The sequence below is a fragment of the Pinus tabuliformis genome, chromosome 5_1 (genome assembly GCF_031772625.1).
Source record: "Pinus tabuliformis cultivar Carrire ecotype Pingquan chromosome 5_1, CPIR1, whole genome shotgun sequence".
Classification (NCBI taxonomy): domain Eukaryota; kingdom Viridiplantae; phylum Streptophyta; class Pinopsida; order Pinales; family Pinaceae; genus Pinus; species Pinus tabuliformis.
In genome coordinates, this window is record NC_142305.1 from 40,854,413 (window position 1) to 40,926,501 (window position 72,089).

Consider the following 72,089-nt stretch of genomic DNA (forward strand, 5'->3'; position numbering starts at 1 on the left):
AAAGAAAACCATTATTACAAGCATAGAATTAGAGAAGCCCTTGAAATAATTAAACACCCTAACAACATTAACATATACAATGGCCTTAATATTAAGAGTAATCAGTTCTCTTTTCTCACCATTAACTCTAAAGGATTCCTAACCATTTGTCCCCCTTGTTCGCTTATTAGCCTCTTACTTTTCCTCTCATTCCTTCACTTTCCCTACCCTTCTCTGGTTTCCCCCTTTCTTCTCTCTCTTTCTATTTTCTCCTTTCCTTTCCCTTGTGTGATTCCCTCTCCCACCTCTCCCCATCCTTTTTCCATTAATATATTTTCATAGATTCTTTTTGTACTTAAGTTATCAATAACTCTCTCTCTCTCTCTCTCTCTCTCTCTCTCTCTCTCTCTATATATATATATATAACATATTAACACATCTCTCTCTCTCTCTCGATATATATATATATATATATATATATATATATATATATATATATATATATATATATATATGTATGCATGTATGTATGTATGTATGTATGTGTGTGTGTGTGTGATTAATATTATACATATATTATAAGAAATCATAATTTTTTTATTCAACATGACCTAGGTTTCATATTTATTCATTCATTAATTCCGTTAATTTTTATTATATATCTATTAGGTTTAATAACTACTATATAACCTTAGTCTATATATATGACCTTAATCAGCCCTAAGGTTTCCTAACCATAAGTATAAACTATATATTTCTCCTCTACTCTCCACATTTTTTCCATATCTTGATAATGAACTTGAATAGTAGCTTTGAAATGTCGATATCTCATATTTTTGAATCTTCCTACATATATTAACAACTCCAATCACAGAAAATTGAACACTAGAATTTCCTCACACTTATCTACATATGATATATTTTCATGATTTTGCACAATGAAAATGGTGTTCAATCATTAGTTCATTTTTTTTTGCATTAATATAATATTAAATAAAGTCAAAATATTAATTGACATCATATGCACTTGATTCCATTTAATGATCACTAATGAGGTCGATACATCTACTTTTCTTGGAAAACAGAATGAAACAACAAAAATATCCTTTATTTTCATTCTTTTTCCAACAAAAGGCAGGACAGGTTGATTCATTTTTCCATTTTTCCAAAATACTTGTGGATTTTGGCTAGAAAAGGAGAGGGGCACCATTTGAAATACTGAGAGGGGGGTGAATTAGTATATCTAAATAATTGTTATATTATGCTAGTTAATATCTCTTAGTTAAACACAAGAAGTAAAATAAGAAAATAATTTTATTAATAAAAATGAATAGGAATCCAATCCTTTTACAAACAATTAAGCTCCGACATATACGATAAAATTCTAACTCCTTCAAGGATCCAACCCTAAATGAGGACTCCAATCCTCAAATATCAAACCAGGCTCCAACCTAGTATCAACATGACTCCAACCTCTTATGAGGACTCTAATCCTCAAAAATCAATCCAGGATACAACCTTGTTTCCTACAAGGCTCCAACTTTGTATGAGGACTCCAATCCTCTAGGGCTCCAATCCTCTCTACTTTCTTCAATCATTTAAGGTGGATTAAATACTACTTTAAGTCTTCTAAAAGATTATTCAACAAGACTTGAAATATCTCTTCAAAAATACTTCAACACTGCTTCAAAGGATGTGTCCAATACTGCTCCAAACAATGCTTCACATATTACTCCAAGGTATACTTCAGCAAGTTCTTCTATAGTTGTTACAAATGACCTCCAATATACTTCAAGTTTGGTTCAATTCAAGATAAACTCTAGAAAGGCTTCAAGATTCATTGAAAGTGTCTTCAAGGGTCCTCATATTTTAATGGGTCCCAACAATATGCCAACAAGGTCTTCAACAACGCTTTCCCATGGTAATCTTTAACAATGTTCAATGCTCCAAAAATATCTTCAATAATGATTCAATAATGTTGTAAAGAGGCTTCAATAATGCTTCATAAGGGCTGCTCCAAATATGTCTTCAATAAGCTTCAACAATGCTTCAATAAGGTTGCCAAGAATAGCCCCAACAATGCTCCAACTTAGCTTCAAAGGATCAACTTCAAGAACCAATTCCAATATCTAAAAGATGCAAAAGTACTTCCCTCAAAAGTATGCTCCAAAAGTATGTTGGGTTTGCTCCACAAGTGGTTGATTAAGTTTTCTCCAAGAAAGAAAGTCACCTTTCTGCGAGCTACATAAATTCACCTTTTTCTGGGGTTTGTGAGCTATAGAAAGTCGTGTTTCTCTAAGGTTTGTGGGCTACAAAAATTCACCTTTCTTTGATCTGCAAGCCACAAAAATTCACTTTTCTATGAGGTCTACAAGCCACAAAAATTCCCTCTCTGAAGTCTACAGGCTATAGAAAGCCACCTTTGTACGGTTTGCCAGCTATAGAAAGGTATTATTCTAAGGCATGCAAGCTAAAGAAAGTACCCTTTCTCTGAATCCTACGAGCTACATAAAGTCACTTTTCTATGAGGTCAAAAATTCCTTCAATGGAGGGAAATAAATCCAACATAAGATGATCTTAGGCAAACAACGATTCACCAAAAACCAAAATATTAAAAACAAGATCCAAATCAGATTCTTTCTTCCTTGTTTGCTGCCACGTTCATGAGCTATGAACTTCACCATATATTGAACTCCTTGTCTTCTTGTCTTGGCTGAGTTTGATGGATGAAATGGAAGAGAATAGCTTCTATTTATACTTGTTTGACTCTATTTATTTTTATAGTAGTGACCCAGTGACTAAGAAAGCTCCCATACGTCCTATATTGACCACAGATGGAGTGAAAACTCCCTGGGATAGCCTACTCCTTGAGCCTAATCAATACATGCTAAAGCATACCTCCGGAGACTTGAAGGTGGGCGAGGTGGCAAGCCACAATGCCAACCACCCAAGCTAAGAACCATTGGATGCTTGAATCTATTTTGAATAGACATGTCTCTTGGAAATGGGATCAACTTGTATTTATATAGGCTCATGTAGGTCGACATGAAGACTATGGGTTCCCAAATTAAAAATTCAACATCTCACCAATGAGGAAGAGTTAGAAGGTGAGTAAATACTTGTTAGAAAGGAATTGAAGAACCCTACAAGCCTATGAAATTTACATCTTGATATTGTGTCTCCTTTGACATCAATACCAAGAGTTCTTCCATGTATATATTTGTTTTCACTATTTATAATATTCACATGTATTTGTGATGAACTCCTTCATTGCACTCAATGATGCATTTGTGATGAAACACTTCATTGCACTTGATTTTTTTTTTCAATCTTCAATCATCATATACTTTGAACTCTTCATCATAACCAAGTAGAAAATACCAATTTTGTTTCTATTCTGTGAAAACATGAACATTAGTTGTTCTTTCAAACATTCACATGATTCATTGTGACCTTAAAACATTAAAAATATTTTTTGTATTCCAAATAACATCAAAGGAGACTAAAGATGATATAATTCAAGTTATGCATCTTTAGGATTTCCTCATATTTATCAATGGCCCATTCACCCTTTGACATTAATGACAATCCTTCCAACAATCTCCCCCTTCATCATTGATGTCAATATCTCTATGATAAGTCACCCTATATTCGTGCTTCTTCTCTTTCTCTCCCCTTTGACATCAATGGAAAATGGGATACTCCAACACTATCCTTTCCATTGAATACATATTTAAAAGTTCCCCCACTCCCCCCTCATAATTTTTTGCCACAAGACTACTCTCCCTGAGACGTTTCACTAATTTACGAAAAAGTCATGTTCTTTTTTTGGATTATATTCTTTCCTTCTCCAAATTTTATTGGAATTTTGTTTATGCTTAGTAGGTAAATTTTATTCCTTGAATTTTTTGAAAGCTAATCTCAATTTTCTTCTACAATCTCATGCTATACGTCCAAAGTTATTACATTGATAGCATTCTAAATTGAACCTAAATGTTGGAGGAGCTAAATCATAATAGCCATTAGGGATTATGTGTTGTCTACTTATAATCTTCATTATAGGGTTTAAATGATAAAATATCTACTCATCCTTGCAATATTCTTTACAATCATTGGCTTTATGACTGAAATTGGTGCAAGAATAAAAATAACCAAAAAATATTCTTATGTACTTGGAGGAATAATATTCTCTTGACAATATTTTGAAATTGTTATACCTTTGAGGAGCCTCAAAATTTTGTTGATCCTTACTGTTGCTTGCATTGTGTATGAATCCTTTGAAATTATCTTCATAACTTCTTGGTGAAGTTGTTCTTCCAAATTCATTTTGATTTCCTTTTTTTCTCTCATTGGGAATACATATCCAAAGGATATGAATCTCGACTCTTTTGGGGCTTTCATCATATTTGCATGAGGTCTCACCATTATAGCCAAGGCCTAATTTGTGAAATGATGACATTTGGAAAATGAGGATGTTATATAATACTCGAGAACTTTTCAAGTTCTTATTGAGCTTGTCAACCTCATTTCTTAAGGAAACAATCTCTTCTTCAAACCTCTCACAATCTTCTTTCTTTGTTAGATGGACCTTCATTACCTCTTCTACTCTCTTTGGTTCTTCTAGCTGATGTTTTAGGGAGTTGTATTCTTCCTTTGTATGGTCAAGGTGTTGATTCTCCTATTCAAGCTCTTTATTTTATTTTTTTATCTATTTGTTTCTTCTAGAGTAGCCATTAAATCTTCTTCAAGGTTAACTTCAACCTTTTATTCAATGTATTTCATATTTTTTATTCCTTCATCTACTTTGTTGATCTGAAAGTGGAAATTTTGATCATCCTCTAACACTTTGCAAGTCTGATAAACTTGAGTCTTTAAATGTGAAATTAGTTTTGCAACCTCTTCAAAGATGAGTGGTGAAGTTTTCACATGAATTCAAAAGTGAAACAAATTCATATGCAACTCAAGATGATAAACATGCAATGAAGAAACAAGAAAGAGATAACGGAGTTCACCCCTCCTAGGCTATGTCTTTGGGCCTTGCTCCAATGCTAGTTCACTTTATTGATCTTAGTAGCAAAAGAATACAATACACATCTTTAACTCTAGAGTGGCACTATTTCTCCTACAAAGAACTCTCACTCAAAAAGATTACTCCCTACAATAAGTGATGATCATGTCAAAGAAAACAACTCTCTCACAATAGGTCCTTGTACTCATCTAATATCAAAAAGCATATCAATAAAAATACTTCACACTAAAGTGTTTAAAAAGGTATTTTCCCATAATCACTTTGAGAGAAGACTAAAAATAGCTGCTATATTGAACTAACAACTACTGTAGATGCATCTGGAAAGTTTCAAAACCCTTCTCTAGGCTCTTTCCATGCTCAACAAAGTCTCCATATGGACTCAAAACAAGCTATGTCTATAGCACTACAAGAATTGAATATGCAAAAACTCCATCATACAGTGCTTAAATATGGAATATGATGGTTCCATTGAGTTCAAGACACTAAAAAGGCCCTATCTAGGCTCTTCTAGAGCTCAAAAAGGTTAAAAATTGAGAAATATATGATTCTTGGAATCAAGCTATGCTATCTGTCTTGAAAAATGGAAAAACTGGTTAATTGTGCAATGAATTTTCCCTTTTGACAAACCGCAAGGCGAAAATTTTTCATGGGACACACATTTATTCTGCTACAAATGGTGCAATTTGTATCCTCATTAAATCAACCAATAACCTTAGCGTCGAGTCAGGGTCACATAGCACGTCATATGACCAAGGGTCAGGGATAACCACTTGTCCCTGCCGACTTAGCTCCTGCTTCGGTAGTGTTATAGACATTTTTTGGCACTACAACCCCAATCATGAAATTTCCATAAACCAAGGGCTCCTAAGTCCCTAAAAGTGTTGTTCTAACCCCTAAAGGAACAAGGTCAACAGATTACAGCTTCTCCCAGAAGTTCTCCATGAAAAACTGCTCAGAATTGGTCAAAACAGGATCATTTCAGCTGCTCCACTGGCTAAGTGCATTGCATCTCACCTAAATACACTGTGAGGGAGCGTTGCATTTCAAAAATCCCTTCTATGGGGTGTGATGGGCGAGAAATGACAAATGGCAGTGTCATTCCGCGAGGTGGAGAGGCAATGGAAGCTTCCAGAAAATTCTCCTGTGATGCTTGCTTCACTGAATTCGACCAAGGATGAGTAAGAGATCATCAATCTCCAAGTGGAAGCAAGAACTATCAGAGGGAAGACACTAATCAAATCATAAGCTGACTCATCTCCATTACAGATATCTATATATGGATCCCTCATCCCAGAGATCCAGAGGCTGGAATTTTGCATATTGTAAGGAATTGTTGTTGGTTTCTTGAGACAAACATCAGATTGTTGGGTGATCTAAGCTTTGTTTGAGGTGAAGAGGGGCTTCTTTTTTGGGAGGTTGATGCTGGGTCAGAATAACTGGTTGTAACTCCTCTTGGCTCTTTCTTGTTTATCAATAAAAGCTATTCAAGTTTTCCTCCATGCTCTTGTGTCATTGATGCTTGCTACATTTGTATGGGCAATTTACATCTGATCCTAGATTGTTTATGATTATAGATCCATGTATTTGTATAGTGCTATGCTACTGTGATCTTACAGGTACTTTGTGAAGCTGGGCGTGCAAGGGAGCAGGTAGCTAAAGACTATCAAAGAAGAGAGGAATCAAATCAGGAGATTAGCGCAAGACAGAGGTTGGTCTTTCTGTTCCTCTCTATCTATAACTCATAAAGGAAAAACAAAAGTATCTTTTCTCTGTTTGTTTCTAAGGCAGCTGTCACACCTTAGTGGGATAAAGCAGTTCTATATAGACACTTTTCCCTGTAACAGGTAGGTTCTAGTATCATGGGGAAATATGGCTAGGGGTTGGGGCTAATCGCCCACCCCCGCTGGCTTAACCCTTTCCTGTGGTCACAATTGTCACCGAGAACTAGGGGTTAGGGCCTATCCGCTCACCCCCTCTATTGGCTCCTTCATGTGGTCACATTGGATACAATGAATTCAATATGGGGCCAAGTGCTCCAGCCCCTTCTCCCAACATGCCAATCATGTTGATTTAAATATAATCAAGGCTCCATATTTAATAACAACCTATAGTGTGGCTTGGTAGTAAGACGTGGAGTTGTGTTGTAGGAGGTCTAGGGGTCAAACCTCGATAAGGCCCTTCGACCCTTTAATAAAGTTTTGACCAATCAACGAGGGCCACATGGAACCCTCTCATTGGAACATGTGGCACCTCATCATTGGTCCACTGCGAAACCCTTTAGCTAATAAAAATACTCCATCTAGCCTCATACGAACCTGCCACTAGTTGAGCCTGCATTGGTCCACCATAATCCATACGACCAGTTAGCATGCTGATTTCAACACGATGTTAGCTATACGCTTTGCCTAGTCAACATCCTAGTTAACCCTGTTATTTAACTTGTTAATTGTTGGGACAAAACTTCAGAACGTCATAACTCTCTCATAGGACGTCAAATTGAGGTGATTCAAGCAATATTGGAATCAGGATGATGAACACTATGATATTGCACCAATTTTGGGGGATTCCAAGAACTTTAATTTTTTAGCCTATTTTCTTTTATCTCCAGATCATTCCTTGATTCATGATCATCCTTGTGCTCTTGTTTTACATTCTATAGTTCTAGTTTAATAGGCATAAAACCTGATTATTCATGAACTTTTTATATCTCTTCCCAAGGTCCTGTAGATGAAAAACATTGACCCACCTTTCCTTTTACAGAATCTCATAGACAACTCAAGATTGCTTCCATTGCTTTTGTATTTTGTCCTTTTGACTCATCTGTAGTTTGGTTTCCAATAAAAACTGATTCCCACACTTCACAACCAAGAGCCATAAAAAATAACTCCATTTTGTTGCCCCATGACACATAGTTTCTTCCATAAAATGAGGGATATTCGCCAACCTGATTTACTTATGATTTCATGACTGGGAATGAGATATATTTAAAAGGTTTAGGGCCTTTCTTTCATGACTTTTCTATTTGTGCTCATAGGATCTACCTTCCATCTATTAGGCTATGCTTGAAGGTAATAGCTATGATACCAATTGTTGGAATCATAGACAATTGTTATATTATTCCAATTAATATCACTTGGTTAAACATAAGATGTGGAATAGGAAAATAAATTTATTAATAAAAATTAAGAGAACTCTAATCCATTTACAAACAATCAAGATCCAACCTGTACAATAAAATTCTAACTCCTTTAAGGCTCCAACTCTAAATGAGGAATCCAATCCTTAAATATCAAACTAGACTCCAACCTAGTCTCAACGATTCCAATCCTTAAAATTCAATCCAAGCTCCAACCTTGTATGAGGACTCCAATCCTCTAGGGCAGCATCCCTCTCTACTTGCTTTAATCCTTTAAGGTGGCTTCAATACTTCTTCAAGTCTTCCAAAAGCTTCTTCAACAAGACTTGAAATATCTCTAAAATAATACTTCAACAATCTTTTAAAGTATGTCTCCAATACTACTCGAAACAATGCTTCATACACTACTCCAAGATGTACTTCAATAAGTGCTTCTAGGCTACTACAAATGACCTCAAATATACTTCAAAGTTTGGTTCAATTCAAGGTCAACTACGGCATGGCTTTAAGTTCCATTGAAAGTGTATCCAAGATTCTTCATGTTTAAATGGGTCCCAACAATACTCCAACAAGGTCTTCAACAATGTTTTACCAAGGTGTTCTTCAAAAATGTTCAATTCTCCAAGAATATCTTCAATAATGTTTCAAGAATGTCTTGAAGAGGCTTCAACAATGCTTCAACAAGAATAATCCAAAGATGTCTTCAATAAGCTTCAATAATGCTTCAACAAGGCTTCCAAGAACAACTCCAACAATTCTCCAACTTAGCTCCAAAGGATCAACTTCTAGAACCAATTCCAATCTCTAAAAGATGCAAAGGTATTTCCCTCAAAAGTATGCTCTAGAATTGTCTTAGATTTTCTCCACAAGTGATTGATTAAGTCTGCTCCAAGAAAGAAATTCACCTTTCCACGAGCCCCTGAAAGTCACATTTTTTTGAGGTTTGCGAATTATAGAAAGTCACCTTTCTTTGAGGTTTGTGGGCTACATAAAGTTATATTTTTAGGGTCTATGAGCTACATAAATTTTCTTTTCTCTAAGGTTTGTGAGTTAATAAAACCCCCCTTTCTCTGAATTCTACAAGCTATAAAAAGTTTCCTTTCTACAGTCTACGAGCTATAGAAAGTCGCTTTTCTAAGGTCTACAAGCTATATAAAGTCCCCTTTATTTGAAGTCTATGAGCTACCAAAAGTCGATTTTCCACGAGATCAACAATTCATTCAATGGAGGGAAATGAATCCAACATAAGATGATCTTAAGAAAATAGAGATTCATCGAAAACCAAAAGCTTAAAAGCCAGATCCAAACTGAATTATTTCTTCGTATTTGCTACCAAGTTCATGAGCTATGAACTTCACCTTAGATCAAACTCCTTGTCTTCTTATCTTGGTCAAGTTAGATGGAAAAAATGGAAGAGAATAACTTCTATTTATACTTGTTTGACTCTATTTTGAATAGACATGTTTCTTGCCAATGGGGTTGACTTGTGTTTATGTAGGCTCATGTAGGCCAACTTGAATAATATGGGTTCCCAACATGAAAATTCAATATCTCATGAACGAGGAGGATTTATGATCTATATTTATGAAGGAACAAAATGAAATACAATTTTAAATCCAAAAGCACAAAGAACAGTGAAACAAGACTTCAATAATAAATAATAATGGTTCAAAATTGTTTACATGCAAAAAAGAAAGAAACTAGCTTGGATGACATTAGCTTATATCTGAGAAGATATGTGACAACTACACGTGTTCTAAACTATGTTAAAAACAGGCTCGCAAGCCTTTTTCATCAAGAAACAATGGAAAACCCTTAAAATCCAAAAACTTAACCCTAGGAGATGAAGCGCCAAACATTTGTGGGCCCTGATGGGGTTAGATGGAACGTCAACTTCCAGGGGTCGTAACATTGGCATATGATATTTTTTTGGCACATACGATACCTCGTTAAAAATAGGTATCTAAGGAAAACAACTCTTGATTTCTCATTTTCTAAAAAAACATTATTTAGGACCTCCAAATGGCTCCAGAAGTTTAGGACCCAAAAAATGCTAAAAATAGAAAGTATGCTAGAACATGGGAAACTCAAAGGAAACATTGTTGGAGGGCTAAGTGGAATAGGTGGGTAGCCATTAGTATCCCCTTGGATTATTCTTCCCCCCATAGGAAGCAATGGTTGCCCATTGCATTGAGTGCCTCCATGAGATGGGGAAACTTTTGCTGAACTTGGACCCTGGTGAGCCACTTGCCTTGATGCAAGAGTTGGATGACTTTGACGTCCTGATATGGTTGGATCCTCTACTAGCGAGTGTTCCTAATTTGTGTTTCCATGATATGATCAGTCATGCCATGTTCAAAGAAATCTAGTTTTATCTTTTTTGGTGTACGTTGCTCAGCAATGTCTGATGTGTCTAACAATGGTGGAAAGTATGGTTGCATGTGGTCCACATTGAATATTAGGTGCAGACCAAGGAATGGGGGAATTCTTAGCTCGAAAAAATTTTCACCCACAGTCTTAGTGATGGTGTAAGTCCCATATCGGAGTGGTCGAATCTTTCAATGTACTCTAGTAATGCATTCCTTCTACAAATGCAACTAAACTTTGTCACCCACTTGAAACTTATGTGGCACCCGATGATGATCATGATGTTGTTTGTACTTGGCATTAGATTTATCCAAGATCTCATGAACCTATTGGTTTATGCGCTAAATGCATTCAATAAATCTAGTGGATTTATTAGCTTTGGATTGAACATGTGTAGATTCTGCCTATGTAGTCGCAAGAGGAATTGCAACATCAATGGGACATAATGGTTGAAATCTTAGTCCCACTTGAAAGGGGTTGTGTCCAGTCGAGCTATGAAGAGCTCTGTTATAGTTGTGTTGCACATAAGGAAGACTCTCATCCCATGTTCGTGGATGCTTGGATTTTTACATGGGTAGTATGTGCACTCTCATCCTATTGACAACCTTTTTTTGGCCACCAGTCTGAGGATGGAATGTAGTTGATTTAGTGAGCTTAGTGTCCAACAACGACCAGGTGATTGAGCTGAATGTGCTCAAGAATAGACTATCCTAATCTAATATAATGGTCTATGGAATCCCAAAATGTACCCACACTCATTCAAAGAAGAGTTTAGCAGTGTCTTTCGTTGTGATACTCTTCTTGCAAGTAGTCAATATAGCCTTCTTAGAAAATCTATCAATGACCACAAATACACAGTTTTTACCATGCTTGGTAGGAGGAGTAGGTAGAGGAGTGTACAAACCTTGCTTCTATATGGTTGGCTTGGCAATGGCACAGGAAGTGCAGGTTCTGTTATGCTTTCCAAGATCCTATTAGAGTTTTGACCAATAAAAATACTTTTGCAGTACTGCCAAGGTTTTCTCCAAACCAAAGTGTCTCATGACCTGATTGTAGTGCATCTCCTACATAAACTTGGCTTGCTCACTTAAAGGAACACAAAGGTGCCCTAGGTAGCATAATAATGTGTACTCGAGGTGGAATTTTGGTACTTTATTTCCATCCACCAACATCTGGTATACGGTGGCAAACATTAGATCATTTATGTATAACTGCTTCCATACAAAAGTATCATGTCCATAAGAGTTAAGAATAGTGGTGAGTACCAGGGACGACTAAGAAAATTTTCAACGTTAATGGTGCTTCCCTTCTTGTAATTAATTTAAAAATATAATTGTTTCATATATGTGGACCATTTATGATGGATTTTGTTCAACAACTTCCCTTGTGTTTGCATAAACTGAAGAGGTTGGTGATCTGTGTGAATGATCATCTTCTTCCCCATAATATAATGTTTCCACTACTGGTAAGCCTACATGATGGAGTGCATCTCCTTATTGTAGGTGGGGTAGTTCCAGATATTATAAGATAATGTCTCACTATGATAGGCCACTGAATGCACTTGCTAGGTGAGAACTACACCAATAGAATATGGGATACATTTGTCTCAATTTCAAAAGATTGTTACAGGTCTGGTAATGTGAGTACTAGAATAGAGAAAAGGTTATGCTTCATCTCAACAAATGCCTTTTTTGTGCCTCGGACCAAATTTTTTCTTTCTCCGATTCCCCCTTTCTTCTCTCTTTTCTATTTTCTCCTTTCCTTTCCTTGTGTAATTCCCTCTCCCACCTCTCCCCAGCCTTTTTCCCTTAATTTTTTTTCTTCGATATTTTTTGTACTTAAGTTCTCATTGATTATATATATATATATATATATATATATATATATATATATATATAGATATATATAATCCTAATTGATTAATATAATACATATATTATAAGAAATCATAACTTTTTTATTCAACCTGACCTAGGTTTCATATTTTAGTAATTCATTAATTCCATTAACTTTTATTATATATCTATTAGGTTTACTAATTACTATACAACATTAGTCTATATATATGACCTTAGTCATCCCTAAGGTTTCCTAACCATAAGTATAAACTATAAATTCCTCCTCCTCTCTCCACATTTTTCCATATCTTCATAATGGACTTGAATAGTGAATTTGAAACATCGATATATCATATTTGTGAATCTTCCTACATATATTAACAACTCCAATCACAGAAAATTGAACATTGCAATTTCTTCATACGTATCTACATATGATATATTTTCATGATTTTGCACAATGAAAATGGTGTCCAATCGTTAGTACATTTTTTTTGGCATTCATATAATAATAAATAAAGTCAACAGATTATTTGAATTCTTATGCACTTGATCCCACTTAATGATTGTTAATGAGGTGGATACACCTACTTTTCTTGGAAAACATAATGAAACAACAAAAATATCCTTTATTTTCATTCTTTTTCCAACAAAAGGAAGAATGAGTTGATTCATTTTTCCAGTTTTTTCAAAATACTTGTGGATTTTGGCTAGAAAAGGAGAGGGACATCATCACAGAAAATTTTAGGGGTTAATATTCGCACGTGGGCTAATTTTTCATGATTTTTCCAAAAAATAGATTCGCCAATTTCCATTTTTATATAAAAATGATTCGCCCAATTTTTACAATAGAAAATTGTTTTACCTCAGAAGTCGCCAACATTATATAGAGAGTATATATAAAATCAATATAAATTTGAATAATCTTACAAATACATCAACAAATATTTTATAGTATCCATATTAGGGACTAGTGAGATTCGCCAATGTTTTTAAACTTCAATATAATTTTCCGTTCTTAAAATTTTCTGTGGGTCACACCATTGGAAATAATGAGAGGTGGGGTGAATTAGTATTTCTCTACAATTTTTATATTATACCAGTTAATATCACTTAGTTAAACACAAGAAGTAAAATAAGAAATTAATTTTATTAATAAAAATGAAGAGAACTCCAATCCTTTTGTATACAATTAGGCTCCAACCTATACGATAAAATTATAACTCCTTCAAGGCTCCAACCCTAAATGAGGACTCCAATCCTCAAATATCAAACCAGGCTCCAACCTAGTCTCAGCAAGACTCCAACCTCTTATGAGGACTATAATCCACAAAAATCAATCCAAGATACAACTTTGTTTCATACAAGGCTCCAACTTTGTATGAGGGTTCCAATCCTTTAGATATTCAACCCTCTCTACTTGCTTCAATCCTTTAAGGTGGAATACATACTATTTCAATTATTCTAAAATCTTCTTCAACAAGACTTGAAATATCTCTTCAACAAGATTTGAAATATATCTTTAGCAATACTTCAACACTTCTTCCAAGGATGTCTCCAGTATTGCTCCAAACAATGCTTCACATATTGCTCCAAGATATACTTCAAAAAGTGCTTCTAGAACTGTTACAAATGGCCTCCAAGACACTTCAAAGTCTGGTTCAATTCAATATCAACTCTAAGAAGGCTTCAATATTCATTTAAAGTGTCTCCAAGGCTCTTCATATTTTAATGGGTCCCAACAAAATTCCAACAATGTCTTCAAAAATGCTTTCCCAATGTGTTCTTCAACAATGTTCAATGCTCCAAAAATATCTTCAATAATGCTTCAATAATGTTGACAAGAGGCTTCAATAATGCGTCAAAAAGGCGGCTCCAAAGATGTCTTCAATAAGCTTCAACAAGGCTGCCACGAATATCCCCAACAATGCTCTAACTTAACTTCAAAGGATCAACTTCAAGAACCAATTCTAATCTCTAAAGATGCAAAAGTATTGCCGTCAAAATTCTGCTCCAAAAGTATCTTGGGTCTGCTCCACAAGTGGTTGTGTTAGGTCCCTATAATACTAGTGTATTCCCTTATTATTATTGTCATTGTACCTCTTATTGTTTTTTTTATTCCCATGTGGTCCCCATATTGTTATTATTGTGCCCCATAGAAACCACTATTATTATTGTTGTGCCCTTACATTATTATTGTTATGTCGACTTTGATAATGTTGTGACCCTTAGACCCCTATATATATAAAGGAGGCCTTGTCATTTGTATCATATAGGAATTTTTCATTTGTGTAATGTAAAGGAGGTTTCCCTCTTGAAGAGGCTATGTTTGAAGTCGTTTATCTATCTCTTTCTTCTATTTTGTGAGCTGGTTGTATAACAATTGGTATCAAAGCTTTGGATTCTAAGGTTTCACTGCTTCAAACAAGTCATCGTGGAATTTGCGCTATAACATTTTTTCTACGAAGCTTCAGAATCTAACATTAAAACCCATTTGAGACAAAATTGTGATGCACCACATGAATTTCAGATCTTGTCTTTCTATATTGTCAGAGATATGAACTGAGAAAGTTAGGGTTTTTGCTGGCTCCCGAATTGGATATCAAACAGGTCACCTTGGGAAAATAGTCATAACATTATCTCTGAGCATATGATTCAAAATTTCATAAAAAGTGATAGAAATAAGATGGATAGTAGTTTGTTGGGTATCATTTTTAGAACCTAAAGTCAAAATAGTGACATGGGTCACATCATACAAGTTCACTCTACTAAACTAGTCTATAATTTGGCCATCATGGTATATTGGGAATAACTCTTTCTTAGGGAATAAAATTGCGATCAAACTTGCGGGGTTGGAAAGAAGACTTAGAGGGCTATCATAGGATGAAAGTTTAGGACTTGTGTTGGGTAGAAGAAGCCCCATGTAACGGTCATGGGGCACACAACCCAAAATTTTGGATAGATATAGGGTAAAGACTCTGTGGAATGCGCGGAGCACGAATTATAATAGGTCAAGTCAAATGGTTGTCCACCCAAAGATGATGTAAAGGAATGTAAGATGAGTCGGCCCGCCCATGGTCCGCAGACCATGGAAATGCATAAATAGAGAAAGGCTCTATGGTTAGGGGGAGCTAGCTTTTTGGTAAGTAATCTTGGATTTGATATGTAATGGGTTGTGAGAGATTTTTCAGCGAAAATCACATGGAGTATCATTTGTCGACGCGTTTCGAACCAACTAGTGTGGTTCACGATGAACCACAATAGTTGGTTCGAAACACATCGACAAATGATACTCCATGTGATTTTCGCTGAAAAATCTCTCACAATCTTGATATGGATCACAAAAGCCTGAACTCTATAATGTAATGGGTTGTTGAGAAGAAAAGTCTTGAAGCATCTATAAGTCCAAGTCGAGGGTATTTGGTGGTAGATAGAGGCTCTGCAGCTGTGTGTGCAGAGGCCTAGTAGAGTCTGCAGCTGTGTGCACAGACCCCTGCAGCTAAGTGCACAGGGAGGATCTGGATGTAGTGGTGATGAAATTGAATAAATATAAGTTGATTCTAAAATTATGTGTTAAATCTGAATTATTGTGGATCTGGCTAATGTATGGTTGATATAACTGTTTGATCTATGTGTGTATGCTTATGATATGAATGTATGCAAATCTATATCTATTCTAAGTGCGTGAATTGGTTAATTCTATTAAATGTTTTCTTAAAGACCATAAAAAGTAGATTGAATCTATAAACAACACATTAATAAGTATTAAGGAGTTTTTTGGATCTGGATCTGCGTGAAGCAGAGTGGCGCAAAGCCATGGAACAATGCACGAAACCTCTAGACCACATCAAGAAATCCCAAGGGTGCGGAAACCTAGTTCCAACACCGTCCCCTGCTACCTCGGGTGAGACCTCAGTCCACGCTCCGCGGGCTGTTTCTGAAAGGGCCGGTAGCTGTGGGATTTGTTGGCTTATAGGTGCACGACAAAGACAATGATGGTGAATTGGACTATATCTACCAGATTACAGTGCAAGATCAAGATAGGGTAAATCCAACAACGGATGGTAGACTCTCATGGGATCGTGATAGTTCTTGCATGTTAGACTCAGATGAAGAGATTGAACAATGGAAGAACTGACTACATGAAGTAATCACACTAAATTGTAACAGGATGGTGACAATAAGGGAAAAGGAGTAGCCATCTGATCAGTATGAATCAACGAAGGGGAGAAACAACTCGTCAGAAGTATCCGTGGAGGCACCACGCACAACCATTGCTTCAGAAAAGGGTGCAGTTTCGAAGATGCAAAGGAAATGGCGCGGATGTCGGAGGCAGGCACATACATGGATGGGAGAGTGAAATGGGGTAAGCATCCCTCACCAGCATAGGCTACAGGTGTATGATGTGCAGACACCCAACCAGCTTAGAATTAGTAGCCCAAAGCCACCACAGCAAACCGGTTCGCCAGCAGTTGGTGCCAAGGGTAGCAGGGAGCCAGGGGGAAGCACTCATAGCGATCGCCCGATTAAACAATCCAAGTGGAAGTTATGGATACCACGAGTTCGATGGGCTTGTAATAGATGACAGAAGGGAGCCCAGAAAAGATAGGGTAGCCGCAGGCCCCGCGACATCAATAAACTATGGGTATGGCCAAGGAAGAAAAGTGCATTAAGAAGGGATGGATTCAGCGGAGTAGCATGTCGTGGCACCCATGAAAACTGCGCCAGTTTGTACATAAAGAGATTAGGCTAGGTCGGGTATCCAGCAGCACGGGAATGAGCTGTGGCCCTGCTATCATGGTTGCACCTGCACTTACGAAAGAACACACCCCCCATAATGGCGCCTACCAACAGAATGGCTACCCAGATGCTCGAGAAGTGCTCGCAGCCCAGACTAGTAGGGAAGTTGAGAAACCGCACCAAGGGTGCAAACACTTGACTAGCAGTAGAAACTATAGTCTCAGGGCCCCAAGCAATTGAAAGAAGGCGTGGGACTGTAAACAAGTCTATGGGAAGATGGCATGGCAAAAATATTCTCTACCAAGTCATTCAGTCCACAAGATCGCAGCTGCGCCCGAAGGATTGCACTACCGCGGGGAAAAGTCGAAAGATGACCATTAGCAACATTATTCATGACAAGAAAGTCAGGTTACGTTAGAGAGGAGTGGGCGGCGGGACATTAAGATGAGAGTTCTGGACTAGATACACAAAGATCTATCGTCTAGACGCCACTAATAAATTGGAAAAGGAGGGAAGGGATTTTTTCAAATCTCATAATCTGTGGATAGCACTGGAATATTGGTGCTTTGAACCAACAAAGAGCAGCGAGTACTCAGCTACCAGGAACCCCATGAGTACCATGGCCAGAACCCAAGCACAGTTCGCTAAGAAACTGCAACTAAATCAAGAAGAGCCCGAGGACGTGATTCAAGTTCATGAAGTTCTAAAGTCTCCACGCACACCGTGACCCAGGAAGAACAAGCATATGGTAGGAACAGTTCCAGCCTCACCAAGATTCAACAAATGGTCGGCAGTTGACAAAGGCAAAGCAGTCACCACCGAACCCGCTAAGGATGACAACGATCTGCAAGCCCTGATTGATCAGATCGACGCACAGGTTGAGGAAGAACATGTTGCGTTCCACCTTCCATCACTACCTTCATATATTTCTCTGTGGACTAGGATGACCAAGATACTGAAGGACTTGGACGCTGTAAAGACTACGCTCCAGATCCCGCTTCTTCCAGATGAAATAAGGTTCGAAGGGTTGTCAATGGGGTGCGTTCCAAGCATCAAGTTCGAAGATTGGGACCTTGCAGACAACGACAAGTTCCCCGAATTGGCCGAAGACAAGTTATTGCCATAGAAGTGGTTACTAGGTGTGTAGAAGGCGGGATTACTGAATCTCAAGTGGATACCTCACTATCACCGCACAACCATCACCATATTTGTGATCCAACAGCTGCTCTATCTCATACATGATGGATATCTCTGGTTGGAAGAGCCGATTCCAATCACAGCCAACTTAATCCACCGAATTATGCACCTACCACTTAAAGGGAATGACCCCACAGACATAGCAGGAACAAGTAGCAAGGTAGGCCTTGCTGAAACCATGAAGGCGAAATACCAGCTGGAAAAAGGAAAGCGTGGGTATGTCATAGCAAGCATCAACGACCATGCAGTATGAGTCACCACTCAGCTACTAGCTAGTAAACTCATGAGGAAGTGTCGCACAGATGAGGTGCCAGCTCCTGTCATTGCGCTGGTGGGGCAGTACGCCGAAGGGGTTCAATTCAATTGGGCACAATTTTTGTGCGAAGAATTTCTGACCAATTGTCAAGAAGCACAGGACAAAGGTAAGACATTTCATTATGCATGGTTGCTCTTATCAATCCTTTTGGTTATAGGTGAACTGCCGCAGGAGAGCCAGTTTCCCAGCATTGAAGATAGCCTACCTGAAGCAGTGCAGTATATTTCACTCTGGGCTACAAAGGATGCAGCAAGGGTTTCTAAAATTCAGGCTTTTTGGACCTCCATGGAAGGGAATATACGGACACAGATTTCTTGAAGACCATGGATGTCTCCCACAATCTACAATAATTTCCAAAGCACAGCTGAGTTCAAAGCGGACATGCATCACTTGTATATCCGGGTGCGAAAGGATCCAAAGCGATCATGGGTCACACTTCCATTCATTGCAACAGAGGATGTCATTTACGTGGTATTAACGGCATGGCCTCTAGAATGGTGCACCCCAGACAAGGCCATTCTTGACAAGATGGCAACACAACAATAGAAGAAGGAATGCTAGCAGTGATTCACTCAATTGGCAGAAAAGATGCATCAGGAACAACAGGTCTCTTCGCAACAGGAGGCTGCCAAGAGCCTGACAACGGAAGAGAACCAGGCAGATCAGGAATGGGATTTGGAACAGGGCTCACAATAGGAAACAGAGACACAGGACCACCTCAAACCATCATGCGGTAAGGAATCACCGACCGCACAAAAAAAGTCCAAAACAACGAAGGCTATGGAAAAAGAATTCATTGACAGCAGCTAGCTAGCGAGCAATGTTCTCACTAGTGTGTTGACCGAACTAATCACTGAGCAGACAACTGTGTTGGGGGAGATCTGAGTGCAGTTACAGGCATTACAAGTGCGACCCCCGGGTAGGGTCACCCTATAGCCAGCAGAAGATACAGCTGCCACCGAGTAGATGGTACGCACGCACACACTGAACAACCTACCTTTGCAAGCAGGCATTGTCCTAGCCAAAGCCGCTGGCGAAGAACGTAGTTGGGGATTAAATCTAGCCACCCTGTCTAGGGAAATACTATACCAACTGCAAGAAGGGGTAACTAATGAGCTTCGTGCCAGGGAAGGTCGTGCCTTCCACACCTTGACAGAGCAGAAGGCAAAGTTAGAACAGGTCACTCTCCAACATGATGACTTGGCCACATGCTATCGGGAAGTAGAACAAGCTGCGATGGAGGTGTGTAGCACAATACTGGAGCTATCCTTCCCTGGAGACCTCCCAACAGCTACCAAGATTCAACACATGGTAGCCAAATTTCGTACGGCCCAAGAGGAGGCCACAAGAGCCCAGGGGGAACTAACTTTACAAATTGCAGAGCTCCACCTCAAGGCACAGCCACCCACACCTCTAGCAGAATGAGAACGACGCTGTGGAAAAATTCAAGCTGGATTGGAAACAATGAGGAGCGTTGTCCGCGAATGCTCGGGACTACTAGATCAGTCTCTCATTATGCTCACATCCCTCCAAGAGGACCCAACCATACAACAAGTGGAAACCGAGGCGCGCGAGTTACAACAGGCCTATGATACCGCTCGAGGGGCTGCATAGACGGTCACTATCACACAACGGTTGGCCAAAATGAAGGAGGCCCAGGCTCTCAAGGCCCAAGTTGATGCGGTGCGGCAACAGGAGGCAGTACTTAAAGAACGCATCCAACCCTGGCTCGATGAAGCATTTAGCGTCTCTACAACTATTGAAGGAAAGTTAGTGCATATGCAAGTAGTATGTGATACTGAGCAAGCAACTACAAGTGATAGGGATGCATCAGCAACTCACTTGGAATAGGTACAGAGGCTTGCAAGAGAATTTGTTGAAGGAACACGCAACACGCAGAAGTTGTTGACCGACCTCCACGTGAAGATTCCCGCACTAGCTGAGTGACTTGAGACGAGTCACGATGATTGTGTTGGGAGACTGTTGTGTAGCAGAAGCGCTGCGTAACGGTCATGGGGCACAAAGCCCAAAATTTTGGATAGAGATAGGGTAAAGACTCTGCATAATGTGCGGAGCGCGAATTATAATAGGTCAAGTCAAAAGGTTGTCCACCCAAATATGATGTAAAGGAATGTAAGATGATTCGGCTTGCCTATGGTCCATGGACCATGGAAATGTATAAATAGAGCAAGGCTCTATGGTTAGGGGGAGCTAGCTTTTTGGTATGTAATCTTGGATCTGATATGTAATGGGTTGTGGAGAAGAAAAGTCTTGAAGCATCTGTAAGTCCGAGTCGAGGGTATTGGGCAGTAGATAGAGGCTCTGTAGCTATGTGCGTAGAGGCCTAGTAGAGTCCGTAGCTGTGTGCGCAGACCCTTGCAGCTGAGTGCGTAGGGAGGATCTGGATGTAGTGGTGATGAAATTGAATAAAGATAAGTTGATTCTGAAATTCTGTGTTAAATTTGAATTATTACAGATCTGGCTAATGTATGGTTAATATAACTGTTTGATCTATGCGCGTATCTTATTATATGAATGCATGCGAATCTGTATCTATTCTAAGTGCGCGAACTAGTTAATTCTGTTAAATGTTTGCTTAAAGACCATAAAAGGTAGATTGAATCTATAAACAACACATTAATAAGTATTAAGGAGTGTTCTGGATCCAGATCTGCATGAAGCAGAGTGGAGAGTGGCACGAAGCCACAAAACAATGCACGAAACCTCCAGACCACATCAAGACATCCCAAGGGTGCGGAAACCTGGTTCCAACACCCTCCCCTGCTACCTCGGGTGAGACCTCAGTCCGCGCTTCGCGGGCTATTGCCGAAAGGGCTGGTAGCTGCGAGATTTGTTTGGCTAAATAACTCTTCCGAACCTGGGTCAAGCCCCTATAAGCCAACAACTTGGAGATCCAAAATTACATAATTACAATCATTTCAAGATCAAGCTCATACAAAGTGGAAAAAAAGGGTGTGTAGTTTGTTTTTAAATTCGCATAAGCCTTGTTTGAGAAAGTAGTTTGAAGTGATTCAAAACAAATTGTGAAGCATAACTATCATTCCTTGATGACTCGAAGAAAGAAAATGGAAACACCTAGTAAGAAACTTGAAATATCTACTATGACACATGAAGAAGAGGAAGAAATGCAACATGATATATCAAAATTACGAGACCAAGTGCAACAAATTTCACTCTCAAAAAAAGTAACTGAAGCTATGATGTATGATTTAAAGAATGGAAAGGAAGCTAATATGGATGGCATGGAAGCTAAGATGAATGGCATGGAAGCTAAGATGGATGGTATAGAAGAAAAAATTAAAGGCAACATGGAAGATTAGAAGATAGATTTGACAAAGTTGCTATAAGAAATGCTTACTAATGGCGAAAGGGTTATAAAGGAAAATCATGATGAGAAAAAAATAAATGTTAGTCATGATTTCATAAACTCTAATGTTGGATTGAAGACCCACCATGTTCCAAAGATCGATATGAGGAAGTTTGATGGCAAGGATCCCGTAACATGGATACTACAAATGGAGCAATATTTCAATCTCCATAATGTGCAAAGCACACAAAAGGTACGCATTGCAACTTTATATTTGGAACCCAATCAGTTTGTATGGTATCGATGGCTTTGCTCTTGTAAAAAAATTGTCACTTGGGAAATTTTTATGGAAGAAATGATAGCACATTATGAGGATACAAAAAGCAACACCTTTTTTAGCCAATTGATAAATCTCAAACAAAAGGGTTCAATGGTGGAGCACATTGAGGACTTCAAAAAATTGAATATAAGGGTAAAAGATTCCAAAGGAGCATAGGATTTATGTGTTCATAACATCCAACATGAGGTTCATCTTTGGGAACTTGATTCATTGGAGAAGGCATTCAGGTTGGAAAGAAAAATTGAAAGAAAAATTATGGAAACAAGGAAGCCTACCACTAAAAACTATAAAGATGGAAGTGTTGTTACCTCTAGCCTTCCACAACCTACAAGGTTGACACCATAGCAATTGGAAGAAAAAAGAGAAAAAGGGCTTTGTTATAGTTCTAATAGAGAATACACTAAAGGTCATTAGTGTGCTGAGAAGAAATTATTTTACATAGATTGTGAAGAGGAGGAAGAAAAGGAACAAGAAACATCAAAAGAAGAGGATACACACTAGGAACAAACATTAGAGAAAGAATAAATGAATCCAACAATATCTTGTAATGCATTGGACGAAATTACCATTCCTTAAACTATCAAGATAGAAGGACATATCAAGAAGAAAAAGGTAATAGTGTTGATTCATTCGGGTAATACCCATAATTTTATTCATTGTAAGATAGCCAAGGAATTGAATTGATTCCTATATCCAACACCAGAGTGTCAAGTGATGGTTGCAAATGGAGGAACCATAAATTTCTCTAGAAAGTGCTATAGTATCAATCTATCAATGGGACAATATGTGTTAAATAGTCTAATGATTTCCATTCCAATGGGTGTTGTTGATGTTGTACTAGGAGTCCAATGGCTACAATATTTGGGTACGATAACTTTTAATTTTCAAGAACTTTTCTTGAAATTCATTACAGAAGGAAAGGAATTTGAATTAAGGGGTATCACAGGGAAACTGGGAAATCTAATCAGCTCTAACAGCATGACAAAGCTTCCAAATAAAGAACAATGACGCATAATTGCACAATAATGTTCGCTAGAGGTTCCCACATTGGAATCATCTATTTATCCATATCTCCAAAAAGTCTTGGACAATCATTCTAGGGTATTTGAGACTCCCAAAGTCCTCCCACCTATTCGTGATCATGATGATGCTATTCATTTGATTCCAGGAAGTGTTCCTCCAAACATCAGGCCTTACAGATATCCCTATGCCCAAAAGAGTGAAATTGAATGTATGGTTGCAGAAATGCTAGAGGTTGGTATAATTCAACCTAGACAAAGTTCTTTCTCTGCTCCAGTAGTATTGGTGCACAAAAAGGATGGATCATGGCACATGTGTCCATATTATAGGGAGATCAACAAGCTCACTATTAAAGATAAATTCCCCATTCCTGTCATTGATGAATTATTCGATGAATTGCATGGAGCAATTTACTTCACCAAGTTAGAACTTTGTTCAGGACATCATCAAATCAGAATGAAGACTAAAGACATTCTAAAAAAAACATTTAGAACTTATGAGGGTCATTATGAATTTTTTTTCAAGCCTTTTGTCCTTACTAATTCACCTTCTACATTTCAAGGTTTGATGAATTCCATTTTAAAACCCTTCCATAGAAAATTTTTGTTAGTATTTTTTGACGATATACTAATCTACAACAAGTCTTGGAAGGATCATGTTCAACATGTTGACAGAGTGCTCAAACTATTGGAGGAGAAACAATTATATGCAAAAACCTCCAAATGTTTATTTGGAGTTCTCATGAAGATGTTAAGGTAGACCCCGGAAAAATTAAAGCCATTAAGGAATGGAAAAAATCCCCACATCCATAAAGCATCTGCAAGGATTTATCAGGTTGACAGGGTATTATCGCAAGTTTGTTAAGAAATATGGGAGAATAGTGGCACCTCTAACAACATTACTGAAGAAAGATGAATTTTCTTGGACTTCAGAAGCAACGAAGGCCTTTGAACATATTAAAGAGGTAATGTGTCAACCACCAGCCTTAGCTATGCCAGACTTCACAAAAACCTTTATTGTGGAATGTGATTCCTTGGTAAATGAAATTGGTGTTGTTTTAATGCAAGAAAAAAGACCCATTGCTTTCAAAAGTCATCCAATCAAAGGAAAATATTTACACAAATATTTTTATGAGAAGGACTGTTTATGGGTCACAAAGATGTTGGGTTATGATTTTGAAATCATCTACAAAAAAGGGAAGAAAAATTTTGTTGCAGATGCACTCTCAAGAAAGGATGAGGATGTGGAAGCATTGCTTTGTACCAGTTCTATTATCCAACTAGATGGATAAATGAAGCAAGGGATGAATGGAAGAATGAAGAATAAGTGTGGGCACTCATTCAAAAGTTGCAGCAAGATCCCAGTACATTTGATACATTTAGATTGAAAAATGATTCGTTATGGAAAAATGATTCGCTTATACCTTTGTAAGAATTCCCAACTCACACAAAAGATTCTTAGGGAATTTCACATGTCTCCCTTAGGAGGGCATTCGGGATTTTTAAAAATTTACCACATGGTTAAGAAGGAATTTTTTTGGGATGGACTTAAATATTATAATCAAAAGTTTGTGGCGGAATTTTTTGTTTGCTAACAAAATAAAGTTGAGAAACTTAAGACCCCAGGTCTATTACAACCTTTATCCATTCCAAGTCAACGTTGGGGGGAGGTTTCAATGGATTTTATCACAAGTTTACCCAAGTTCGAAGGAAAGAGTGTCATCATGGTGGTAGTTCATAGACTTACCAAGTATGCACACTTTTGTGCATTATCTCATAGATTTATGGCTAATATAGTTGATACTGCATTTATGGAAAGCTACATGGAAACCCAAAGATTATTGTAAGCGATAGAGATTTTCACTGGAAACTTTTGGACATAATTATTTTCTTGTTTGGATACTCAGTTAGCTCACAGCTCATCTTATTATCCTCAATCTTATGGGATAACTAAGATAGTGAACAAATTTTTGGAAGGATATCTCCGTTGCTTTGTATCAGATAGATAGACACAATGGGTCAAATGGTTGCCTCTCGCTGAATGGTGGTATAACACTTCCTTCCATACTACAACAAAAATGATCCCATTTATGGTTCTTTATGGATATCATCCACCATCCATCACATCATATTTGAGAGAGAGTTATAAGGTTCAAGTAGTGGAAGATCACATCGAGCATCAACAAAAAGTTCTCCAACTCTTAAAGGATAACCTTACTTTGGTGCAAAATAGAATGAAACAACAGGCATATCAACATCGCAACGAAAGAAGTTTTGATGTAGGTGACTGGGTATTTCTACGGCTACAACCATACAAAAAATGTCCCTCAAGCAAGCTAAGAAGGATAACAAATTATCACCAAAGTACTATGGTCTGTACAAGTTTTTGCAAAATATTGGTACTGTGGCATGCAAATTGGAACTTCCTAAATCTTCCTGAGTGCACCCACTTTTCCATGTTTCATACTTAAAGAAGGTTATAGGTGAAAATATCCTAGTTCAAACAATATTTCCAAAGCTTGATGAGAAAGGAAAAATTATATTTGAACCTGAAGCAGTCACATAAACAGGAACTCGACAGCTGCGAAATCGATCAATTTTAGAGTATCTCATCAAGTGGAAGAACTTACCTGCTGAAGATTCTACATGGGAGGATGAGAATTTTATACATAAGAATATAGAACTACTCAAGCATTGATGGAAACACCTTTTGGAGGAGAGGGGCATGTTAGGTCCCTATAATACTAGTGTATCCCCTTATCATTATTGTCATTGTACCCCCTATTGTTATTATTATGCCCATATGGTCCCCATATTCTTATTATTGTGCCCCATAGAAGCACAATATTGTTATTGTTGTGCTCTTACATTATTATTATTATGTCAGCTTTCATTATATTGTGACCCTTAGACCTCTATATATAGAAAGGAGGTCTTGTCATTTGTATCATCGAAGAATTGTTCATTTGTGTAATGTAAAGGAGGTTTCCCCCTCGAAGAGGCTACGTTTTAAGTTGTTTATCTATCTCTTTCTTCTATTTTGTGAGTTGGTTGCATAATCGGTTGATTAATTCTGCCCCAGGAAAGAAAGTCACCTTCGAGCTCCATAAAAGGAACTGGGGTCCAACATGATGATGCCTCTGAATAAAGAAGATAATCAGGCTCCACACCAACCAAAAGTTGCATTAGGTAGCATAACAATGTGTACTCAAGGTGGAAGACTGTGTAGGTTTTCCCTGTATAGAAATTACCTGAATATGAATTCTAAAACACAGAAAATAAACAATGCGAGAGCATAACACATAAAACACATATACATAGAGATTTTCCCCTGGATCCCAAAACTGGGACTACCAGCTTGATTTTTCATTATGTTACTTTCAATGTTACAATACATATATACACATGCTCAAGCATCCAATACCATGGACCAAAAACCATTGCGCACAAAACCATGTGCGAAAACCATGCACAAAACCATAGGTAGGTCTACCCAGCTAATATAGGGTCCCAAAGCATTTTCCCCGCGGTGCTGCCCTAGACCCCGTAGAGGGGGGCTACCACCCCCCTCAAACCCCCTGGACAGGGGGGGCTATCGCCCTCCCTATGACCCCCCCCCCCACTGCTGTGCAATCAACGCAACGAAAGGGGGCTTCGCCCCCTTCTAAACCCCCAGTTAACTAGGGAGGCTAGTCGTGGAAAGAATATAACACAACCCAACATTCTCCCACGTGTTTTTTTCTTCCCACAAGGGGCCACAAGAGATCTTAGTAATTTATCAAGCCCTGCAATGCCCATTGTTTCTATACACCAAGAGAAATTCTCACATATTTTTTCAATGCATCTGCAGTATTCTTCAAAGTGTCCACCTTTACCAGCAACACCTTTTTGTCTTCTATCATGTCCTTCACAAAGTGATACTAAACATCATTGTGTTTTGTCTTTGAATGGCAAGCAGGGTTATTTGCCAAGAAAGTTGCACTTTGGCTATCAAATTCTATCCTTATAGCTCCCTATACTAACCCCATACTTGAACACAATCTCTGCAACTAAACTGCGTCCTTGCTTGCATGAGTGGTTGCCATGTATTGTTCGTATGTAGTTGATAGTGCCACTACAGATTGTTTCTTACTCATCCAACTGACTACACCTCCAAATAGGTTAAACACATACTCACTTGTATATCTTCTCTGATCTATATCTCTATCCCAGTATGCATCAACAAAGCCATGAACATCCAAAACTTTGTCCAATCCTGGTATTCCTTGGTAGCACAAACCATAATCACTAGTGCCACGCAAATACCTAAAAACCTGCTTCACTGCTGTCCAATGCTCCTTCCCTGGTTTTGACATAAACTTGCTCAATTCTCCCACTGCATGTGCAATGTCTGGTTTAGTAGAGACCATCATATACATCAGGCTACCGACTGCACTTGCATATGGAACACAGGACATGTCCTCTTCCTCTTCTTGTGTCTTGGGACACTATTCAGAAGATAACTTCACACCTACAGGAATAGGAACCTTCATCGGTTTACTGTCTTGCATATTAAACCTCTGCAGTATTGTCTCAACATACTTCCTCTGGTTTTACCAGAGCTTCCTCTTTGCCCGATCTATTTTAATTTCCATGCCCAAAATATAGTTTGCAGCACCAAGATCTTTCTTGTCGAATTTGGAGGACAATTAGGTCTTCAAATCTTGGATAATTTCTTTGTCATTTCCAACCAACAACATATCATCCACATACAAGACCAGATAAATAACACGGTCACCAATTAATTTAAAATACATAGAGTGATCTTCTTTTCTTCTGGTGAAGCCAAGTCCTCGTATAAATGTATCAAATTTCTGATACCGCATCCTTAGCGACTGTTTTAACCCATACAAATACTTTTTTAACTTGCATACCAGTTATTTCTTACCCTTTACCGCAAAGCCTTCAGGTTGCTTCATGTAGATCTCTTCTTCCAGATCCTTGTGAAGAAATGTTGTCTTCACATCCATCTGTTCTACCTCAAAATCAAAAGCAACATCAATAGATAAAAGTAATTTAATAGAAGCTACCTTAGCAACAGGAGAAAAAATATCACCAAAATAAATTCTTGGCACTTGGGAATAACCTTTTGCTACCAACCAAGCTTTGTATTTCTCCACCTTTCCTTCTGCATTTGTCTTCTTCTTGAACACCCATTTTCTTCCGATGGGTTTCCTTCCAGCCAGCAACTCCACCAGATCCCAAGCCTCATTTTTGTGCAAAGATGCCATTTCATCAACCATGGCCTCTTTCCACAGTTTTCCATCCTCTAAATCTACTGCTTCCTTCATAGTTCTGGGATCATCATCAGTAATTGATAAAGCAAAATTTGAACAAAAAGCAGATGGACTATACCTTTCTGGGTGTCTTCTTTCTCGAACTAATCTTCTCACAACTGGAGTTTGTGGCTCTCCATCTTCTGATTCCTCTTCCGTTGTAGAGTCTGATTCTTCCTCCTTTAGCTCAAACTCTATCTTCTCTGGTTCCTTTGATGGGACTTCATGTTTAATAACATTTTTCACCTCTCTGAACACCACATCTCGACTGTACACAACCTTCCTTGTTACTAGGTTCCAAATCTTATAACCCTTTAAACCATCCTTATACCCAATAAAGATGCACTTTTCAGATTTACTATCCAACTTTGTTCTTTTCTCCTTTGGAACATATACACATGTCATGGGCTCCAGTATTGCAGTAATGATGTTGCAAATCTTGGGACTCCGTTCTTTAATTTTATCAACCCGGTAGTTCGTAACAAACTTGGAAGCGACGGTGTTGTATGCACAAGTACTAGCTCTTACTGCAGGCTGTCATTTGATCAGCTGGCACAAGTTCGCTAGGAGCTCAAGCCAACTTCTATGAGTTCTTAGAAGAATATTTTAATCATGATGGAATAAAGCTAATCTCAAAAGGGCTATTCTACTTGCAGAAAGAAGATGAAATCTGAAAGGAAACGCAAGCCCTAACAAACCCTAGTTTTACAGACTAACCATACCGGTGCAAGAAAAGAGATGAAAGCAGTGGAAATGGATGCCATTGACTTCTAGAAATGTAGAATGCATGTGACTAAGCTACTCTTGCAGTGAAATCTGAAAAGGAATGTCTTTTTGTATTTTTGAGTAATCTTGTAGAATTATTATGCATGTGCTTAACTTTTTTGACTGTGCAGAGGTTGATTGATGGAAGGAAATGGTGAAGGCACTTTCAGGAGGTTGGGAAGGTGAAAAGATGGCCTAAGGGGTCCCTAACACCCTTCCAGAGAGTTTCATCGTGATCGGATCTTGAAAAACTGCTCTCATGATCTTCTACAGGAAGTTTGCAGGGGTTCTACAAGATGTTCTACAGGATGTTCCGATAGGAGATTTTGGAGGGTTGAAGGTGGAAGAAAGGTGGAGAAGTGGAGATGGAGGTTGGCTTAGGGTGTGAAGAGGTTTATAACTTGGAAAATGAAGCTGAGAAGTGATGAGGGTGGTTGGATTTGTTCAAGGATGGATAGAGCAATGTTGCACACAAATATGGAAATTAGGTCAAAGTGAGAAAGTGTGGCAAACGAAAGGCAAGAATCTGAGTTAGGGGATGGAACAGGTTGCATTGATGGTAGAAGGGTAGGCAAGGAGGGATCACAGGTGTTCTGCACACTACTTTTTGAAACTGACCAAACAAAGACCATGCAAACCAAATATCTAGCTATTCTAACCTAATTTGACCTAGGAACCAACACCCATGATGAATAGAAATTCATTGGTAGAAAATTATGTAAAATAACTTATGAAAACCAAACAAGAATGGATCTAAGCATGTAATCACATCTGGTATCAACTTTTGCAACGGAGAAACTAACACTAGCAATTGCATGAAGAAGCAAAAATAGTGTTTTTGTGGCAGCAAGGATACTTGGGTCTCAGCTCATGGTCTCGAGGAGGGAGAGGTTAGATCCAAGGTTGCTTGATGGCCTTTTTCGAAGATCTTTCCTGTTGTCAACCTATCAAATCACTCTGAACCATGAAAAGCTCTTTCAATCATAAAAAATGACCTAGATAACCAAGCAAGATTCTCATCTACTAGCATAAATTATTTTATGAAGACAGTAAAAAACATATAACAGTACACAGAGGAGGTCCTAGCACTTGGGTTGGGCCCAAACCCAAGAGCTACAGGCTCCTAAAAAGAAGCTCAGAACTGATGCAACATGAAATCAGTTTCCATTACTAAAAAAGCAACCATGTCCAAAATGTGTTACAGCAGAAGCTCCAAAATGTGTTGAGAAACAAAGCAGCACTATAGTGTGAAATACAAATGTTCAACAAGTAAAATACGAAGGCTAGAAGCCTTCCTACTTATGCACTACAAGGACCTCCAGCGGTCCTCCTTAATTCAAGGGGCTTGGCTGCTCAAAACTGCAAGTACTCAGCCACTTCACAAAAGCTGCTCGGCTGCCCTTGGAAATCAACTTTGGTGGGCTACTGAACTTCGAGCTGATGGTGGAGAACTCAAGGAACGAGTCATTTAGTGCAGGAGACACCCTTCCTATGAATCCTTAGCCTTTTCCCCTCATATCTGGTTATCAAATGGCCCATAAATTCTTGACCTTGGTCCAAAAGTTGTCCAAAAATCTGTGACAAACACGTATTAGCCTTCATGGTCAAGTGACTATTCTCATTCATTCAATTAACATAAGCATACTTCAAAAGCATACATAAACTATGAAGAATGGTGGATTAATGGAGAACAATAGGCAAAATGAGCCCAATAAGTTACCCATTTTTGGGGCTCATCATCACCTCCCTGCTACATGGTTGCTCATCCTCTGAGCAACTAATCTAGCTCATCATCCTTGATAGCTTTGACTGCCTCCCTCATGTCCCAGGCCTTTGAGGTGATGTCTTCTTCTCAGTCATGAAATCCTGCTTTTCTTTCCACTTCCTCCCACTGCCTATGTTCTTCTTCTTCTTTGACTCCTTCCAACAATCCTAAAAGCAAGGGAGGACTAAACTTTAGGCCGATCCAGTTGTCCTTCAGATTTTGCATTGACTATTTACATAAGGGTACCCTTGCCAAGGCCTCCCTCATACTGGTTGGGGAGTGGTATTCTCTTATTTTCAAACTATGGGGTAGTGTATTCCACCTTCTTGTGCAAGCATGAATGCAGTTATCCCCCAATCGTCTTTCCATGTCCTCAAAGTGGGCAATGGATTGAGCTTGTCGCTCAATGTAATCTAGTAAAACCTGAGGGTTGTTGGCTAGGAGATGATGGGCATATATTAAAGCTAATGTATCTTTTGGTTTTGCCTTGATCATGAGTGGTTCACTCAGCTCCCTGTTCATAATATCCCGAATCTCTGCTGCCCTCTTTTCCTCATGATTTAACCAAGAGGCCATGGCCATAAGTTGTACATCTCTCAATGTAGCATTGGGGTCCCAAAGAGTCATGTTTGGAAGGGCCAAGTTCTGTAAATAGAATTCGATAACTTGGCCTTATCTTCTGTTGAGATGCTATCACACAAGGTCATGAATTGATAGTAATTTTGAAATGGAATGGTGCCCCTTTGGGCCAAGGTGTTAATCTGGAACTGTAACCATTGATCTTTAAGATATAAGGCATATGACTTGGCAGGTTGCCTACATTGTAAGGCCTCTACTACCCAACTGGTCATGCAGGCCAGTTGGGCTTCCTTTTCTTGTACTTGTTGCTTTAGAGACTGTATTTCCTCTGTTGCCTGTGACTCCTTCTCCTGTAGCTGTTTTGTTAGCGCCTCAACCTCGGCCTGCAGCCTGTCCACTCTCTGTTGTTCATCAGAGGTTTCTTTGTCTGCTGGAGGCTTTTCCTGTTGCTGTTGTTCTCCTAAAATGGAGGGCCTGTCTTCCTTATGAATTCCCTGTAGCCGTAGCTACTGTTTCAGCAGCTCGTTCTCTTCCTGTAGTTTGGCCCTCTGACTGCTTTCCACATGCTTCACCATGGCCAATTCTCTCCTTGACTCCTTGAGTTGTTCTTCCAGGTGGCCTATGTCTGCCACACCCTTGGACTTGGCAATCCTCATCCAAGTGTGAGTCCTAATTATTTCTTCTTCCGATGCAAAGAAGAGTGGCACCGCAAATTTCTGGGGAATTATTTTCCCGACTTCTAACAGGTTATAGTATGAGCCCAAGCTGGGCTAAGGGCTTGGTTCCAATATTTCCTATGTCTTTTCTTCTTCCTGTGATTGTTTGGCTGCGTTTTCCTCCAATTTCTCGGTCTCTTTTAGCTTAGCCCGAGTTTCTTGTAGAGATTTGTCAGCTTCCTGTAGAGCTGTCTTTGAGTCCATTGTATTCATTCTCTCTCTCTCCAGGTGGAGGTTTTTGGGCTTCCTCGTTCATAGGTGACGGATATCTTTGAAGGATACCCTTCTTTTGGTTTAGGTGTTGTGTCCTCAATGATAATTGGCTCCTTTGATTGTGGCTGGGGTCTGCCTACTTTGATCCGTGTGCTCCTTCTTGCTTTAAAGTACATGGAGGTTTACCTTTTTCTCTTTCCTTTTTGTTTTGGAGGTGTTCTTAAGGTGGCAAGCATAACTGTTGCCTCTCTTTCCAATATTTCAGGTGATTTCCCCCTTTGTTGTTCTTTTTCCATGCTTCCTTTAGAAGTCCCCATGTCAACTATTTCTGTCTGTATTGCGGCCATTTCAGGATCTGTCTTCCCCTTTTGTTTTTGTGTGTCTGCTTTGGATGTGACAACATTCATTTGGTGTTTTTCTGCCTTCTCTACTCTCCTCTGCATTCTCTTTTCCCTTGGTGTTTGTGCTATTGTTTCTTCCTCTGTTTTAGGCTCAGCAATCTGGCCCTCTCCCCCTTTTTCTTTCTGTCCTTGTTGTGCTTGAATGTCCTGTGTTCCTTCACCATTGGTTTTCTTACCTTATTCAGTGTGTTCTTCCTCCTCACTGTTGGATTGTAGGAATTTACAGGGTAAGTTCCTCAGAAAGAATACCAAAAGGACACCGCTCACAACCAGATCACAGATCAATACACCAGTATTTTTGACGTGGTTAAAACCCTCAAAGAGGGAAACAGTCCACGGCCTGTCCCAACGTGGGTACTACAGGCAATTTATTAATCAAAGAATGAAAATTTACATAAGCTTCTCTCATGCACGGATTACCCGAACAATGACCCTCCATGCGCTTTAAATAGAACTCATGGACCAATCGGGTGTCAAGCCACGGATCAAGTGTCGGTAATACCGAGGAGAGAATGAACCGTCGGATCACTACATATCGTGACCGTCGGATTGTAAGTTACAAAATGTACAACGGTAAAACACACTTTACCTAACTCTATACCTAACTCTACTCTAGACCAAGTTGAACTTAACTATATCCTATGTGTCGGAATATCCTAACATCCCCCCTTAAGAACAACTTGGGATAGGATTGAAGGATTTACAAATATGACACAATAGGAGAAGGAAGGAGGCACTAGAGCCTATCCCCCCTTAGTGACAACTTCCTGAACTCCAAGCATATATCGAAGTTTAGTGAACTTCGCCTCTGTGAGAGCCTTTGTGAAGATGTCTGCAACCTGATCATCTGTTGGACAATATTGCACTTCAAGAACATGGTCATGAATGAGCTTTCTGATGAAGTGCATGTGTAGTTCAATGTGTTTGCTGCGCTGATGCTGGACTGGATCTTTGCATAGCTGAATGGCACTTTGATTATCACACCAAAGTGTGGTTGGATGCTGCTGCTCAAAGCCAAACTCTGATAGGATCTGACGAAGCCACAAGGCTTCCTTACTAGCTTCCACGGCACCACGATACTCTGCTTCTGCTGACGAAAGAGAAATGGCAGCCTGTTTCTTACAAGCCCATGTAATAGGTCCTGAACCAAGAGTGAAGACATAACCGGCAGTAGACTTCCGATCATCAGGGTCACCAGCCCAATCAGAATCAGTGAAACCAACTAATAGAGGAGCTGCTTTGGCACTGTAATGAATCCCAAACTGTACTGTACCTCGAACATAACGAAGTATTCTTTTAGCTGCTTTCCAATGACTTTCACGGGGGTTTTGCATAAAACGAGCAACAAGGCCAACAGCAAAGGAAAGATCAGGACGAGTATGGGTTAAATACAAGAGTTTTCCTACAAGTTGACGGTATAAGGTAGCATCAACTTCAGGAGAAGTACAAGAGACTGAAAGTTTGACTCCAGACTGAAAGGGAGAAGGGGCTGGCTTACAGTCTTCCATGTGAAAATGACGAAGAATATCACAAGCATACTTGGACTGGGAAAGGAAAATACCCTCCTTGGATTGCAAGACTTGAAGACCGAGAAAATAGTGTAAGTGTCCTAAGTCTGTCATTTCAAATTTCTTTTTAAGGCTGGACTTCACATGGTTTATAAGGTTGGGATCACTACCAGTAAGAATAAGATCATCAACATAAAGAACAAGGATGATAAGAGAGTTGCCCACTTTCTTGGTGTAGACAGTATTGTCAGAATGACACCTAGAAAAGCCAGATTCTAAAAGAAAGCTATCCATTTTGGCATACCAAGCCCGAGGAGCTTGCTTGAGACCATAAAGGGATTTCTTAAGTCGACAAACAAGGCTGGAGTCTGTTTGTATGAAGCCAATGGGTTGTTCCATATAGATTTCTTCCTGCAAGTCCCCATGCAAGAAGGCAGATTTAACATCCATCTGATGGACTTCCCATTTTAAAGAGGCAGCAAGGGAAAGAACAAGGCGGATAGAGTTCATTTTGGCAACAGGGGAGAAGGTTTCAGTGTAGTCAATGCCTTCAACCTGTGAAAAGCCCTTAGCAACGAGACGAGCTTTATGTTTATCAACTTTCCCATCTGGTCCATACTTGGTTCTGTAAACCCATTTACATCTAACAAGTTTGCGTCCCTTTGGTAGAGGAACAAGATCCCATGTATCATTTGTCATCAATGAATGATATTCTTCATTCATAGCTGCTTCCCAATGTGGATGGCCTGAAGCTTCTGCAAAAGTGTCAGGATCATGATTTACTGGAGCTTGAGCCAGTAAAGAAGAGGCTCTTTCAAACTGAGAACGTGTACGTCGCTGATCTGTAGGATCACCGGCAAGATCACCTGCTGCATCCCGAGTAGCACGGACCCATCTTGGAAGTTGAGGATCCTGAGAAGGTGGGGGAGGATTATCATCCTCGCTTTCATCATCTGAAGAAGAAATGTTTTCAAAAGTAGAAGAGATAGGAAGAGGTGGCACATCCGCCGGACTAGGCTCGCAGGCCGATTTATTTTCATCAAATTTTACATCTCTTCTAATGATAACATTTTTGGACTTAAATGGAATAAGTCTATAACCTTTTACATCTTCAGAATATCCAACAAAAGTACATTTCTCACTCTTAGGTTCTAAAGCTTTATGCTTTTCATCTGGAATATGGGCCCATGCTTCACTTCCAAACACACGAAAGTGACTTACATCTGGTTTAATGGAACTCCAAGCTTCTTCTGGAGTGATATTCTCTAGAACCTTAGTAGGAGTGCGATTGATTATATAATTTGCACAATTAATTGCTTCGGCCCAAAAACTAAGACTGAGTCCTTTAGATTGCAGCATACAATTAGCCATTTCCTTTAAGGTGCGATTTTTCCTTTCAGCTACACCATTTTGTTGTGGAGTGTATGGAACAGTATGTTGCATTTGAATTCCATTTTCGGTGCAAAAGTTGATGAATGTGTTTTTAACATATTCTCCACCATTATCAGTTCTTAGCTTAAGAATTTGATGTCCAGATTGTTTTTCAACAAAGGCTTTGAAGGCCAAAAATGTGTTAAATACTTCGCTCTTGAGTTTTAAGAAGTATACCCAAGTGCGTCTGGAGAAATCATCAATGAAAGTTAAGAAGTACTTGCAGCCAGAGAATGAAGCAACAGGAAGAGGACCACATAAATCACTGTGCACAAGCTGTAAAGGGGCTGAGGCGTGCCAAGAGGCACGTTTGTCAAAACTGTCCCGATGATGTTTTCCGAGTACACATCCGGAACAAACACCATCTCTGCAAGATACCATAGGAAGACCTGTCACCATATTTTCTTTACATAGATGCTGAAGGGAGCGATAGTTTAAGTGACCAAATCGCTCATGCCAAAGTTTGCTCACTTCATCATTATGAGCAACAAATACTGAGGGAAGATTTGATGACCCAAAGTTGTGAAACTTATACAACCTTGTGGAATCATCAGCAAGACCAGTAGCTAGAATCTGTTTAGGATCTTTTAGATCCTTGATTACAACATCATGAGGTGAAAATTCAACAATTTTACCTTCACCTGAATGAGTTATCTGATAGACAGATAGAAGGTTGCAGGATAAGGTTGGAACACATAATACATCATTAAACTGACCATTGTCTAGATGAACAGTTCCAGTCCCTACAACATTAAGAGATCTATCATCACCAACATATATATTTTTGGTGTTACAATCATTTAAAGAAGAAAACATGGCTTGGTTTTTGGCCATGTGATAAGAGGCTCCAGAATCAATGAGCCACTCATGAGAATGAGAAGAAGAAGAAGATACATTTAATGCATAACCAGACTGAGATGATTGACAACGACATGCAGAAAGTGCCATTCCGGAAGTTGAAGTTGAAGTAGGCTCCACATGGATGTTATGTTTCTTCATTGCGGCTTCCAAGGCTTCCATCTTCTTAAAGCATTTAGATTCTAAGTGGCCATCTCGATTACAAAAGTTACAATGTCTATCAGTCTTCTTCCATTTGTTTTTATTGGTCTTATCATTTTGCTGAAATGATCTTTCATTTTGAGGCTGAGTTGGTTTAGGACCATTCTTTTGAGGATATGACTTCTTAGGATTCTTTGAATTTGGTTGCTGCTGGGCGGCTAACGCTTTCGTGGAAGAGTTTCCAAGATTAAGAAGACCAAGGTGTAAGAGTTTTTCTTGTTCTCTTATTAAGGAATCACAAAAGGAGTCAAAGGAAGGGGCCTTGTAGTCTTTTCCTTGACAAATGAAAGCTTCCCTTGTAGAATGGAAAGTGGAAACAAATACAGAGTAGGCTGGTCCCAACTTAGTAAGGATGGAATAAATAAGGTTACCATCTTCTTTCTTAACTTTAACACCTTCCAAGAGATATCTAAGGGTCTTGAATTTGGACAAGAAATCTTCAATGCAAGAAAAATTATTAGGATCCAAAGTAAGCAACTCATTTTCAAGTTGATGGGCTCTAATTTCATTTTTAATCCCAAAAACTTTAGTGAGTTTTTCTAATGCTTCATGAGGAGTCTCAAGTTTTGCAATGTGGAATCTAAGATCAGGAGAAATAGACATCCCTATCAAACCACGTGCTTGATCTTGTCTATTTTCCCATTTTGCAGCCTTGTCTTCATCTTTTGGTTTCTTCTCTTGGTCTGTGGCTATTCTGAAGAGACCTTTACTTCTAAGTAAATCTTCCATGTAGGCTACCCATTGGAAGTAGTTAGTGCTGTCAAGAATGACTTGGCATGGACTTTCCATTTTTAAAAAAAAACTGAAGCTGAAGATGCTGAAAGTAAGTGTTCCAATGGATAGATCTCGAAAAAATAGGCGGTTTTAAAAAAAAACGGCTCTGAAAAAGGCTTCCGGATGAAGAAGTTATGGCTTTTTGAAAAAAAATTGTTGACGTTGCCGGCAAAGTGCGCGAATGTGCGGGAATGAAAAAAATCCGCCCCCACAAAATGGAGACTTGAACCCAAGACCTCTACTCTCTTAAAATAGCTTTGAACCAATTGATCTATACAAAAAATTTGAGAGAGAGAGAGAGAGAGAGAGAGAGAGAGAGGGGGGGGGCCTTGGTTTGCGTGCTTGCCTTGAGAAAGCTCTTTTTCCCTACAAAACACAAAACACAAAACCCAACACGAATATGCAAAGAAAAACGAACCTTGCGGCTCGAAGTTAGCTTTAGCCAAAAAAATAGAAATTTTTAAAAAAAATCTCAAAGTTAGCTTTAGCCGAAAAACTAAATATTTTTCTCAATGTTTCTGATTTTCCGAGATCACACTAAGGTGCAGGGAAAAGAGCATACGCATGAGAAAAATCCTTCCTTTCTATTTCTGATTTGCCCAGATCGCACAAAGTCGCAGCACAAAGAGCATACGCAGAAATGAAAGGTATAGATCCGGTTTAAAAAAAAGGCTAAATAAACCGAAACCGAAATAAGCAGAGAGAAAATAACAGTAAACTGCAAAAAACCCTGTATACCTCCCGATCTGAAAAATGACACAGCTAGGGCTACCGGAAACCTTTTCGCGTGAAACGAAAGGGGTTCCTCACTGGAACAGATGCTCCGAATGCAACAGAGCAGTCCTCTCGGCCCGAAAGCAGTCAGAAACAGCAGATCTAGGAAACGACAGCCGCATGCAGTTCTACTGGCTTCAGATTTGGATCACCAACGGACGCGGCCCTCTAATAGCTCTGATACCATGTAGGAATTTACAGGGTAAGTTCCTCAGAAAGAATACCAAAAGGACACCGCTCACAACCAAATCACAGATCAATACACCAGTATTTTTGACGTGGTTAAAACCCTCAAAGAGGGAAACAGTCCACGGCCTGTCCCAACATGGGTACTACAGGCAATTTATTAATCAAAGAATGAAAATTTACATAAGCTTCTCTCATGCACGGATTACCCGAACAATGACCCTCCATGCGCTTTAAATAGAACTCATGGACCAATCGGGTGTCAAGCCACGGATCAAGTGTCGGTAATACCGAGGAGAGAATGAACCGTCGGATCACTACATATCGTGACCGTCGGATTGTAAGTTACAAAATGTACAACGGTAAAACACACTTTACCTAACTCTATACCTAACTCTACTCTAGACCAAGTTGAACTTAACTATATCCTATGTGTCGGAATATCCTAACATGGATGAGGTGATGTCTTCGGCTAGGATTCTAATATCATCATCCCGGGACATGTTTCGGAAGATTTCCCAAGATATGGGGACAGTGTAGGTGTGTAGGGCATCTTCCACTAATAGCTTGATGAGCCCATGATGGGCCAACTGATCTGGGATCCCTTCATTCAATTTTGTACCACATTCAATTAGTGACTGAAGAAGAAAATAGGGAATGCTCAGCTTCTGGGCTGGAGGTGAATCAATCCCATGCCTTAGTTCACACAACAACCTGAAATGATATCCATAGACAATGCTAAACCTCCCCTCACATGTAATGTACTTCATAATTTGGAAACTGACCTCACTCCAGAGAGGAGGCAAGCTGGTTCTCCTAACCCTGTTTTTGTCTTCTACAGGATGTTCCTCGGGTAGGAAGAATGTTTTCTTGGCAACTTGGCCCAATGACCTCTCTTCTTTGCTCCAAGGGAGCCCTAATGGTAGACCAGTAACACGACTGATGAGCTCAAGGGTAAGTTCTAGGGTCAAACCCCTAAAACTTACTATGGCCTATGTCTCTGATTGAGGTCTCAGGGACATCAAAAATTCCTCTGTTATCTCCTCATCATGACCTCAAATTTTGTCAAAAAATGACATCCAATTGGCTCGGGTGAAAAGGTCCACCACCTCAGGATGCTCGTGTAGTTTGCTGGTGTCCGAGGGTTCTTTCCTTATGAATCCCCCTGGCAAGGTGATAGTGTTTTTTCTTTTTTCTTTGATTAGAAAAAGGAATCTTGTTTATGGTTTTCCCCTTGAACTCAAGAAGGAATTTCTCGGGTATCAATATTAATTAGCAGCTATTCCCTGGTTTTCAAGACTGTTGTTGCCCATAACTCGACTGCCTATTTATGAAAGGAAGAGTTTTTTTTCTACAGACAGAGTACAGAACTCAATTTTTCTTCCCAGCACATATACAGATATACAAATTCAAAATTTTCATACATAGGTTGGCCCCCACAGTTGCATATCTTCCCTACAGGAGAATTTAAAAAAAAAAGGAAGCGGAGGAGAATTTGGATGCAGAAACAACTGAGAAACCCAGTGCAACACACATGCAAATGTTTTACTTCCAATCCCCAGACGGATTTTTCTCTGGTTCCCCAGTCTAATACCGTTCAATTCACCACCTTTTCAAATCATAAAGAGTTTTTCGAGCCTACCTCGGTTGGATCTCCAAATTCGATGAGGAGAAATCCCAGGCTTCTCTGCTCCAGAAAGCTGTGCAGGCTTTCCTGTAGAACGCTTCCTGTAGAAGACTCCCTGGTTCCTGTAGAATATCTCTATGCCTCTGAGTGAGCCCAATACGCGAGAGATTCTCGAAAACAGGTAGAAAAACCAGTGGTGGATGACTGGTTAACAGTTTTTGGAAGCGGAGGACGCGTTCTGCAGTCAAGGATGTTGCAAGTGCAAATGAACAGATGGTGGTGTGAGTTTTAGCCGAGCATCTTTTAACTATGGTGTAATTTGTGGTGAGGGGATGAGGTGGCTGGACCGAACCGTTGATCCAACGTCATAGCCATAGTTTCTCTGCGTGTTTCCGGCTGCCATCACCTTCCCTCTGTCGTTAACCACTGCCACCACTGCCAGTCTTGAATATTTCTCCCTGAATGGACACTCCACACGTGTTGGTTGCACGTCTCGTCGGCAATTTTGAATGTAAATTAGCTTGTTCGGATCCCACGAGGCTATGTAACTGGCCGAGGTTGGCCAATTGACTGGCCACCACTCCCATTCTATCCGAACCATTTCCATAAGCATGTAGCTTTTAAAATATAGTTTACGTAATTGACGAATGAGTTTAGGAACTTACCTGCATGGTCACCGCCACATTGTGCAGACTTCAGGTCTTGGAACCATTCCTTCGTTTGCTGCTACTTCTTGCATGGGTTTTGGAATCCATTCCTTCATTCGTTGATGCTGTATGCACGTGTTTCGGAGTCCATTCCATTGGTTGCTATCATTGCATGCTCAGGTCTTGCTTGGTTTCAGCTGCTGATGATGTTTTTGCATTTAATATGAGCTCTTTTCATGTCTCCTTTTCTATTTTAGGCTGTCCTCATCTCCAGAGTATGTCTTCCAGAGGGATCAACTGCTACAGGATTCCTGTAGGATGTCCTGTAGCTGCTTCTCCTCCTAGGATGCAAGCTAAACGAGCAGGGCTATACTGCTGACGAGGGATTCAACTGATGAGGAGTCCAGATGGAGATTGACAGGTAGGGAGAGCGAAACACCACTGCTAGATTTGTCACTCAAAGTTCTTGCTGGCAGTATGAGGAAAATAAGGGTTTTTTATTATATATTTTTTTTGTGTGACTGTGCAGGAATAAATAACAGAATGGGTGCAATGGAGGTGTAAAGAGATGAAACAGGGTGATGTATGGTGATGGATGTAAATAGGGGTGGTTGCAGGCTTACCAGGCAGATTCCAACCTTCAGATTCCCTTCCACGATCAATTTTTGCCTGTCTGGAGGTTCTACAGGATCTTCCTGTAGAAGGTGAAATCTTAGCCTGAATGTGATCAAATCCTAGGAAAGGGGAGTGGTCATGGAGGAAGTGTGTGTGAGGGATGTTTGCAACCTGGTGCTGACCTCTGTCCTTGTTTTGCACACCCCCCCAACCTGCAATGTCTTCCCTACAACCTGCACTTATTCAACAGAAATTAGGCCTATCTCCCTTTTTTTTTTCTTTTTTTTTTTTGGGTGAGACAGCTGGGGCGCCTCCTGGAGGTTTTCACCCTCACTGTCTGCCACGGGTGCCTCTAAGAGGTTTTCACCCAAGGATCTTTTTATTCTTTTTTGTTTTTTGATGATCAAGGTGTGGGTGGAGTAGAGATAAGGCCCTACTCCACTACCAGCACTGATTTATCCAGAGTTTCAATGAACGCCTACTTGGAAAGGGGCTTCCTGTAGATTTTCAATCGGTGCCCATTGACGAGCATGGGGATGGCTTCTTCATCAATGGTCCTAATAAGGACTGAACCATTGTCGTTGCATTTCTCCACTGCATACGGTCCCAGCCACCTTGTCCTTAGCTTCCCTTTGAAATTTTTGTATCTTGAGTCATATAACAGTGCCCAATCTCTTGGCTGAAACTGCTTTTCGTTAAGGTGCCGGTCATGCCATATCTTTCTCTAGAGTTGAACTAATTCTGAGTGGAGGAGGGCCTGCATTCTCTGTTCATCTAATCCATTTAGCTGTAGTAACCTTTCCTATTGCGCATGGCTGAGATCCAGGTCCAGCTGAGCTGCCAACCTTAATGTGTTGTAATCGAACTCTATGCACAGTAGAGCCTTCTTCCCATAGACCAGCTCATAAGGTGTGAAAGCTATTGTGGTTTTCCAAGTGGTGTTGTAGGTTTAGGTGGCCTCAACTAAGCGATCTGCCCAATCCTTTCTGCTGCTGCTCACCACCTTAGTCAAAATTTCGTCTAAAGCCCTATTAGTGACTTCCATCTGCCCATTTTCTTGTGGATGATAAGGGGTGGAAGTTCTGTGCTTGATCTTGTGATGAGTGAGTAGGTCTTCAATCAGGTTAGAGGTGAACTAACTTCCTTGATCTGTGACTAATTCTCTTGGGTAGCAAAACTTGTAGAAGATATTTTCCTTTAAAAACTCAACCACTTTTTCTTCTGTCACTACCTTGATTGCCTTTGTTTCTACCCACTTTGTGAGGTAGTATGTGCACACACTCATGTAAGACTTTTGCTTTGAAGGAGGGTTGATAGGACCCACAAAATCCATGCCCCACTTCTCAAATGGCTCGACAGTCACTTGAGGTTGGAGGGGCATTTCATCCCTCGGAGTTGGTTTCCCCATCCTTTGACATTGGTCACATTGGTTGATGTATCTTCTGACATCTTGATGAAGAGTGGGCCAATAGTAGCCTACCTGTAGAATTTTGAAGGCAGTCCTTTTTACTGCAAAGTGGCCTCCACAGGGTCCATCGTGATAGGTTAGGAGAATGTCAAAAACTTCCTCCTCCCTAACAGAACGCCTCAGGATCTGATCTGGGTTGAGTTTGAACAAGTTGCCCCCAATCCAAGTAAAGGGGGCACTTTTCCTCACAATTCTGCTCTTCTCTTTCGAGGATAGGTGTGGAGGGAACTGTGCTGAGACCAAGTAGTTTGCTATATCAACAAACCATGGAGAGAGTAATGAAATAGCAAATAGGTGTTCATCTGGCATCTGGTCATCCACTATCACTTCTTCACCTATAGGCAAATCTAATCTAGACAGAAAATCAACAACGACATTTTCCTTTCTTGGCTTGTTAACAATGGTTAAGTCAAATTGCTGCAATAAAAGTAACCATCTAATTATACGAGCATTCAAATCAGGTTTATTCATCAAATACCTTATCGCAGCATGATCAGTGTGTACAAATGTTTGATAACCAGTGATGTAGTGTCTCAACTTGTTTAGGGAATGGACTACAGCTAGGAGCTCTTTCTCGGTCACAATATAGTTTAATTCTGCCTTGGATAGGTTTTTGCTGACAAAGTATATGGAATATGGTAGCTTCTCTTCAACTTGTCCTAAGGCTGCCCCTATGGCTTTGTTCGAGGCATCAGTGTGGATGTGGAAAGGTAGGGCCCAGTTTGGACCTCTCAGGATTGGGGCAGTTACCAGCTTATCTTTTAACTCATCTAGAGCTTCTTGGCAGTTGTCAGTCCATTTAAACTCAACATCTTTCCCCAAAAGACCAAACAATGGCGAGGCTAGCTTACTAAAATCTTTGATGAATCTTCTATAGTATCCTGCTAAGCCTAGAAAACTCTGAACATCTCTTACCTTCTGAGGAGGTGGAACCTTTTGGATGATAGCAATTTTGTTAGGATCCACCTGTAATCCTTGCTGAGAGATTGTATGACCTAGCACGGTCCCTTCAGTCATTAGGAATTCACATTTTTTAGGACTGAGGGACAGGTTCATCTCAATACACTTGGTTAAAACTTTTCCCAGGTTAGTCAATTCTTCTTGGAAGTTGGATCCATAAGGAGTAAAGTCATCCATATAGATTTCTACCAAATCATGAACCAGCTCAGCAAATATGTTCAGTATTGCTCTATGGAAAGTGGCAGGAGCATTGCATAGCCCAAAGGCAAGGACTCGGTAGGCAAAGGTACCCCATGGACAAGTGAAGGTGGTCTTATCTTGGTCCTCCGGGCTGATTTGGATCTGATTATACCCGCTGAACCCATCTAGGAAAGAAAAGAACTTCTTCCCTGCCAGCCCATCTAGCACTTGATCTATGAAAGGCAAAGGTATCCTTCTTGGTGGCTTTGTTAAGTTCTCGATAATCTACACAGATTCTCCACTTCCCATTTTTCTTGGGCACAAGCACCAGAGGAGAAACCCATTCGTTGTCCGAGATGGGGTAGATGAATCCTGCATCCAACAACTTTTGCAATTCTTCTTTAACAATGTCCTTAAGGGTTGGATTCATTCTCCTCTGAGGCTGCCTGACTGGTTTACAATCCTCTTTAATGTAAATGTGATGGGTACAGACTGACGGATGGACTCCTTTCATCTCCTTATAGCTCCAAGCGAAAGCCTCCAAATGGTGGTTCAATAAGCTACATAGCTCCTTCTCCTGAGAGGGAGATAAGGATGAGCTGATCTTCAAGGTTCTTTCAGGGCCAAATTCCACATTCTTAACTCTGGGAGAGGTCGGATCAGCCACATAGAGGTCCACTAAAGCGCGAGCTTGGGTACTTTCCACCAACTTCTCTAATGGCAGCACACCGGGAGGTGGATTTTGAATCAAATTCTCAATTAGGTCATCCTCGGTTTGAGGACCTCCCCGGGTGGCTTCCATTGTGCACACTGGTGCAGAGTAGACTTCATCCTCATCTTCCTCCTCCAACCAGAGAGGTAAGTCATGTTCTAGCAGAGGTTGGGTAGGAGGGTATAGGACTAGCTGTTTGGACATAGGCCCATTCTTGATGGTCATGCTCCCAGCTCGACAACTGATGTAAGCATCCGCAGTAGCTAACCAAGGCCTTCCCAAAATGAGGGGGTATCCAATGAGTTTTTCCTTTGGCTGAAGGACCAAAAAGTCTGCAGGGTACTCCCAAGAATCAACAGAGACCAGGACATCCTCCACAATTCCTTCGGGAGTCATGGTGGAGCGGTTTGCTAACTGCAGTGCTCAAACTATTGGAGGAGAAACAATTATATGCAAAAACCTCCAAATGTTTATTTGGAGTTCTCATGAAGATGTTAAGGTAGACCTCGGAAAAATTAAAGCCATTAAGGAATGGAAAATCCCCAAATCCATAAAGCATCTGCAAGGATTTATCAGGTTGATAGGGTATTATCCCAAGTTTGTTAAGAAATATGTGAGAATAGTGGCACCTATAACAACATTACTGAAGAAAGATGAATTTTCTTGGACTACGGAAGCAACGAAGGCCTTTGAACATATTAAAGAGGTAATGTGTCAAACACTGGTCTTAGCTATGCCAGACTTCACAAAACCTTTATTGTGGAATGTGATTCCTTGGTAAATGAAATTGGTGTTGTTTTAATGCAAGAAGAAAAACCCATTGCTTTCGAAAGTCATCTAATCAAAGGAAAATATTTACACAAATATATTTATGAGAAGGACTGTTTATGGGCCACAAGGATTTTGGGTTATGATTTCGAAATCATTTACAAAAAAGGGAAGCAAAATGTTGTTGCAGATGCACTCTCAAGAAAGGATGAGGATGTGGAAGCATTGCTTTGTACCAGTTCTATTATCCAACTAGATGGATAAATGAAGCAAGGGATGAATGGAAGAATGAAGAATAATTGTGGGAACTCATTCAAAAGTTGCAGCAATATCCCAGTAAATTTGATACATTTAGATTGGAAAAATGATTCGTTATGGAAAAATGATTCGCTTATACCTTTGTAAGAATTCCCAACTCACACAAAATATTCTTAGGGAATTGTACACGTCTCCCTTAGGATGGCATTCAGGATTTTTAAAAATTTACCACATGGTTAAGAAGGAATTTTTTTGGGATGGCCTTAAATATTATAATCAAAAGTTTGTGGCAGAATTTTTGGCTTGCTAACAAAATAAAGTTGAGACACTTAAGACCCCAGGTCCATTACAACCTTTATCCATTCCAAGTCAACATTGGGGGGAGGTTTCAATGGATTTTATCATAAGTTTACCCAAGTTCGAAGGAAAGAGTGTCATCATGGGGGTAGTTCATGGACTTACCAAGTATGCACACTTTTGTGCATTATCTCTGGCTAGTATAGTTGATACTGCATTTATGGAAAGCTACATGGAAACCCAAAGATTATTGTAAGCGACAAAGATTTTCACCGGAAACTTTTGGACATAATTATTTTCTTGTTTGGGTACTCAGTTAGCTCACAGCTCATCTTATTATCCTCAATCTTATGGGATAACTAAGATAGTGAACAAATTTTTGGAAGGATATCTTCGTTGCTTTGTATCTGATAGACAGACACAATGGGTCAAATGGTTGCCTCTCACTGAATGGTGGTATAACACTTCCTTCCATACTGCAGCAAAAATGATCCCATTTATGGTGCTTTATGGATATCATCCACCATCCATCACATCATATTTGAGAGAGAATTATAAGGTTCAAGTAGTGGAAGATCACATCGAGCATCAACAAAAATTTCTCCAACTCTGAAAGGATAACCTTACTTTGGCGCAGAATAGAATGAAACAACAGGCATATCAACATTGCAACGAAAGAATTTTTGATGTAGGTGATTGGGTATTTCTACGGCTACAACCATACAAAAAAATATCCCTCAAGCAAGCTAAGAAGGATAACAAATTATCACGAAAGTATTATGGTCTGTACAAGTTGTTGCAAAATATTGGTACTATGGCATGCAAATTGGAACTTCCTACATCTTCCTGAGTGCACCCACTTTTCCATGTTTCATACTTAAAGAAGGATATAGGTGAAAAGCTCCTAGTTCAAACAATATTGCCAAAGCTTGATGAGGAAGGAAAAATCATATTGGAACTTGAAGCAGTCAAATAAATAGGAACTTGACAATTACGAAATCGATCAATTTTAGAGTATCTTATCAAGTGGAAGAACTTACCTGTTGAAGATTCTACATGGGAGGATGAGAATTTTATACAGAAGAATATAGAACTACTCAAGCATTGACACAAACACTTTTTGGAGGAGAGGGGCATGTTAGGTGCCTATAATACTAGTGTATCCCCTTATCATTATTGCCATTGTACCCCTTATTGTTATTATTATGCCCATATGGTCCCCATATTCTTACTATTGTGTCCCATAGAAGCACAATATTGTTATTGTTGTGCTCTTACATTATTATTATTATGTCAGCTTTCATTATATTGTGACCCTTAGACCTCTATATATAGAAAGGAGGTTCTGTCATTTGCATAATTGAAGAATTGTTCATTTGTGTAATGTAAAGGAGGTTTCCCCCTCGAAGAGGCTACGTTTTAAGTTGTTTATCTATCTCTTTCTTGTATTTTGTGAGTTGGTTGCGTAACCGGTTGATTAATTCTGCTCCAAGAAAGAAAGTCACCTTCGAGCTCCATAAAAGGAACCAGGGTCCAACATGATGATGCCTCTGAATAAAGAAGATAATCAAGGTCCACACCAACCAAAAGTTGCATTAGGTAGCATAACAATGTGTACTCAAGGTGGAAGTCTGTGTAGGTTTTAACCCTGTACAAAAATTACCTGAATATGAATTCTAAAACACAGAAAATAAACAATGCGAGAGCATACCACATAAAACACATATACATAGAGATTTTCCCTTGGATCCCAAAACCGGGACTACCAACTTGATTTTTCATTATGTTACTTTCAATGTTACAATACATATATATACATGTTGAAGCATCCAATACCATGGACCAAAAACCATCACGCACAAAACCATGTGCGAAAACCATGCACAAAACCATAGGTAGGTCTACCCACCTAATATAGGGTCCCAAAGAATTTTCCCCGGGGTGCTGCCCTAGACCTTGTAGAGGGGGGCTACCCGCCCCCCTCAAACCCCTAGACAGGGGGGGGCTGCTACCCTCCCTATGACCCCCCCTGCTGCGCAATCAACGCAATGAAAGGGGGCTTTGGCCCCCTTCTAACCCCCCAGTTAACTAGGGAGGCTAGTCGTGGAAAGAATATAACACAACCCAACATTCTCTCGCTTGTTGTTTTCTTTCCACAAGGGGCCATAAGAGAGCTTAGTGATTTATCAAGCCCTACAATTCCCATTGTTTCTCTACACCAAGAGAAATTCTCACATATTTTTTCAATGCATCTGCAGTATTCTTCAGAGTGTCCACCTTTATCGGCAACACCTTTTTGTCTTGTATCATGTCCTTCACAAAGTGATACTAAACATCATTGTGCTTTGTCTTTGAATGGTAAGCAGATTTCTTTGCCAAGAAAGTTGCACTTTGGCTATCAAAGTCTATCCTTATAGTTCCCTGTACTAACCCCATACTTGAACACAATCTCTGCAACCAAACTGTGTCCTTGCTTGCATGAGTTGTTGCCATGTATTCTTCCTTTGTAGTTGATAGTGCCACTACAGATTGTTTCTTACTCATCCAACTAACTACACCTCCAAATAGGTTAAACACATACCCACTTGTATATCTTCTCTGATCTAGATCTCTAGCCCAGTCTGCATTAACAAAGCCATGAACATCCAAAACTCTATCCAATCCTGGTATTCCTTGGTAGCACAAACCATAATCACTAGTGCCATGCAAATACCTAAAAACCTGCTTCACTACTGTCCAATGCTCCTTCCCTAGTTTTGACATAAACCTGCTCAATACTCCCACTACATGTGCAATGTTTGGTCTAGTAGAGACCATCGTATACATTAGGCTATCGACTGCACTTGCATATGGAACACAGGACATGTCCTCTTCCTCTTCTTGTGTCTTGGGACACTATTCAGAAGATAACTTCACACCTACAGGAATAGGAACCTTCACCGGTTTACTATCTTGCATATAATACCTCTATAGTATTGTCTCAACATACTTCCTCTGGTTTAACCAGAGCTTCCTCTTAGCCCAATCTCTTTTAATTTCCATGCCCAAAATATAGTTTGCAACACCAAGATCTTTCTTGTCGAATTTGGAGGACAATTAGGTCTTCAAATATTGGATAATTTCTTTGTCATTTCCAACCAACAACATATCATCCACATACAAGACCAGATAAATAACACGGTCACCAATTAATGTAAATTCACAGAGTGATCTGCTTTGCTTCTGGTGAAGCCAAGTCCTCATATAAATGTATCAAATTTCTGATACCACATCCTTAGTGACTGTTTTAACCCATACAAAGAATTTTTCAACTTGCATACCAGTTATTTCTTACCCTTCACCGCAAAGCCTTCAGGTTGCTTCATGTAGATCTCTTCTTCCAGATCCTCATGAAGAAATGTTGTCTTCACATCCATCTTTTCTACCTCAAAATCAAAAGCAACAACAATAGATAAAAGTAATCTAATACAAGCTACCTTAGCAACAGGAGAAAAAATATCACCAAAATCAGTTCTCGGCACCTGGGAATAACCATTTGCTACCAACCGAGCTTTGTATTTTTCCACCTTTCCTTCTGCATTTGTCTTCTTCTTGAACACCCATTTTCTTCCAATGGGTTTCCTTCCAGCCGGCAACTCCACCAGATCCCAAGCCTCTTTTTTGTGCAAAGATGCCATTTCATCAACCATGGCCTCTTTCCACAGTTTTCCATCCTCTGAATCTACTGCTTCCTTCATAGTTCTGGGATCATCATCAGTAATAGAAAAATCAAAATTTGAACAAAAAGCAGATGGACTATACCTTTCTGGTTGCCTTCTTTCTCGAACAAATCTTCTCACAACTGGAGTTTGTGGCTCTTCATCTTCTGATTCCTCTTTTGTTGTAGACTCGGATTCTTCCTCCTTTAGCTCAAACTCTATCTTCTCTGGTTCCTTTGATGGGACTTCATGTTTAATAACATTTTTCACCTCTCTGAACACCGCATCTTGGTTGTACACAACCTTCCTTGTTACTAGGTTCCAAAGCTTATAATCCTTTAAACCATCCTTATACCCAATAAAGATGCACTTTTCAGATTTACTATCCAAATTTTTACTTTTCTCCTTTGGAACATGTACACATGTGGTGGGCTCTAGTATTGCAGAAATGATGCTGCAACTCCTAGGACTCCCTTCTTTAATTTTATCAACCTAGTAGTTTGTAACAAAATTGGAAGCGACGGTGCTGTATGCACTAGTACTAGCTCTTACTGCAGGCTGTCACTTGATCAACTGGCACAAGTTCGCTAGGAGCTCAAGCCAACTTCTATGAGTTCTTAGAAGAAGCTTTTAATCATGATGGAAGAAAGCTAATCTCAAAAGGGCTATTTTACTTGCAGAAAGAAGATGAAAGCTGAAAGGAAACGCAAACCCTAGCAAACCCTAGTTTAACATACTTACCCTACTGGTGCAAGAAAAGAGATGAAAGCAGTGGAAATAGATACCATTGACTTTTAGAAATGTAGAATGCATGTGACTAAGCTACTCTTGCAGTGAAATCTGAAAAGGAACGTCTTTTTGTATTTTTGAGTAATCTTGTAGAATTATTATGCATGTGCTTAACTGTTTTGACTGTGCAGAGGTTGATTGATGGAAGGAAGTGGTGAGGGCACTTGCAGGAGGTTGGGAAGGTGAAAATATGGCCTAATGGGTCCCTAACACCCTTCCAGAGAGTTTCATCATGATTGGATCTTGAAAAACCGCTCTCGTGATCTTCTACAGGAAGTCTACAGGGGTTCTACAGGATGTTCCGAAAGGAGATTTTGGAGGGTTGAAGGTGGAATAAAGGTGGAGAAGTGGAGATGGAGGTTGGATGAGGGTGTGAAGAGGTTTAGAACCTAGCAAATGAAGCTGAGAAGTGATGAGGATGGTTGGATTTGTTCAAGGATGGATAGAGCAATGTTGCACAAAAATATGGAAATTAGGTCAAAGTGAGAAAATGTGGCAAACGAAAGGCAAGAATCTGAGTTAGGGGATGGAACAGGTTGCACTGATGGCAGAAGGGTAGGTAGGGAGGTATCACAGGTGTTCTGCACACTACTTCTTGAAATTGACCAAACAAAGACCATGCAAACCAAATATCTAGCTATTCTAACCTAATTTGACCTAGGAACCAGCACCCATGATGAGCAGAAACTCATTGGTAGAAAATTATGTAAAATATCTTATGAAAACCAAACAATAATGGATCTAAGCATGTAATCACATATGGTATCAACTTTTGCAACTGAGAAACTAACACTAGCAATTGCATGAAGAAGCAAAAGTAGTGTTTTGTGGCAGCAAGGATACTTGGGTCTCAGCTCATGGTCCCGAGGAGGGAGAGGTGAGATCCAAGGTTGCTTGATGGCCATTTTCAAAGATCTTTCCTGTTGTCAAGATATCAAATCACTCTGAACCACAAAAAGCTCTTTCAATCATCAAAAATGACCTAGATAACCAAGCAAGATTGTAATCTACTAGACGAAATTATTTTATGAAGAGAATAAAAAACATATAATAGTACACAGAGGAGGTCCTGGCGCTTGGGTTGGGTCCAACCCCAAGAGCTACAGGCTCATAAAAAGAAGCTCAAAACTGATGCAACATGAAACTAGTTTCCATTACTCAAAAAATAACCATGTCCAAAATGTGTTACAGCAGAAGCTCCAAAATGGGCTGAGAAACAAAGCAACACTATTGTGTGAAATACAAATGTTCAAAAAGTAAACTACGAGGACCTACTTATGCACTACGAGGACCTCCAATAGTCCTCCTTAATTCAAGGGGCTTGGCTGCTCAAAACTGCAAGTACTCAGCCACTTCACAAAACCTACTCGGCTGCCCTTGGAAATCAACTTTGGTGGGTTGCTGAACTCCATGTTGATGGTGGAGAACTCGAGGAAGGGGTCATTTAGTGCAGGAGACACCCTTCCTACGAATCCTCAACCTTTTCCCCTTGTATTTGGCTATCAAATGGCCCATAAATGCTTGACCTTGGTCCAAAAGGTGTCCAAAAATCTGCAACAAACACGTATTAGCCTTCATGGTCAAGTGACTATTCTCATTCATTCAATTAACATAAATATACTTCAAAAGCATACATAAACTATGAAGAATGGTGGATTAATGGAGAACAATAGGCAAAATGTGCCCAATAAGTTACCCATTTTTGGGGCTCATCAACATGCATCACATCCAAATACCCTCAGATGTGAAAGAGAATTTTTCTTACCAGTCCATACCTCTTGTGGAGTCTTGTCCTCCAATGCTAATGAAGGTGATTTGTTGACTAGGTAACATGCTGTCTCCACCACCTTTGCCTAGAATTCCTATCCTAACCCGGCACCACTGAGCATGCTTCTTTCCCTTTCTGTCAACGTCTTGTTCATTCTTTCTACATCTCCATTTTGCTCAGGTGTGTATGGAGTAGTATTTTGTCATGCTATACCACACTTCTTACAGAATTCTTCAAATTCCTTGCTTCAAAAGTCTCCACTGTTATCTGTCCTCAGCACCTTTATCTTCTTCTCTACCTGGTTTTCCACTAGAGCCTTAAATTCTTTAAACTTGTGAAAGACTTCAGATTTCTTCTTAAGGAAATATATCCATGCATTCCTTGAAAAATCATCTATAAATGATACATAGTACACAGACTTACCCAGTGATGGAACCTTCATAGGTCCAAACACATCACTGTGCACAAGCTCTAATATTTGTTTGGCCCTCTTACCACCAGAGGGGAAATTCACCCGATTCTCCTTCCCATATACACAATTTTCACAGAAATCAAAATCTAGAGAGCTATTAGTCATACCTTCTACCATACATTTACCATGAAGTATTCAAAGGCCCTTCTCTCCAATATGTCCAAGGCTTTGATGCCATAACATGGTCTTTTCTCCAGAGACTACTAGATTTTATGCTCCACTTTCAGGAACCTCATAACTGTTACACCCTGTTAGCACAGTGCTAGGCTAAGTCATGAGTAGGTTTTGAAATTTTTATTTTTTAGGATTAAATTTTTAAATTTCAAAAAAATTTAAAACGCTACCGAAATTTCCGATAGCACCTGATTTTCTCATTCAAACAATATCCCTTGTTCTTCAGACAATCTTCTCGTTCCTGTTTTATTTCTTGTTTTTTTTTAATAAATTTTCCGATGCTACCAGAATTTCCGGTAGCGTCTCCCATTTTTTGAAATAAAGCCGAAAGCACAACCATTTTTTATTGTTCATGTGTCATAATGGCACAATATCTAATCCTAATAATGAGATTTCATGATTGGATAGGTCACAAACTTCAAGTCAAGTCAAGTGGTAGTGGTTAATTGTTTTGGTTGATCGTGTTTGCTAGGTGTCAGTCACAACCATAGCCAGTTGTTATCTACCCCACCCATCTTAAATAACTCGTGTTTCAAAAAATTTAAGCATGTCTACAGCATCAATCTCAGCCATTCATTTCAATTACGACAACCATTCTTTCATTCCGCATAATACGCTACCAGAATTTACGGCCAGTCCGAATTAAAGCAGGAAAATTACCAGATTTGCAGAAGTTCTTGCACAACCACCTGTAGCAGATTAGATGGACTCTCCAAAGTAGCTTGAATTCATCATTACTATTACCTGTTGTCTATTATGACATGAAATCTAATGTAGTCATGAAGGATTATACACATAGGAGATTAAACCAAAACTTCATTTCAAATATTCAAAAATGGAGGAAATTTCATCATTTCGAATTTCTGAAGTGCAGCCAAGGAGACACTGATTGAGGAGGTTAAGAACACATCCCAGATTTTCAGGTAGCCTAATTCAATCTAATTACAATAGCTATTGGGTAAGCTTCCACACTTTGACACCTATTCTTCATAACAAGCAAGCAGATATTCATGGCACCAAAGTCTACGAAAGGTGGAAAGCTTAAGAGAATCGAACCCCAAGGAGCTGAGCTAGTTGATGCTAATCCAAATGTTAGAAGGTTGTTTATTCAGGCAAGCTGGTATCCACTCTGCACCAGGTTAGGAGACTCACATCAAGGTGTAGCCCGAGATTTTTCTCAAACTTTCAATGGACAGGAAGCTACTATCTTTGGTTTCAGGTTGTAGGTTTCAGAACAGTCAATTGCAGAGGCTTTTAACCTTCCCCGGGAAGGAGAAAAGTGGTTTAAAGGACATCTCATTACAAGAGGAGATCTCAATGCTTTTATCAGATATGAATACAAAGATCCTAACTGGGCCAAAGGAATTCCCAACAATTATCTTAAGAAGGAATGGGAAGAAGCAGTCAAACTAGTTAACGTTTTTCTCACTTGTGAGAGAAGGTAAACAATAGTTTTTCTTTACCATATGAGGTTTCTTTTTCATTTTGTAGGTATGAGGACTCTTAATCTACCTTATTTCATATTGAAGAGCCTGACCAAAATGGCAGTGAGGATTCAAACACATACAGAAGCATTAGAATACAACATGTATCATCAGGCAATTATCAAGGTTCTGGTTGAAGAAGAACTGAAAAAGAGAAACCAAACCTGGGACCATTTCTTGTTTTATAGGGCAGGCCAACCTACACCAAAACCCCAAGAAATTGCTAAATCTTCTTCAACATAGGTTCAGAGAAAAATGACATCAACTGCATCAGCTGAAGGAAGCTCCAAAATAAAGACAAAGAGGGAAAGCATGAGCAGAGGTGCCAAAAGCAGCAAAGAGAAGCCTTTAGCTGCTGAATCTAAAAAGAAAAAGGATCAAGGTGAAAGCTCTTCTGCCCAGAAAACAAAAAGCTCAAAAATGGTTCCTCTTGTTAGACCTTTTCCTAAGGTTTACAAAAGAACTCGGAGAAGAAAACTTGCAGCTGAAGAGAAATCTAAAGCGCAGGTGTTTCTTGAAATTGTGGAAACACATGAACAGCAACAAGAAAACCAACCTCTTGATTCTGATGAGGAAATATTGAAGGAAGCAGGGTATACAAGAACTAGTAAAAACAAGAAAGAAGAGCTAAAACGAGTTGCTGGAACTGGGAGGAGACATACTAGGGAAAAGAACAAATATAGATTGAAATCAAAGGCCCTAAATAATCCTAGTTTATTGACTGAAGTAATAGTTATAGAAGAAAAACCTACAGAGTTGTAGATTGAGGATCCTTCAATTGCAGAAATCAGAAGATCCTTGTAGAAGAAAGAGGTAAATCTCCCATGGACCAGCCATTAGAGCCTTACAAAAGAGGAAAGATCCAAAAAAAGCAGAAAAGAAAGAGACCATCATCCATTGGGACTTCACTAGGGGAGCAATACCATAGCACGTGGGTTCATATTGGGGGATATATATTGATAAAAAAATGACATAATATATTGGGTGATATATAGGGGGTAAAGAGCTTTTATATTGGCTAGTATAAAAAATGGAGCTCAAAGTTAATGAAAAAAATATAAAATAGTATAAAAAATGTTAATGAAAAAATGGATACCTACAATATCTAGTGAAAGTATAGGTTTTTTAAATTAGGAAGGTGTATTGGGTTCATATTGGTAGGGGGTTAAATAATGTGATTTTTAGAGGCATTTTACAATATGTAGTCAAATTAGAGGTATTGTTTAGTATGCCACAAATGCACATGATATGTCAGAGGTTCCTTCAATGAATCCCCCGTGCCATCACCAAATTCACAAGGTCTAAATCTACTACAAATAAAACAAACTTGGATAAGCTTGTAGAGGCTGCAGCTCACATGGAATGAAAGGGTGTTTCGAAGCATTTCTATTAAAATTTTGAAGTGGAAACGTTATTGTTATAAACATTTTTGGGAACTACAACCCCAAGCATAAATGTCCATAAACCAAGGGCTCCTAATTCCCTAAAAGTGTTGTTCCAACCCCTAAATGAACAAGGTCAACTGATTACAGCTTCTCCCAGAAGTTCTCCATGAAAAACTGCTCAGAACTGGTCAAAACTGGATCATTTCACCTGCTCCATAGGCAAAGTGCGTCGCATCTCACCTAAATACACACAGTGGGTGCGTTGCATTTCAAAAATCCCTTCTATAGGGTGCGATGGGCGAGAAGAGACAAATGGCAGTGTCAATCCGTGAGATGGAGAAGCATGGAATCTTCCAGAAACTTCTCCTGTGACACTTGCCACTCTGAATTTGACCAGGGATGAGTAAGAGATCATCAATCTCCAAGTGGAAGAAAGAACTATTAGAGGGAAGACACTAATCAAATCACAAGTTGACTCATCTCCCTTACAGATATCTATATATGGATCCCTCATCCTAGAGATCCAGAGGCTGGAATTTTGCACCTTGTAAGGAATTCCTATTGGTTTCTTGAGGTAACATCATAGTGTTGGGTGATCTAAGCTTTTCATGAGGTGAAGAAGGGCTTACTTGCTGAGAGGATGATGCCGGGTCAGAACAACTGGTTGTAACTCTCTTGGCTCTTTCTTGATTATCAATAAAGCTATTCGAGTTTTCCTCCATACTCTTGTGTGATTTATGTTTTATGCATTTGTATGCTTAATTTACATCTGATCCTAGATCATTTATGATAATAAATCCACGTTCTTGTATAGTGTTATGCTGCTTTGATTCTGCAGGTACTCTGTGAAGCTGGGTATATAAGAAAGCAAGTAGCAAAATACTATCAGAAGAGAGAGGAATCGGGCAAGGAACCAAGCGCAAGACAGAGGTTGGTCTCCTTTATTCTTCTCTCATCTACCTTTCATAAAGGAAAACAAAAGTAGTTTTACTTTTTTTGTTTCTAAGGTAGCTACCAGCCTTAGTGGGATTAGCAGTTCTGCATAGACACTTTTCCCTGTAACAGTTATCCTACCGAAAATTTTGGAAGTGTTTCCAGTTTTTTCGCTATTATAGGTATTATCAAAATTTCTGGTAGTGCCTGTCTCAACAAAAATATACAGCTGTCAGCAGAAAACCTCCGGGCCAGTTTTGGAAAGACAACAACCCATAAAAATATGGATAAGAAAGATGATGGATATGAGATATTTATGAGGTTGTTGAAGGTTGTATTTAATGAAGCCATATGGTAATTCAATGGTCAAGACCATAAAGAGAAAATTTAGCAGCAAAAGGGGCATCCAGTCAGTTTTTCCAACAGCAAAGTGTCATTCTTCCTCTTCTTCTCATCTACACCTATACTTTTTGTTGCAATTCGATGGGAGATGTTTTTAATATCTAAAAGACACCCATGTAACAATGAGATAGTGGAACCACCAATTTAGGATAGCTGGATTTGGTGCCTCTCTCCCTATATATATCTTTTGTAAATATCATTTCAAGGTTTGATTTTCATTCACCTGAAGACTCAACTTAATAAAATAGCTTTTTCTGCACTTCATGCTGGAGGATTTTGTGATTCAAGTTATATCTAATGTGTGGTTTGTCTATTTCCTTGTTCCAATTTTCTGAATTATAAATTTGCAGTAGCTAGTATAGTATGAGTGAGAATCATTAAGAGGATCTGATGATGACTTATCTACTATCGAGTTTTCTGTAAATTATAATATATGTTCAAGTAGAATTTGTTAGTGAAGATTTCACAAAGGATTTGTGAGATATTTTATGCATGTTTTACTTTCTAGTTGTTGTCTCCCTTGTCAAGCTTGTTTTAATCTTTTAAATGATAAATTACAGCAGCTAGTATAGTATGAGTGAGAAATCATTAAGAGGATCTAATGATGACTTATGTACTATCCACTTTTCTGTAAATCATAATATCATTTCAAGTAGAATTTTTTAGTGAATGTTTCACAAAGGATTTTTGAAATACTTTATACTTTTTCTTACTTTCTAACTGTTATTTGTTTTGCCAAGAAATAGAGTTTGTTACAAGGTTGTTTATGTAGTTGAAGTGACTATCACAAGATACTCAGTTTCTTAGGATATTTATCAGCTATCTATTCTCTTTCCTCTAATCCCCTATATTACTCACTCAACATTGCAATTTATTATTGCCATAGCTTTCCAAATGCGTGAAAGTTAAAGAGGAACACAATGATTTCAAAACTCCTTCAGAAGCCATCCCACCACTCGAAAAACCCTTTTAAATTTTGAAATGAAATCATGTTGTGTAAGGCTTACTCCTTTTACAATCTAGGAGTAACTCCTTGCGCTAACATATTTGGCGTTGTTTCCGGGGAGGCGAATTGAATTTTATCCCTAGGTAAATGACAAAGTTATAAGTCTGGTTCTGAGGTGTACAGTTCTAGTTGTCGTTTTAGACTACTTTACACCTGGTGACTCCATTGTTGAAGTTCTGGCTCCAAGAAAGGCTAGAACCAAGGCAAACCCATATTCTCCTTTGAAAAACCAAGTCCCTGATCCTGAGAAGCTAATCAAGAAAAAGAGTAAGTGAAATCTTGTTTCTTCTGCTTCTGGTTTTTCAAAATATATTCCTAAAAAAGTACAACAAATTTTGTCTCCTGATTTTACAAAAAATTATGTACCTCTCTTATATTCCAGTCAACAAATAGCCTCTACATCGAGTGTTGGTGCTTCCTCATCTACTGTTAAAAATCCTCAAATGGTTATTCCACAAATCACAAATCCATCAATTGTTATTCCACAAATCCTAGTAACTCACACCATGGCAGGTCCTAATCCACCCCCTAATTGAATGGATACAATTGTTGCTTCTAGGTATGCTCCTTTAGTTTTCTCTCAGCCTATGAATGCATTACCTGCAAGCGATTATCTTAAGTATATGCTTAAATTTAATGGTGAAGGGGAGGTAACAGTTGAAGAACATCTTGCTGATTTTTATGCTTATGTTGATAATCTGAACATTGACCATGAAGATGTTTGGATGAGAGTTTTTGTTCATAGCCTTGAGGGTGATGTAAGGAAATGGTTCAGATCTTTAACAGTTCGTAGCATCACTGGAATTGAAGTCCTAGATGATACATTTTTAAGAAAATGGGGTAACAAGAAAACTTTTTTGTATTATATCACATAATTTGGTGCAATCAAAAGAAAAGAGGGAGAATTAGTTTCTGATTTTTCTAAGAGATTCAATAAAATGTATAGCAAGATACCTATTGAAATCAAGCCTACTGAAGCTTAAGCTAAAATAAGTTATGCTCGTGCTTTTGATCCCGAATTTTGTTTATTGTTGAGATAAAGAAGATTTGCTACGCTATCACAAATGCAAGACAATGAACTGGAGGTAGAATCAAATATATTAGCAGCTAGTGGACTCAGAGGAGGGATTAACAGAGAAAAAAGAAAGCAAAAAGTTGAAGTTTCTACTTCAGGAACTTTTGACATAGATCCTAAACTAGATGACCTTACCAAGATGGTAAAATCATTGAATACTGATATTTCTAAGTTGAAGATGGAAGCAAGACCACCTACTACCAGAAATGTTTCATTCGATTTTCCAAATAGACAACAGTTTAGAAGACCTAATGCTCCTCAAATTCTGTAGAGAGAAAAAGAGATGTTGATGATCAAAAGGTGCAAACTCCTTTGCAGAATGTTATATTTGAAGATGAATAAGAATTTGAAGGGTTGGAAAGAGGTGTTGATATAAATTGCCTTAGAGACAAAGAAGGGATGATTCATCTTACACAAGCAGAGTATGAAGATTTCATGTCATATACTCAAAATAATGAAGTGAGTCCTAATCATTCCATGATTGTAGTTGATCATCAAATAAGACAAAATCTTAGATCAAAGAAAACTGATGACACTTCTAAGCCTGTTGCACAACCAAAGAAAAATAAAGATGTAGTTAAAATTTCAGAAGTAAAATCTGGTAGGAAAAAAAAATTTCTTGTAGCATCTTATTTTCCTTCACTTGAGGTAAAAATTTCTCACAAACCACACTTTTCCTTCAATTTTGAAAATTAGATTCAGAAAATAAATATTCCCGTTCCCATTGTAGAACTCATGAAAAATCAAGATTTCAAAAAATACTTTTATGAAAGCTTTGTAGCCTTCACCTACTGAAGTAGCCTCTGATTTTGTTAACCTTCAAGATGATAAGCACATTTTTATTTTAGGTCCATTGGTAGAAGAAAAAGATGAATCTACCCCTCCCTTCTATTTATCTCTGAATATTCATGAAAAGACCCTGCATAACTATCTTATGGACTCTGGAGCTTCACATAATTTAATGCCCAAGGTAGTTATGGATGAACTAGGTCTTGAGATAACTAGAGAGTACCAAGATCTCTATTCTTTTGATTCCTGGAAAGTCCAATGCCTTGGTGTCATCAAAGACCTTGCAGTAAGTCTTTTTCAGTTACCTATGAGAGGGATGGTAATGGATATTGTTGTAGATGATATCCCTCCCATATTTGGTATGTTACTTTCTAGGTCATGGATTAAAAGGTTGGGAGGAACCTTGCAAATGGATTTAACTTATGCTATTGTTCCTGTTTTTGGAGGAGAACAAAGAAGACTTTATAGAGAAGCTCAGTTGGCATATATCATTAGTGATAGCAAAGACCCTACTTATCATTCGATATATGCTAGAACAATTGGAGTAGGTTTAATTATTCTATATATGGATGACTTCGCCTTGCCTACAGAAAAACTTCAGATTTTAAAGTTTGTTGAAAATCAAATCAGTCATGAAGGATCGAAGGTTTGATGGCTCATGTTCCAAAGAAGGTGTTGGTGCAGGGATTGTTCTTATTTCTCCTTTGAAGGAAAGTTCCACTTTTTCTTTCAAACTTGAATTTGAGACAACTAATAATATGGTTGAATATGAAGCTCTATTAATTGGTTTAAAAAAGGAAAAAGATATGAATATATCAGAAATTTATATTTTTGGAGATGCTGAACTTATCATTCAGCAAATCAGAAATATTTATCAAACTAAGCATCCTAGACTCAGAGATCATCGGAATGCAGTATGGGACTTTGTAGAAGACTCATTCATGGCCTTTAACATTTCTTTTGTTCAAGAGAAAGTAATACTCTAGCCAATTCACTCTCTATTTCAGCCAGATCATTCAAAATTCCAATGCCTATAAAGTTGAAATATGAAGTGGAAATTAGGTTTAGACCTAGAATTCCTGATAATGTTAAGCATTGGAAAGTTTTTGAAGATGACCAGGAGATCAGAAAATTCATTGAAGATGCTGAATAGTTTGCTGTTCTAAATATTGATAAAGAAGAAGAACTAACACAAGTTTATGTTGATCATCAAGATTCCAGAAATCTAAAAAAACAAATTACTAATCGGCCTATCATACAACTTCCTACCAATCATATTCCCAAGGGGTTAATTCCACTTGAGAAACTTTTTGATCAGAATGATGTTGCAGTCAAGCCACAATTAGCTTAAGCAGATGATGAATTAGAAGATTACAACTTGGGTACAACACAAGAACCAAGGTATGTGAAGTTGTCAAAAGATTTACTAGATGAAAGAAAGATGGAATATCACAAGCTGTTTTGTGAATTTGTTGATGTTTTTTCCTGGAAATATGAAGATATTAAGACATATGATACATCTATCACTGAGCATAGAATACCATTGAAAGATGGTACTAAACATTTTCGGTAGAAGTTAAGGCAAATCAACCCACTATTGCTACCAGTGATGGAAAAGGAAGTGAAGAAACTGTTGGATGCTAAAATCTTTATTCCATTGAGATACGCATATTGGGTTGCCAATCTAGTGCAAGTAAGAAAGAAAAGTGGTGAAATCAGATTGTGTGTGGATTTCAGAAATCTTAACAAAAGCACCAAGAAAGATAAATATCCATTGCCAAAGATGGAGCATATTCTTCAAAAGGTAAGTGGGTTAGACAGGATTTCCATGTTAGATGGTTTTTATGGGTATAATCAAATATCTATTTGGCCAGAAGATCAAGAGAAGACAACTTTAACTACTCCTTGGGGAACATTCATGTATGCAAGGATGTTGTTTGGGCTCATGAATGTTGGAGCTACTTTCCAACGTGCTATGGACTTTGCATTAATTGGAGAAAAGGACAAGTTCTTGGTCATCTATTTGGATGACATGACTATTTTTTAGCTTCAGATCAAGAACACCTTCAACACTTAAGACAAGTATTTGTTAAATGCAGAAAATATGTTATATCCTTGAATCAGAAGAAGTCTCATTTTGATCTCAAAGAAGGTAAGATGTTGGGTCACATAGTTTCTAAAAATGGAGTAAGAATTGATCCAAAAAGAGTGATTGCAATTAAATATTTAACACCTCCAAGATCCAAGAAAGAGATTCAATATTTCCTTGGTAAGATCAATTTTCTTAGAAGATTCATCCAAATTTTGTTGAAGTGGTGAAACATATTACTTGTATGCTAAGGAAGGACAAACAAGTCAACTGCACAGTTGAATCTATAAATTCATTTGAGCTAATAAAAAACGCTACCATTGAAGCACCTCAATTGGTAAGTCCTAAATATTCAAAACCTTTCTTAATCTTCTCATTTGCTTCTCAAGACACCATTGTTGTTGTTTTGTTACAAAAAGATTCAGAAAATAAAGAAGCGCCCATAGCATTTTTCAACAGAGCTCTTAGATATGGAGAATTAAAGTATGAAATGTTGGAAAAGCATGCTTATGCATTAGTTAAAGCTCTAAAAGCTTTTAGAGTTTATATTCTGCATGCTCAAGTGAGAGCCTATGTCCCTTCATCTGCTGTTAGAGAAATACTATTTCAACCTGATATTGATGGAAAGAGAAGTAAATGGGTGACTAAAGTTCTTGAATTTTATTTATAGATAAATCCTACTAAACTAATCAAAGGTCAAGGATTAGCCAAACTACTTGCTAAAGAAAATTGTAAAGTGTTGGGTTTGAATTTCATGGATGATAATCTAGAAGGGAAAATTTCAGAGCCTATTGACAATATGAAAGCAGATTCAAAGCTTGTTGAGTGTATTTGGTACAAAGATGTTATTTATTTTTTGAAATACTTTAAACCTCCTCCTGATTATGATAAAAGAAGAGTGAGATATTTGAAGTTGAAAACCATTAAGTATTGTATCAAGGATAACTGTTCGTATTGGAAAGATCCTACAGGAGTTTTGTTGAGATGAATTGATCCAAAGGAATCTAAAAAGGTCATATTTGAAATTCATAGTAGTGTTTGTGGAGGTCATCATTATTGGAGAACTACTGCATACAAAATATTGAGAGCTGGCTATTTTTGGCCTAGCTTATTTTTTGATGTATGTGCTGAGGTGAGAGCATGTGAAAAATGTCAAAGGTTCACTGGTAAAAAGCATCTGAAGTCTTTACCTCTCAAGCCCATAATTGTTTCTGCACCTTTCTAGTAGTGGGGATTAGATTTCATTGGTGAAATTCATCCACCTTCAAGTGGGCAACATCGTTGGATTCTTGTTGCTACTGATTACTTCACCAAATGGATCGAAGCAATACCTACCAGGAATGCCACTCATAAAGTTATCATTAACTTTCTGGAAGGAATCATAACCAGATTTGGATGTCCATCAAGACTAGTAGCAGATAATGCAACTGCTTTTAAAGCTACACCATTGGTAAATTTCTGTGAAGATTATGGTATTCAGCTTACTCATTCTACAACTTACCATCCATAAGGGAATGGTTAAGTTGAATCATCTAATAAAAGTTTGCTAAGAATCATCACCAAGTTGCTAGAGCAAAACAAGAAAGCTTGGGACTCAAAACTCAAATTTTCTTTATGGGCTGATAGGGTGACAATCAAAAAGTCTATCAATATATCACCTTTTCAAATGGTTTATGGGATTGACGTTTCTTTTCCAGTCCAATTAGCTATTCCTGTAGCCAAAATACTGCAAGATCATGAAGCTCAACCAAATGACATGACTAGAAGAATTTATCAGATCATAGAAGTGCAACAAAAGAGAGAATGACAATATGGTTTGGTAAGAAAATATTAGCAAGCTGTGAAGGGAGTCTTTGATAAAGGGACTAAAAAATAATATTTTCAGATTGGAGATCTGGTGTTGAAGTGGGATGCACAACACCAAGATCTAGGTAAGCATTCAAAATTTGATGCTTTATGGCTTGGTCCTTTCAAAATCTCAAATGTCTTGCAGAACAATACTTTTGAGTTGCAACATCTTGATGGGACAGAACTATATGGAGGCCCATTTAATGGGCATTTTCTCAAAAAATTCTTTTACTAAGGTTGTTGGTAGCCTGAGTTCACTGTAAATACTGCTGTTATTTCATAATAAGTCTCCATAGCTCAATGACAAGGCACTAAAACTGCAAAAAAAATAAAATTCTTAGAGCCTCGCAGGGAGAGCTCTATCCCCTGTGGAGCCAATGTTAGCACAGTTCTAGGTTACATCATGAGTAGGTTTTGAAATTTTTATTTCTTAGGATTAAATTTTTAAATTTCAAAAAAAATTAAAATGCTAGTGGAATTTCCGGTAGCACCTGATTTTCTTGTTCTGACAGTCTCCCTTTTTCTTCGGACAGTCTTCTTGTTCCTGTTTTATTTCTTGTTTTTTTTTTAAATTTTTCGATGCTACGAAATTTCTGTTAGCGTCTCCCATTTTTTAAAATGAATCTGAAAATGCAATTGTTTTCAATTGTACACATGTCATAATGGTGGAATATCTAATCCAAATCATGAGATTTCATGATTAGACAGGTCACAAACTTCAAGTCAAGTCAAGTGGTAGTGGTTAATTGTTTTGGTTGATCGTGTTTTCTAGGTGTCAATCACAGCCATAACCAGTCATTGCCTACCCCACCCATCTTAAATAACCTGTGTTTCCAAAATTTTAAGCATGTCTACAGTAGATATCATTTTTGGGATTCAACTGCGTTAAGTAAGTCATTCAAAGTATGACCATTTCCATGAGAGGTAGTCGTAAAGTGACTACAGTGTCAGTCTCAGCAATTCATTTGAATTTCGACGTCGATTCTTTCTGTTCCACGTAATACGCTACCCAAATTTCCGGCTACTCTGAATTAAAGCAGGAAAATTACTAGATTCGCAGAAGATCTCGTACAACCACCTATAACAAATTAGCTAGACTCTCCAAATAAAATCGAATTCATCATTACTATTACCTACTGTCTATTATGACATGAAATATCATGTAATCATGAAGGATTATATGCATAGGAGATTGAACCAAAACTTCATTTCAAATATTTGAAAATGGAGGAAATTTCACCATTTCGAATTTCTGAAGTGCAACCAAGGAGACACTGATTGAGGAGGTTAAGAACACATCCTAGATTTTCAGGCAACATAATTCAATCTAATTGCAACAACTATTGGATAATCTTCCACACTTTGACACCTATTATTCATAACAAGCAAGCAGATATTCATGGCACCAAAGTCTAGGAAAGGTGGAAAGCTTAAGAGAATCGAACCCCAAGGAGTTGAGCTAGTTGATGGTAATCCAAATATTAGAAGGATGTTTATTCAGGCAGGCTAGTATCCACTCTGCACCAGGTTAGGAGACTGACGTCAAGGTGTAGCCCAAGAGTTTTCTCAAAATTTCAATGGATAGGAAGTTACTATCTTTGGTTTCGGGTTGCAGGTTTCAGAACAGTAAATTGTAGAGGTTTTTAACCTTTCCCAGGAAGGAGAAAAGTGGTTTAAAGGACAGCTCATTACAAGAGGAGATCTTAATTCTTTATTAGAGATTAATACAGAGATCCTAACTGGGCCAAAGGAATTCCCAACAAATATCTTAAGAAGGAATGGGAAGAAATAGTCAAATTGGTTAAGATTTTTCTCACTTGTGAGAGAAGGTATACAATAGTTTTTCTTTACCATATCAGGTTTCTTTTTCATTTTTCAGGTATGAGGACTCTTAATATGCCTTATTTCATATTGAAAAGCCTGACCAAAATGGCAGCCAAGATTTAAACAAATCAGGAAGCATCAGAATACAACTTGTATCATCAAGAAATTATCAAGGTTTTGGTTGAATAAGAACTGAAAAAGAGAAACCAAACTTGGGATTGTTTCTTGTTTTACAGGGCAGACCAACCTACACCAAAACCCCAAGAAATTTCTAAATCCTCTTCTACGTAGGTTTAGACAAAAATGACATCAACTGAATCAGCTGAAGGAAGCTCCAAAAGAAAGACAAAGAGGGAAAGCATGAGCAGAGGTGCCAAAAGCAGCAAAGAGAAGCCTTTAGCTACCGAATCTAAAAATAAAAAGGATCAAGGTGAAAGTTCTTCTGCCCAGAAAACAAAACGCTAAAAAATGGTTCATCCTATTAGAGCTTTTCCTAAGGTTTACACAAGAACTTGGAGAAGAAAACTCGCAGCTGAAGAGAAATCTAAAGCGTAGGTGTTTCCTGAAGTTCCAGAAGCACATGACCAACAACAAGAAAACTAGCCTCTTTATTATGATTAGGAAACATTGAAGGAAGCAGGGTATACAAGAACTAGTAAAAACAAGAAAGAAGAGCTAAAACAAGTTGCTAGAACTAGGAGGAGACATACTAGGGAAAAGAACAAATACAGATTGAAATCAAAGGCCCTAAATAGTCCTAGTTTACTGACTGAAGCAATAGTTATAGAAGAACAGCCTACAGAGTTGCAGACTGAGGATCCTTCAATTGCAGAAATCATAAGATCCTTGAAGAAGAAAAGAGGTAAAACTCCCATGGACTAGCCATCAGAGCCTTCCAAAAGAGGAAAGATTCAAAAAGAAGTAGAAAAGAAAGAGACCATCATCAAAGGAGAAACAACCAAAATAACAAGGTCTAAATGTGCTAGAAATAAAACAAACTTGGATAAGCTTGTAGAGGCTGTAGCTCACATGGAATGAAAGGGTGTTTCAAAGAATTTATGTTAAAATTTTGAAGTGGAAACTTTATCCTGCCAAAAATGTTGGAAGTGTTTCCATTTTTTTCACTATTACAAGTATTACCAGAATTTCTGGTAGCACCTGTCTCAACAGAAATATAGAACTGTCAACAGAAAACCTTCGAGCCAGTTTTGGAAAGACAGCAACCCATAACAATATGGATAAGAAAGATGATGGATATGAGATAGTTATGAGGTTGTTGAAGGTTGTATTTAATGAAGCCATATGGTCATTCAATAGTCAAGACCATAAAGAGAAAATTCAGCAGCAAAAGGGGCAACTAGTCAGTTTTTCCAGCAGCAAAGTGTCATTCTTCCTCTTCTTCTCATCTACACCTGTACTTTCTATTGCAATTCGATGGGAGATGTTTTTAATATCTGAAAGACACCCATGTAACAATGAAATAGTGGAACCACCAATTTAGGAGAGTTGGAGTTGGTGCCTCTCTCCCTATATATATCTTTTGTAAATATCATTTCAAGGTTGGATTTTGGTTCACCTGAAGACTCAACTTAATAAAATAGCTTTTTCTACACTTCATGCTAGAGGATTTTGTGATTCAAGTTATATCTAATGTGTGGTTTGTCTATTTCCTTGTTCCAATTTTCTGAATTATAAATTTGCAGTAGCTAGTATAGTTTGAGTGAGAATCATTAAGAGGATCTGATGATGACTTATATACTATCAAGTTTTCTGTAAATTATAATATATGTTCAAGTTGAACTTGTTGGTGAAGGTTCCACAAAGGATTTGTGAGATATTTTATACATGTTTTACTTTCTAATTGTTGTCTCCCTTGTCAAGCTTGTTTAATCTTTTAAATGATAAATTACAAAAACTAGTATAGTATGAGTGAGAAATCATTAGGAGGATCTAATGATGACTTATCTACTATCCACTTTTCTGTAAATCATAATATCACTTCAAGTAGAAATTGTTAGTGATGGTTTCACAAAGGATTTGTGAAATACTTTATACTTTTTCTTACATTCTAACTATTATTTTTCTTTCCAAGAAACAAAGCTTGTTACAAGGCTGTTTATGTAGTTGAAGTGACTATCATAAGATACTTAGTTTCTTAGGATATTTATCAGCTTCCTGTTCTCTTTCCTTTGCTCCCCTATATTACTCACTCAACCACGAAATTTATTCTTGCCACAACTTGCCAAATGCATGAAAGTTAAACGGGTACACAATCATTTCAAAACTCCTTCAGAAGCCATCCCAACACTCAAAAAACCCTTTTAAATTTTGAAATGAAATCATGATGTGTAAGGCTTACTCCTTTTGCATTCTAGGAGTAACTCCTTGCGCTAACACACCCATCAACAACAGTGCTACCTTGCAGCTTGTACAGAGTTCCAATCTGAACTCCCCGCATCAATACTGGTGCTCCACGAACCATCTTGCACGTATCCTTCTTGAACACTATTTTTACACATGAATCATCCAATTTGCTTACAAAAATCAGATTTCTTGCCAATGTAGGAATATGTCGAACACCCAGAAGTTTTCTAACCCTTCCACCTTGAAAATTCAACTTTAATTTTCCGCGACCAACAATTCTAGCCTTCCTGTCATTCCCAAAGAAGACATCACCACCATCATATTTTTCATATCACAAAATGGCTCTCTATGAGGAGTGAAGTGAAAGGATGCACCTGATTCAATCAACCATGCCTCATGGTCTACATGTGTACTTGAAGAAGCCAAGTACACATCCCCACCTTCATCTGAGGTGGTTTTTGCTTCTGCAGAAGGAGCATCATCATATCCCTTTCCTTTGTCAGGAGATTTAGATTTACAGTGCCTTTTGTAATGCCCTTCATTTCCACATTTCCAGCACACCACTTTTATAGGTTTTCCTGGAGATTTAGATCTCCCTCTAGATTAAGATCTCCGACTCAATGACTTATTTTTGTTTCTATTCTAGGACCATCCTCGTACAGATAAGGAATCACCATTCTTGCTCTCCATGTTTTCCCGTCTCATCTCCTCTGTCAACAAGGATGAGACTATTTCATCAAACTGCAAGGCAGTTGCATTGCTACCTATCGCAATAACCATACTATCCCATGAATTTGGTAGAGAACACAACAAACTCATGCACTTATCTTCATCTAAAATTTTAATATCAACAAATAATAACTAACTTACCATAGTATTAAATGCGTTCAGATGCTCTATCAATGAGTCTCCATCTTTCATCCTTAGGTTATACAACTTTTTCAGTAGGAACAGTTTATTCACCAGAGACTTAGATTGGTACAGAGTCCCTATCTTGTCGCACAAATCCTTCATTGTAGCTTCCCCTGATACATTCAACAATAATCTGAGACACACAATTGTATTGTGCTCTTTGCCTTCCAATCCAATTTATTCCATTCTTCATCAGACACTCTCATTAGTTTAATACTTGGATCTACCGCGATCCACTAATCTTTATCTATCAACATATCCTCCATCTTGAGCTTCCACAACTCAAAACGTTGACGATTAAATTTCTCAATCTCTATCTTTCCATTGCTCGCCATTTTCTTTCACCACTAGAATCGATCCCGTAGATCTCCCACTGAACAGGGTCTACCACAAGCCCGAGCAAAACCCCTCAGCAAAAAAGGCATCCCCTTGAAGCCAAAACAACTCTGATACCAAATGTAGGTTTTAACCCCGTATAGAAATTACCTGCATACGAATTCTAAAACACATAAAATAAACAATGCGAGAGCATAACACATAAAACACATATACACAGAGATTTTCCCCTGGATCCCAAACCCAGGACTACCAGCTTGATTTTTTATTATGTTCCTTTCAATTTTACAATACATATATATACATGCCAAAGCATCCAATACCATGGACCGAAAACCATCGCGTCCAAAACCATGTGCGAAAACAATGCACAAAACCAAAGGTAGGTCTGCCCACCTAATATAGGGTCCCAAAAATTTTTCTACGGGGTGCTACCCTAGACCCCATATAGGGGGGCTACACACCCCCATCAAACCCCCTGTAACCCCCCCACTGTGCAATCAGGTCAATGAAGGGGGGGCTTCGGTCCCCCTCTAACCCCTCGGTTAACTAGGGAGGTTAGTCGTGGAAAGAATATAACACAACCCAACAGTCTAGTACTTTCTTTCCATCCATCAACATTTGGTATGTGGTGGAAAATCTTAGATAATTTATGTATAACTACAGCCATCTAGAAGTCTCGTGCCCATAAGAGTTGAGAATAGTTGTCAGTACCACAACTCGGGGTCGACTGAGGCAATTTGCAATCTTATGGTGCTTCCCTTATTGTATTTATTGTTCAAATATAGTTTTTGTAGATATGTGGACCATTTATGATGATGTTCATTCTAAAACTTCCCTTGTGTCTACATAAAATGGAGAGGTTGGTGATTTGTGTGAATAATTGTCTCCTTCCCAAGAATGTAATGTTTTCACTGCTAGCAAGCCTCCATGATGGAGTACATCTCCTTATCGTAGGTGGGGCATTTCCAAATAGTACCAGATAGTGTCTCACTATGATAGGCCACCAAATGCCATTGCTAGGGGAGAACTACACCAATAGAATATGGGAGGCATCTATCTCAATTTCAAAGGATTGTTTCAGGTCTAGTAATGTGAGTACTAGAATAGAGAAACGTTGATTCTTCATTTCAACAAACACCTTTTGTTGTGCCTAAGACCAAAAATTTCTTTCACTCCACCCTTGGTAACTTGACTCAAAATCCAAGTGATATCAAAGAATCCCAAGATGAACCTTCGATAGAAATTGAAAAGGCCCAAAAATTCATGAAGCTTTATGAGAGTTATTCGGGCTGGCCAATCCCGAATGACATGGATCATAGCCAGATCCACATGCACACCTTGCTCATCAGTTATGTAGCCTAGATATTAAACCTGGTTCATGCCAAAGGATCATTTCTCCAAATTGGCATATAGTTTTTGTTGCCGCAAGGTTTGAAGGACCTGCCAAATATGTTGTAAGTGCTCTTCCCAAATCTTACTAAATAGGAGGATTTCATCCAAATATACAAGCACAAACAAATTGGTGAAAATGTTACAGGGGCATTTTTCAACTCGAAGGGCATGACCAACCACTCAAAGAGGACCACCTTGGATTTGAAGGTGGTATTCAATACATTTGTGGGTTCTATTAGAACATGGTGATAGCAAAACTTCAGATCAATATTGTTGAAGTACTTAGATCCCTTGAGCTTGTCCAAAATTTCATCAATTCTTGGGATCAGGTATCTGTTCCTAACAATGATCTTACTCAATGCTCGATAATCAATGTAGAGTCTCCAAGTCCCACCCTTCTTTTGTACGAGTACAATTGGGCTCCCACAAGGTTAGGAACTTGGTCGGATGTGCCCTTTTTGTCACAATTCCTAGATTTGTCACTTGATTTCCTCATTTTCCAAAATAAAGCGATGGTAAACTGAACCATTTGGTAGAGTTTCTCTAGGATTCAGATCGATCGAATGTTTGACTTGATAGTGCAAGGATACCGATGTGGGTGAGGTAAAGATGTCCCTATACTCCTCCATGACCTTCTCAACTTGCTTCTATTATGATATGAATTTAAACAAGAATTCATCAAATTATAGATATAAGCATACACACGGAGATGTATATGAAATAAAACTTCATTTCATTTATATCAAAGAAATGAAATATGCTTACATAGAAAATGGAAATAAACTAGATCAGGCAATGGTAGCTTATATCTTAGAAGAGATGTGGTGGCTACATCCCTCTGAACTATGTTAAATAAGGCTTGAAGGCCTATTTATTATTTAGAAATAATGGAAAACCCTAAACATCCAAAAACCTAACCCCAGGGTTGTAACTTTGTTATACGATCTCTGTTTGATGCACATGATACCTCGTTAGAAAGATCTATCCTAGGAATAAAACTACTGACAACAAGTATTGAGTTGGAAATACATATTCACCA